This window comes from Heloderma suspectum, chromosome 5 (genome assembly GCF_057233095.1).
Source record: "Heloderma suspectum isolate Gila_16-S chromosome 5, 16-S_ref, whole genome shotgun sequence".
Taxonomy (NCBI): domain Eukaryota; kingdom Metazoa; phylum Chordata; class Lepidosauria; order Squamata; family Helodermatidae; genus Heloderma; species Heloderma suspectum.
Genome location: NC_139462.1, coordinates 112,130,452 through 112,202,540, shown reverse-complemented (window position 1 = coordinate 112,202,540; position 72,089 = coordinate 112,130,452). Strand labels below are relative to the sequence as shown.

Here is a 72,089-nt window from a genome sequence, read left to right as displayed (position 1 = left end):
CTTTGAGGAAAGAGCCTGAGGGCAGAAAGTATTAAGCAACCTTGGTCCTCTGTAGCAGCAAATTCACCTCAGCTAAACTCTATTCTGCCTCACAGGAGGAAGGGAAAGGGCTCAACCAAAGAGACTTGAGAAAGGTTCTGCTTGAGTTGGCTTGCTGTGCTCTGGAGTTGTTTCTGGGTAACACGCATTTACCTCGTTCCCTCAGCTCAATTATTTCAGGAAAAGGTGTTTGGAGTTCTTCACACACACCCCTTTTTTTAAGAGAAAAGGAACGTACGTGTGTGTGTGTGTGTGTGTGTGTGTGTGTATCTCTCTCTCTCTCGTTGTCTCAAGCGTGGTGAGACGTGCCCTTTGAAACACACATAAAACACCCCACCCAAGAAAGCCACCGTAGGTTAGCCTTGCCTTGCCTTGCCCAGAGCGCAATACCAACAGGCGTCGAATCGAGACACAACAGTGACATTTGTTTTAATTTCGTGCCTCTTTTCCCTCCTCGGTAGGAGAGCGCCTTTTTTCTTTTTTTACCTGGTGGCTGAAAGGGGCTTCCCAGGAGGCGGCGAGGTTGCAGAAGGAGGAGCAGGAGGCGGCGGCGGCGGCGGAGATGGAGAAGGCGGCATCTTCGGAGAGTCCGCAGCCAGCCATGCCTCCCTCTCGCTCCCCGGGTGCGCAGAGAGACGCTCGAGCGCTTGGGGAGGAAGGCGGCGCGCGGCTCGGCTCGGCTCGGCACGGGGCGGGCAGCCTCGGCAAAACTCTTTGCTGCGAGGGCTGCCGGTTTGACTCACAAGGCGCACGCGAGCGAGGAAGACGATGCGTGAGGAGACTGGCTGGGGAGCGGAGCGGAGCAGCGGGGCTCTCTGGACGTTGCCTTCTGGTGTGCGGCTCTTTGGAGAGACGCTGTCAGAAGCCGCCACCGGAATCACGTGGGCGCGCTCACTCCGCCGCTGCTGCGGGGGACCGGCTGTGTGCTTCCAACGAGCCGGTGCTGCCGCCGCCGCCGCCGCTACTCCTAAATCACACAGCAGCCGCGCCAAAGAAGCGACCTTTCCCGCCGCCTAGCCAAGCTGGGCTCGCCCCCTCCTGCCAACAAGCAGGCGAGATGCGCAAAAAAGGGGGTCCACTTGGCCAAGCTGCAGCAACCGAACTGCAAGCGGGCTGGCGCTGCGCGCGTGAACTGGGGAAGAGGGAGCCCCGCGGAAAGGGAGGTGGGGACTTGCTGCGGAGGAAACATGCATAGGATCAGGCTGCACGGGGTGGAGGGGAAAGAAAAGGGGAAGGTGCTTCCGCTGCCCGCCAGTTTTAGTCCCGGGCCCTGTTTTTTTCAAATACTAGGATTCAACGTGGTACTGTGAGGCTTCCTAGCAAGGACACAGTGCATCTCCTCTCCCCGCCCAGTGGTTAGCCCGTGCGCCCGGTTCGTTTTTCTCCTCTCAAATGCTAGGGCTCAGAGAGCCTCTGACCATGGGCAGAGTCTAGGTATGTTCACAGAGCTTAGGCGAGGGAACTCATCCTAGAGCTAAAGCTGCTAAAATGGCCTGAGCATATCCAGAGTGTATTTCTTATTAGAGCAGGCCTTAAAGCCCAGCACCTATTTGTCAGATGGCCAAGCTCAGCCTGGTGCTGGGCTCAGTGTCTGCACAAAGTGTCTTATTTATTTATATCCCACCTCCTTTCCTCTTGCAAGGAACCAAGGTGGCTTACATTATCCTAAACCTCTCCATTTTATCCTCACAACAACAACCCTGTGAGGTGGGTTGGGCTGAGAGTCTGTGACTGGCCCAGAGTCACCCAGTGAGCTTCCATGGCCGAGTGGGGACTAGAACCCGGATCTCCCAGTCCAATAATCTCTCACCACTACACCACACTGGGCCCCTTATGTGAGGAGGCCTCAATTTCAAGAACCTGTTCTCTAATGGCAGCGCATTCTGAGCATTGTCTCATCTCTTGAGTCTTTTAGCACACTTAGCTGGCTTTCCCTGCTCGGGTAAAAGAGATAGACAAGCTCAAGGCCAGGCCTATTTTACTTTAGACACCTGAACTACAGGATACAGATTTCCAGACTGTAAGGCAAAAGAAAAATACTCCACAAGAACAATGTGCCAATGTGGGTATCTGCTGTCTCACACTTTACGCTAAACAGAATCTATACGCACACACCAAGGTTAAGTACTATCAACAACCTTATCAATTTCCATTGCAACTTTCAATGGACTTTTTTTCGGCTGCAAGGTCTCAGAATAAAGGAGAGTAAGGGGAGATATGATAGAGGTGTACCAAATTATGCATGGTGTGGAGAAAGTGGATAGGGAGACATTTCTCCCTCATAATACTAGAACCCAAAGGCATCCCATAAAGCTCATTGGTGGGAGATTCAGGACTGATAAAAGGAAGGACTTCTTCAGATAGTGCATAGTTAAACTATGGAATTCACTTCCAGAAGATATAGTGATGGCCACCAGTTTGGATGGCTTTAAAAGGGGATTGTACAAGTTCATGAAGGATAAGGCTAGCAATGGCTATTAGTCCTGATGACTATATGCTACCTCCAGTATCAGAGGTGGTAAGCCAATGCACAGCAGTGGGCGGGAGGCTGCTGTTGCGCTCATGCCCTGCTTGTGGGTGCCTGGTTGTCAGCTGGTTGGTCTGATCCAGCAGGGCTCTTCTTATGTTCCTATGTCTTATTTAAATACACACACCCAAGCATTTGCTTGATGAAAGTCTTACAGCATAAAGGGAAAAAATCTTGATTAATCACACCACGATACATACAATTGCATACCACACCTAGTTTGGGCTAAAAAAAAAAAAAAGCGATCATGTGAACAACAGGGAGCAGGAAAGCCTCCTCTTACACCAGGAGCCAGCTGGGCTGTGGGGAAAAAGAGGCTGTTCCAGTGCTACTATTAGTAATCAAATTTTTAAAGAATATATCTATATATATATATATATAGAGAGAGAGAGAGTAATTTGTACCCCTTATCCAAGTTAACTGTGGTCCCTTAAGCCTCCACCTGCCCTTGCAGTTTCCCCAGCAAGAGAAGCAAAATAAATTGCATTTATTTTCCTCATGCTGTCATTATGGAAAGATCCCTGCCCTATCTTGGGTGAGACACACTAGTCAACCCCAGCCCTTTTTGCTTCTAAAAGTACATATTTAAAAAGTTGCAACCAACACAAACAACATCAGTCATGGTGACAGATGCCTTAGTTACATCTCGTTTGGACTGCTGTATCACACTCTATGAGGGCTTGCCTTTGAAAAGTGTTTGGAAACCAGCTGGTTCAGAATGCTGCAGCCAGACTACTGACCAAGGCCGGGTTGTAGGGAGCATGCAATTCCCATGTTACATCAGCTTCACTGGCAATTGATCTATTCCCTATAAAGCTCTACACAATGTGGGGCCAGGCTGTTTGAAAAACTGCATTCTCCCCTGTGGAGGCTGGTGGCTCCGATGTCAATGGGGTGGTGAATCCACTCCTGTTTCAGTCAGAACTCTTTAGGAGCTATCCAAGGTGCTTCTGCACCTTGGATAGCACCTTTAGAGTTCTGACTGGTACTGAGTGAAACCTGGAGTGGATTCCACTGACATCGGAGCCACCAGCCTCCACTGATTCTCCCATATGAGAATTGAAGATCTTCAATAGATGCCCCTCTCCCCATTCCATCATCACTGCCTTCTCAGTGGCTGCTCTGAGGTTCTAGAAATCCCTGCCCAACAAGGCCAGACTAGTTCTATCTCTTATGCCCTTCCACCAGCAGGCAAGCCATTCTTATTCAGAATCAGATAGGCTTTGGGTCTTGATGCTGCGTTGGCAGTTTACTGAAATAGGTTTTAACTGTTTCCAGGGCAGGTGTGTTAGTCTGTTTCAAAGAGTCTTGTGGCACCTGAAAGGCTAGTAATATTTATTATGACATAAGCTTGCATCTGATCAAGTGGGCTGTTGTCTACAAAGGCCAGCCTTCACCAACCTAGCGCCCACCAGATGCCTTGGACTACAACTCTCAGGATTCGTGACCACTGGCCATGCTGGCTGGGGTTAATGGGAGTTACAGTCCAAAATGTCTGGAGGGCACCCAGTTCGGGAGGGCTGGCTCATGTCATCATACATATGTTAGGTTTCAACTAGTGTGTGCTGTTTATTTCTTAACTTTATTGATGTGTTCTTAACTGGTTTGCTTTTGTCTTAATTATAATTTCATGTGCTTTCTTATGTTTTATTGTTGTTGGATGCCTTGAGCAGTATTTGCAGTGTAAAGGCAGGATATACGTTTAGTTCATAACTAAGACGACTGTGGTAGCTCAAAAGAGCTACAGCAGAGAAACAACACCTTTGCAGGGCTGGCCTGTCCATCATGCAGAGTGAGGTAGCCATCTCAGTTGGCAGATGTTGGAGTGTGGACCAGAAGCAGCCACCTCCCTGGCCATTCTTCCTAGTCATTCCTCTGTTCGAAAACAGAGCTGTGTGCACCCTATCCTGCTTACACCCATTAAACCAGCCTGCTGCCCTCAGGTGCCGTAGAGGATACTATCCTGTCACTAATGCTGAAGATTCAAGGCCCAGTCTAATTGGCTCCTGAACATGGAATGGAGTGGGGATGCCATCTTATTTATTTATTACATTTATATCCCACCTTTCTTCCATCATGGAATTCAAAGGGGCTATATGTGGTTCCCAGGTGGTCTCCCCTTCAAGCACTGACCAGACCCAAACCTGCTTAGCTTCAGCAAGGTGGCTGCCACATGTGCCTTCAGACTATGCCTTGGGACATCTTGCCCTTCACCTCAGGCAAGAAAATGTCTCTGGCCGGCCCTGAGTTGGGGCAAAATTGATTTTAAATCTAAGTCCTAAGAATAAAAAACCAAAGGGAAAGGAATGAGAAAATGGAAAAAGAGTGATTCAGATTGGCTATCCAAAAAAAGGCAGTTGAGATACATATATGCATGCATGCAAGCACGCGCGCGTGTGTGCGCACACACACACACACACACACACAGAAGCCAAACCACTCATTCTGAAAAAGTGACTGCATTATTTCTCACACATGCAGCCCAATTCTACCTGATTTCACTGAGATTTACAGTGCATAAGATCACAACATTACAGCACTATCCTAGACTTGTCTGCTGAGATGTGAATTCCACAAAGTTCAATGGGGTTTGCTCCCAGGTAAGTGGGTATAGAATTGCAGCCTTAAGCAGTCTGTCCTCTTGCTGCAATTTTCAACAGCCCTTTCACTGCATTATTACCTACCAAAATCCAGCACCCTGTACTATCTTAATGCTCCCTGCAACACACACACACTCACTCCCTAGGATAAATTTTATCTTTCAACCACAAATTTTGGAAAACCAGAACTTTGGCTGTTGATGGACCATTTACAAACGAGACATGCAAAATTATGTGCACTTAGAACATACATCTACTTTAGGCAAATTATCCATGTACAGAAAATGCATACTCATTATTTACTCTGCAACCTATGTTTAAGGATGCTGTTCCCTCTTAACAGATGGAGTATGCAGGATTATAGGTCATGATCTATGTAGTGAAACTATATTGAGTCCATGTGATGTAGTGGTGAGAGTTCTGGATTTGAACTCAGGTTTCCCAGTCCAAGTCCTACTCCAGTGATGCGCACTGGATGGCTTCACGCTGGTCACTGTAAAGGAACAATTGCTCTTCTCAAGATGACTTGCAAATTTGACTACAACGTGGACGACCCACATACCCACCCAAACATGGTTCCTAATAATACCTTCATAATGCAATATAGATACTCCCTTTTATAAAAGAACAAATCCTATGGAGGCCATTCCCCTCCCACCTGTGCACATAAAAATTGCCCTTGGTATTCAAGTTTTCCCCTCTATGGGCGGGGGCAGGGGGGAGATGTGTATATCTTTCCTTCGTGCTGTCATTCCAGAAAGTGTCCTGTCCTATCTTGAATGAGAAAAATGGTCAAGTCCAACCCGTCTTGCTTCTAGCATTAAGCTAATGCTTTTTGATATCATTGCATGCTCTACATGCATATCGTCTCTTCCTCTATTTAGTTTTCAGTTTGTACCTTAAGGATAGGACAGAACTTGCTTTTAAAGATGCTGGATGTGTGCCTTCACCCCACTTCCAGTCCCTGATGAACTTGAATATGTCTCTGCTTAACCATGCAATTTTTACTCTTGTCTTTTTGCCCACAGGTACATATACCATCTGTGCTACTGAAGAACATTCTTACCTAAGAATATTTAAAATTGCACATTCCAGTTTTCTCCACTCCATATTTCTCTACCTAGCAATAGGCTTTAAAAACTGTATTTTAGGGCTAAACTACATATTACATGCAGCTGTGTGTTTCTCTCCCCTAACAATTTTTTCCAGAAACTAAAAAGCATCATTGGAGGCTGCCACTGGGAGCAGAAGGCAGGGGCAGGGCTGCTTCGGAAAGCGAGCAGCATGGGAAAGATGATTTCGATATGGTGACCAAAGGGTAAAGAATTTTGCAGCCCCTCCAGATCTACCCTGTCCACCTGAAAATGTTTAAAAACAGTTTGAGGAAGAAATGTGTAACTCCATGTAACGTGTTTTGACCCCTAAAATCCGACGCTGAGCTATGCCAAAGGGATTCCCATTTAATATGAAAACAAGTAAATAAGCAGCATTGCTTGCTCCTACATGCATCTTCTTGTATTGACTTGTATATTCAAAATCTGAACTGGACTTCTTCTATGTGCTAATACTTTGGACATACAAGGAAACTCTCTGAAAAAGTTAATCATCTCCTGAAAATTAATTTGACTTCCCTCAAAATATATTGGAGATTTTTCCCTTAAGACTCACCCCCTCCCCCAAATTGATTCTAATTTCACTGTAGGCAAGATTTCAGTGGCAAGTACATAGTACCAGACCTCTGTAAACAATGCAAAGAAAGTTAGAGATATAAATGTTTTACATAGGGACCACCACATTAACTTAAAAACACCAGTCCTAATTAGTGAAGGGTGAAGTGTAAGGAATTCACACAACATTTTCTAGCTGTGTCCTATATTGTAACTATATTCAAAGGGATAGCTGTAAGTTAGGTGGCTTTCCCGAAGTCAAAATAATTTTTGGTCCCAAGCCTAATTTTGAGTACTTCCTTTCAGTATCTTGGACATTGCAAAGGGGATGGAAATTCTCTTATTTAGCTGGAGAGATTTTCACATCACTCAGCTGGATATAATCAAGGTTGACAATCACTGACATTTCCAATAATATGAGCTTACCTGTAGTCAAACTGAATTTATCATTTGTAGAAACCTTATAAATTTAGTTTTTGCCCTTTATTTGCAGAGAAAATCTTAGGAAGGCCACCTCATCCAAAATTTACCATATAAAGGATGTTACAGTCCAGCACAAGACCAGAGATAATTGGGAAAATACAGACTTGGGATGGGCGTTTCAAAGCTTGTGACTACTTGAAGTTTTAGAAGAAAAGTCCAGTTAACATCCAATTTTTAAAGCTGTGAGAAAGATATTGACTGGGCGGTAAGCCCTTCCGGATGTTATTTTTAATTACAGTTAAGAAAAACATATGGAAAATTTTTAAAAGGTGCATTCATGACAGGCCAAATGGATCATGGTATGAAAATAGAAGAAACAAACACTCGTTGGAAAAACAAGAAGGCAATTCTACTGAAAACTGTGCAAACTATTTCATGGCCAGTGGTTCCGTTCATCCAAGGGATGTTGTATCCCTTGCCAAGTAAGAGTTTACTCAGTTTAGTTTGTTTCTATTGATCTGATATGAAATTAAGATGTTTTCTTGTTCCTCTAACCCTACTCATTGAGCACACAGAAATGTATTTAGCCTTTAGTATATGTAAAAATCACAAGTGTTCCAGAAAAAATGGAAACTTGCATTTGTATCTAGTATGACCCATAAGTTGTAGAAAGCAGCTGATCAATACTTACTGCTCAGCTGAATAGCTACATATGAATTGCTCTTGACTGAAAATTAAGGTGATGGGAAGCAAACAAATAATGGAAACATTCTTTGAAAGCAAATTGAAAACTGCCAAGAGATAAGAGAACAAGATAAATTGATTTTGTTGTTGCTGTTCTTTCAAGGTACATAAAGATCTCTTTAGATTCTACATGGTCAAGTGTGCAGCTGGATAAACTTTTCATCTGTTCAAGTAGAAGCAAACATTGATGAGTCTAATAACCTACCCATAAGAAACTTTCAACATTACTGTAGTTATTAAAATGAAGTGATAACTGAATGCCCACCTCAGGCCTTTTAGCAGTTCTTCTCCATCAACGTAATTGATGGTTAGTCTTTTGCACCCTAATAAATGGCAAAAATTAACAATTATGCCATTAAAGCCAACTTGCAGGAAAAGCCTTGAATTGCTTTACTAAAGCTGCAACTCTTTATATGGTATCAAAATAGCACAATTTGCTGTTCAAAATGTATGTTAAAGAGCCTTCAAGATATGGATCTCTGAAATTTTAAATCTACAGTAAAGCTCCTGCAAGAAGATAATATTTAAGTTAGTATATTTTTAGGGGACATTTTACATGAGGAAATTATGGGCCAAACACATGTAAAAGTTCATCTTGCCAGGAGACACAGTACCCCACTGACTTTTCTTCCACCTGGAAAGTCTTCCATTTCCTTTTCACCAATATTCGGGCCACTGCTCCTTCCCAGACCACCATCCAAAGGGGACTCCCAATACTGGGGCCCTGCAGATTAAGTGCTCTCTCCCATGGTTTGCAACTAGTAGAAGGATAGCAATGATGTAGGACTGGGCAAGGCAAATCTATTGTTTAGCCTCTCTTATTATGATGGCTATCTTTCTAGTTGATGCTCTTAACTGAAAAAAGAATGAAAATACAATTCTGCTTACTGTTATGATTGTAATCCAAGAACCAAATCCAAAAACCAAAACTGAATAGATGTTTGTTGGATTTTTGTCTAAGCAACTTCCAACAAATGCGAAAAGACATCACAGGTATTGCCAAATTGCACTCTGGCTGGAAGAAAAGTTAGAAAGAAATGACAGTTTCCTTCACTACCTTTGATAGGTCTGCACTAAAAATCCATAGGTGTGGCCAATTGCAACCTGCATGGTGGGAATCAGACCATCAGAGGAGCTGGAGTGACAGAGAGGGCTCAACCCTTGCCATGCAGACTAAGGCATGCTTTCAGGACCAAAATGCTTCTGTTCATGCATAGTCCACAGCCTTGAATATACATCATGGAAAATGCCAGGTCCTGTTCCTGAAAACCAGCCCCAAACACAGACATGTACAGAAGCAGGGTAGGTCTGGGTGGTCAACTGTAAAGTGTGATGGTCTGGTGGATTTGCATTAGTGGTCCCAACTGTCCCCCTGCCCCTTCTTCAAATCCTGATGAAATTACTAATATCTAAAAGCACCATTTGACAAACAAGTCACTTCTGTGGATATTAGAGAGTTTTAAAATATATCCTGAAATACTTATAGGCTACAAATGTGTGAATCTAACCATTTTTAACCTTCTGCCATGAGATCTTATGTGTCATAAGAACATAACAGCCATGCTGGATCAGACCAAGGGTCCATTCTGTTCACACAGTGGCCAACCAGCTGTTGACCAGAGACCCCCAAGCAGGACACAAGTGCAACAGCACCCATGTTCCTCAGCAAGTGTAGCACATAGCCATCAGGACTAGTAGCCATTGATGATAGCCTTTTGCTCCAGGAATTTGTCTAACCCCCTTTTAAAGCCATCCAAATTGGTGGCCATCAGTACATCCTATGGTAGTGAATTCCATAGTTTAACTATGTGCTATGTGAAGAAATTCTCCCTTTTTATCTGTCCTAAATCTCTCACTAATCAGCTTCATGGGATGACCCCAGGTTCTAGTATTTTGAGGGAGAGAAATGTATCCCTATCCATTCTCCACACCATGCATAATTTTCTACATCTCTGTGTAATGTCTCCCCTAACCCTCTTTTTTTCCAAGCTAAACAATCCCAGCTGCTGTAACCTTTCCTCATAAGGGAGATGCTCTGGCCCCTTGATCATTTTAGTTGCCCTTTTCTGCATTTTCCAGCTGTACAGTATCTTTTTTTAGGTATGGTTACCAGAGTTATACACAGTATTCTAAGTGTGGTCGCACCATAGACTTGTATAGAGACAGTATGATATTGTCACTTTTATTCTCAGTTCCTTTTCTAATTATGCCTAACATGGAATTTGCCTTTTTTACAGCAGCTGCACACTGGGTTGATATCTTCATTGAGCTGTCCACCACAATCCGAAGATCTCTTTCTTGGTTGCCGCCACTAGCTCAGATCCCATCAGGTTATACTTGAAGTTGAGATCTTTTGCCCCAACGTGCATCACTTTACACTTGCTTACAGTGAACAGCATTTGCCATTTAGATGCCCATTCTCCTAGTTTGGAGAGATCCTTTTGGAGCTCTTCACAATCCCTTTTTGTTTTATCCACCCTAAATAATTTGGTGTCATCAGCAAACTTGGCCATTTCACTGCTCACTCCTAATTTCAGATCATTTACAAACAGGTTGAAAAGCAAGTGTCAGAAAGGTTCATAAAAAATCTGACTTTGCATCAAATGTATCACGTCTTGAAGTCTGAAATGTCAAAAATGTTGGACGCTTTAGTCAACTGCATCAATTTTGATGTTTAAAACAATAATCCTTGGACTTGTAGGTAACCATACAAGTGGGTAAAATCCATTTACCAATATAAAACAAGAAGTCTTTATCACGTAACTGAAAAAATGCAAATTCATGAAATTTCATAAGCATTCATGAAAAAGGCAGGTACATAGGCAACACTTTACTGCATAAAGCCTAGTAACTGCAGGATGGTTGAAGTGTTTATTTGCGCTGCTTTGAGCAACAAGACTAGGAACACAAAAAGAACAGTCACAGAATTCAAAATAATGAAGACAGTACAGAGAACCATGAGAGGTATTTTAGGGCTACAAACTTTAAAAGGGTTAAGTGGTAGATTAAGTAAAACCTTAGTTGGTGGAGCTAAAACTTATGGGTAAAAATGTATTGAAGGTATTTTGCTTTCAGTGTGTCAGCATAACAGAGAATGAAAAAAAATCATGGGAGATATTTTGTTCTAACAGTGAACAGTATCTTTCATTTATTAAATGGCATTATTTCATATCTCCTTCAGTTTCTCAACCACATCCATGCTTATTACTTAGAAGTAAGTCCCACTGAATTCAAATGGTAAGTTTCAAGTGATTAAAAAGCAGGTCAATAAATCAACTACTTTAAAACCTAGTTGATACTAGCGCCAATATTTATTACTAGCATTAATCTTTAAAACGTATTTCTATTTGCTTCTATACAAGGAGGCAATTTCTGGATAGATATTATTGCAAAATAGAAGTTTTACTTGGAATCAGAGAAGGCCACCAAGCATAGACTAGAAATGTCATATGGTATTTAAAATACAAAGCTAACAGGACAATCCTAGGGATGTCTACTTGGATGGAAGTAGCACAGAGTTCAACAGGACTTACTCCCAGGTAAGTGTGTATAGGATTGCAGCCCAAGGCAGCCGTCCCTAATCCTGTGCCCTTCATATATTTTGAACTACAGTTCCCATGAGCCCCAGCATGGGCAATGATAAGTTGTGGTGGGATTTGTCAACCAAGACATCTGGAGGGTGCCAGATTGGGGAAGGCTGCTATATGGGATGTAAACATATATAGCAAGTAGTACTGGAAACCTCTTAAGGGCCACTTGCAGACTGGATGGACTACAAATATCTCACTTTTAAGACCTAATATATAACCAGCCAGGTCAATAAAAGCATGTACTCATACAATGTGGTTCTGAGCTGTACCAACAGTTTATGTCTTGATAGAAAGATTCCAAATAGCTACTCACACCTTCCCTTTGAATAAATCAAATATTAAATTATACCTAAAACATAGTAGAAGGGGGAAAACATGAATAGCTGGTAGAAGCATTTATCTAGGATCTCGACTCTAGTCATAATGCACACTTTTGTTAAATTAAGACAATGCTCAAGGGCGCAATCCTATGCATGTTTAGACAGCCTTGCTGGCTAGGGAATTGTAGGCCTTTTCTCTGTCTAAACATGCATAGGATTGTGCCATACGTATGCTTTAAAAAGTCCAGTGTCACAATCCACAAGAACCAAGGTATTTTACCACTGCAACAATGTATGTTTGGCTATGGTATAGGCCACATATTAATTTCTGACTTAATGCCTCACTCATTTGGTACTCCTCTCAGAAAGGTTGGGCAATAGCAGGTTAAACCAACTTACAAATTGTGTACAACCTAGATTTTTTTTCCAGTTACTGGCTTGGACCAAACCTGCCTGTTTATTAACAACAGTATACCTCTTTAAGTTGCTAGACAGTGACAGTAACACCCTGCCCCCACCAAGTTCATAAGAGTACATATGCCAAAAGTAAATAAATTTCTCCCTATTTTATTCAGCATCTCTCCCCGCTTTGAACTGTTTCTCTAGAAGATTGCATGCACATCTAACAAGTATTGTCTTCCATAATTATGTTGTTCTAACAGTTCTATGCCTTAATTTTTTTTTGTGATTTTCAACATGTAAATCCAGTAATTAAATGTGGATGAGAAATCCCCTTCCAACTAGGCTGTCTCTTACAGCTCTTTGAGGACACTGAGATTTAAAAATGGAAATACTTCTTTCATATAGCTTTTGGCAAATGACACAATAGATTCACTGTAGCACAAAAATACAACTCAGGTTCTCTCTCAAGAAATTTTTAAAAAATGGAACAGTTAAACATTGTGGCATTTGCATTATTTCAGCATGTGTTTCTTACTAGTAACCCTACTGAACTTGTTCCATTACATTTCTTAACTTGTAATAAAGTTTCTCATATCATCTGAATTTTCTAAGTTTAGACACTTTTTTAAAGGAACACAAGATTTAATGTATCCACACTAAATAGCTTAATGGTCTAAGTTTTTTGTGTTACTAGCACACCTATCTTGGGTATGAATGTTTACACACAATTGTTTGTGTATACAGAAGGGGAGACCTTCCTTTATCTCCTCTCCATGTTCAGTCCATTGCAAAAAATGGAGAATCAAGTCTCATCTGACCCATGTGCAGAAACCCAAGGTTCACTCCCGACTAATATCAGATAGAAATCCACTTGTTTTAACAGGACTAAGGCTTACAGTTTAAGGACTATAAGAATTCCACTGTAAATTGTTCAATTCCATACTTGCATAAACATTTTAGAACTGGAAGCCCTAAAAATTTATTAGACAACCTTGACTAGTGATGGTGCAGATCCCCAAACTTAGTCTTGAAAATGTTTGCCAGTCTAATAACAATTTTGACTAATACCACCATCTCTAAAGTAAAAGTGGTCTTTCTTTTGGCTTTTAGGGTTGTTACCTTCTACAAACAAGCTCCTTAAGAATGCATATAAATGTTCCCTAAGAATGGTTAGATGTATGTGGTTGGGAAGAGAGTACATAAGCCTCTCAGCCAAAAGTGCATCTTGGTACTAAAAGAGTGCTCGTATCTATCCATTCAGCTGACCACTGTGTACATCTTAAAGCCTTAGGGTCTTAATATGCATGTCTGCAAAAACATCAGGATCATGGCCCTTATTTTACTTATCTGAAAGTAAACTATTATTTGTTTCTTAAAAGGAACAGTACATCCATTTATGAACTTCTAGGTGAAGTCTACTTCACTTGACAATGAGTGTAAATGGAAAGGATTTTACATTCTAATACCGGAAAGGAACATATCTGAGCAAACTGTTAGAAGAGGTTTTGGTCAGACTGTATGTGCTGCTGCGGAGATCAGCAAGAGCTCAAATAGACACATTGAATTTTTTGCGCATGTAGGCTGCCCTAATTAATTACAATGGAAATGTGCATCATGATTTGCTTCCTCCATCCAGCATGCAGAAGGGATTGCAGGCAGGGAAGCTCTACGTACACATCTGAGTTTCTTCACCTAGAACAAACTTCTGTTTCAGCATGTAAGGTTGTAGTAATCAGGCAGTTGGCATGGCACACATAATATCAACATCCATTAGTTAGCAAGCATTGTTCTATGGTCAAGAACAATCCTTAAGTAATTATCTGGAATATTTGAACACAATAAACTGAAATAGACCATTCAACTGTTGATTTCAGGATGAATGAGTCCCAGTTCAGGAATTTGCCTGCAACACATGAGGATTTAAATTGGAGCAGGAATGTGGTTCCCACACACCCAGCTGCTGTTAGAGATCTTTGCACGTTTAGTATGAAGATCTGGAAGAGCTTTGTAAGACATTCAGCTGAACACACTTACAATCCTATATGTGACTGGTAATCCTGATATAGCAGGGTTCCCGAACACAGAAAGCTTTGACCCTTTCAGATTTTCACACTAAACATGGAAAGATCTGTAACAGCAGTCAGGAGGTCAGAGACCATGGTGGAGGGAGTGCGTGCCCACATCTCCTCCCACTTTAACCCTCACATACTGTAGGCCAGCCTTCCCCAATGTGGTGCTCTCCCGACGTGTTGGACTACAATTCCTATAATTACCAGCCAGCATAGCACCATGCTGGGGAAGGCTGCTGTAGGCAAACACCTGCATAGGGCTTGAACCCACAGCATTCTTTAACCAAGGGAACAAAAATGGTAAGTTACTTTGCCAAAACATTAGTATAAATAGACTTTATTGAAGTCAGTACCTCTGTACTGAAGCTGAAGATTGTGTCTACATAAGCACGTTGTAACATTTCACAACTTCTAAAAGGAATGTCAACAATTACAACGATCATGCATACCATGGTCGATAATCACATTTTAGAAGCATTTTCAACCATTTCTAAAGAAATGCTTATAACATTGTTATATATAGAACTACGTTTAATAAACTGCAAAACATTGATCAGCTTTTCCAGTATGAGCTACAGTGTGAACACAAAAGGGAGGCATACATGTTTAATTTATGAAATCAGAATGGAATATTTACTGTAAAGAAAAATTTAAAAGCTTTCAAATAAAGGCCATTATTGAACCAACGCAAAGAGCACAACTTGGAACTTAAGAGTTAATTCATTGTTTTAAGCTGTCCTCTGAGCAACTTCCATTCAAATAATAAAATTCAGTACTGCGAGTATTCCTTGGACTGAAGTTTGGCAATGATGCGGTCCAACTGTCTCTTTGCTTCACACTGTGGAAAATTGCTCATGTCATAATATTGAGGGGCAATTTTCACCAACCTGCCAAAGAAAGAAAGGTTTGTCACTTGTTCACAGATATGATCATGCAGGCGATAGCAATGGCCCAATTAGTAGCTACTTATGATAATTAGATTATCAATCTATTTAACAATGCCTAGAAATATGGAAAGCCACTATGTATAAAAAGCATCCAACTGAAAAACACTGTTTCAAAATAAAAGGCACCTCCAAGTATTAAGTATCCTTACTATTCTGAAAGTTTCAAAACTTAAAAGATCAATATAAAATGCTTGTAACATGCAGTGACTGTCGAGAGGGATAAAAATACATAAAAATGCTATGTATCCATAACATTAAAATAATTTTTAACATTCATTAAAATGGTCAACTTTTTATTGACTTGGAATAATATGAACTTGGAAATAATGTTACAAGGAAATTATCCAGTTGTTTGTCACATGACTGATAGGAACCTCTTTTCATCTCTTTTTTCAAATTTGGGGTTAAACCGCAGTATGAGAACCAAACTGTGTGTTATAGCTATATACAAAAAAATCTCACTGCTGTCAAATTCTATGGATTGGTTCAGATGTAGTGTTCCCAGTCCTCCAAACCATCACTGGAAAGTTCAGAACCTTCTTGGTTTTATAATCTGTCATTACACCTGAACTGGGAATATAGGTTGCACATACCATACTTTGCATGAAAAACAGAACTGGAAACCATGTTCAAACTGTATGTTCTGGTTTGCAGGCAAACTATGTTTGTACGGTTCAGATGCAACAGAAAACCGTGGTGTGATCAAGCCAGGGAGTAAGGAAGGGACTCAGAATTCACCAGGGATTATGAAATGGCATGGTGGACTGGAAACCCAAGCCTATGATGTTAACCTCTCAGTAACAAATCATTTCCTACCTAAGCATAGCTTCTTTTTTAAGGATAATAGCGGAAGAAAAGAAAACTGGATTTAGAAAGAGCAGGCATGAAAATACCAAGGAAGTCCTATTTCTTAGCATTCATTCCTTTTTGGACCTTTTTATAACATGATCTCTTTTCCACAATGGCCACCATATCTAATAAGGCAGTACACAAGTCTTCAGTTATGATCATTGTTCTTAGATTTCAACTTTGGCATGTGTGCAATTACTATTCAAAATCCTTTATTTATTAAAGTACCATCAATCACTTTTTATCAATCCAATTCAAAATTGCCTGAATAAAAGGTAGCACAATTGTGGGTAGGGATAAAATATTAAACAAATAATAACAGAGTAGCACAACAACATCCCTTTTTTAAAAAAGGAGTGCTGGTATAAACATAATGCTAGCTTGCCCCTTAAGTAGGGTTTAGCAAGCGGGTTATGTGACTGCACACTCTCCTCCCTCTCTTGCACACATTCGCCCACACCACAATGGTTTGGCTTAGGTGCTTGACCACTCTTAACCATGGCGGCAAAGCCAGCAGTGCCCCAAATCAAGCTTTTAAAATCCAAAATCTCCCCTGCATGCCATTAACAGTACCAACAAGAGAAATACAAGTACTAGTCCACATAATGTTCTTTTAAAAATTATGAAGTCTTTATTAATGTTTACATTATTATTATTTTGTTACAAAAAGAAAGGATCACAACTTTATGGCATGCAGGCCATCCCTCCTGACTCCCAGGGTAGGCTTACGTATACTACCACCTAACTGAATCAGGTGAGAGGAATTGGAGCAACAAACTTTTTATAAATATAATTGAAACTGATATTAAAAAAAGGCTTACCATTCTGGCTTGATATCTGTACAAGTGCGGATGTAGTTCTTTGTGGTAAGAACAAATTCGTTGTAAAGCACCCATTCAGGTTTGTGATCAAGAACTGTGGAAGGATGCAACTGCACTACTTGGTTGTCTTTCACCGTTAGATAGTGTCCTGTCCGTTCTAAATGTGCCACCTACATTAAGCAACATTCACACACACACAAATTAGAAATGTGGTAACTACGATGTTTCTTCCATGATATATCACTCAGAAAAAGTGGAAAACCAAGATCTGGAATGTGGCGATTTCTATTTCAATAATTCTGCATCAAAGTTGACTCCGCAAGCATCTATTTCCTCCCTCAAACCCCAAGCACGTAACAATCGCTAACCCTTATAGAGGGATAGGACGTATTTTCAGTCTCAAAACCCTGGTCTGAGCTGAATTCTGAAAAAGTAACATCCTAAAATAACTGGATATTTGGTAATTTACTACCCCTTGGAGTCTATGAAATCCTTAAGATATATGTTCATAAGACGGGCACATTAAAAAGGGTGGGGGGACACAGGATTAGCAGTAGAAATAAAGACCACAGACATTAAAACCTTGTACATCTGGCAAGAGGATTCAACTAATGTTAACTAATACTCAACAAGCCACAAGTACTAAGCAGATGTCCCAATCAAGATCATGCATACTCCAGTGTGCTCACTGAACTCTTGTTCATGTGGACTGTCCCATTCACTTCAAAGAGGAAACAGATTCATGCACATGAAGCAATGTGAACATAATTCTGCTTCTGCCACTGAAATGAGTAAAACATACTGTCCAAATAGAGTTGCTTCTTGTAAACAGAGTTCTATGCCTAAACAAAATCACTGGACTGGGTATTTAATTCCAAATACCCATCAACATGGATATGCAAAAAGGTAATCCAGAAAGTAAATAGGTCCATAAAAGCACCTCAAGGGTCATCAGTCTCACAGAAATTAAACTATTTGGTGGGTTTTTATTTCTTCCCGTGCATTTTTAACAAACAGGCTTACAAATTTCCAATAATTAGATAGGTTTTATGCATGATCTGTCCTGGGAACACATACTGTAATACTCTAAACAATTAAAGAACACTGTCAGGTAAAAAGGAAAGTCTAAGCAGAACCCTCTGGTGATTTAGATGCTACAGAATAAAAAGAATGTACCCTGAGGATGGATGCTGAAAGTTCCATGTGTTTATTTTTAAACTCCCTGCAACTAGGATGGATAATGTACATTTTACTAAATTGGTTAGTAATATTGTGGCTAAAACTAACTATAAATCAGATGAAAGATTAACATTATTGCCATGGTATTAACTGTAATACAAAAATGATAAATTTAGGCTGGGATCCAAAAGACTGCACATGGTGCTACATGACTTGAGGCTTTTTAGGAATTGCCTTCCCACTGTAAGTCCTAGAGTCCCACTAAAGAGCCTCTCCTAAAGACTTGGCCTTCAATCTGCTTCAAAGGGCTGCAGGCAGAAGTGAGGGGAAATAAATCGGCAGATGCTCCATACACAAGAGGCAACAAGATCCTCGCCAAAGTCTAAGCAGGCAACAGTATAGAGCCTCGGAAAGCACAGTTCAATTCATTGTTTGGTATGTCCTGAATAAGATTGACTGCATTATTTAAAGTATTAAACAACCCATAGTTAGGGCCGTGCCAGAGCGAGCATGCTGCCTTGTGAACGCTCGCCACTTCCATGTTGCACCTACTTTTGTAAACAATCCAGGAATGCCCCATTCCTGGGTTGTTTGATGCGACATCTGAGCCTCAAACTCTGGGTTGTTGAGGGACAAATAAACCAGAGTCTGAACCGATGGCTTGCTGTTGGGTTAAAACTCTGGATCACTGTCCTTTACTGCAAGGCCTATGGGCTACTGGCAGCTCCCAGAAACCCCACTGAAGATTTCCAAACACATTTCCAGCCCCTTTTTCTCTTCCTCTCTCTCTCTCTCTCTCTCTCTGTGTCAAACAGATTCATTTACCTTCAAATATTTATCTCAGAGGATCAATAATAGCAATGGGCTCAGCGGGACTCCTCCTTTCTGGTCATGCAGCCAATGAGGATCCCTTACCCTTCCATCACTGTTCCAGCACCCTTATTGCTGTATTATCCTAAAGGTGGAGTCTGATGGGCTGAGTATACTACCACTCTCACTCGGAGAAAAATGTTTTTACATTAAAACGATGCGTGGCCACAGCATTGAAATCAGTACTGCAAATTGCTTTCTTGTATGTGCTGATTGGCAGCAACATTTCCCACTTCATCAGGCAGGAGGGGAGGCTAGCCTAGCCCAGCCCCACAAAGAGCCAAGCTTCCTCAAAGGTTTAAAAAAGGGAAGAAAAGAGAAAAGCAGGACTGCTGAGCTGCAGCAGGGAGGGGGCAAGGAGGATTGCCTTTTAGCCCAACAAAAGGCAAAAGGAGACACTGTGACTAGGTTAATCCTCCTCCACCCCCTGTAACATCAAGCAATGTGGAGGTGAACATGGTAAATTTTGGGTGGTTTCTTTTGTGTTAGAGTGAGCCTCACCTCACCCCACACAAGCAGTTGCTCCCCTCTGCTCTGCAGAACAGTGAACAGAGATTTCCATTCACATTCATTAGTGCCCTCAAGTTGTTTTGGACTACAACTCCCAGCATCTTTGACCATTAACCGTGCTAGCTGGGCTGACAGGAACTGAAATCCAAAGTAAGATTTGCATATGATTATTCTGCATTAATTCTAGTTGCAAGTTAATGTGGCTCTCACATTGTATTTTTTTTTGCCAAACTGGCTCCTAGTTGAAAAAGAGTAAACATGACTGCTCTGGGTTGTTTGTCCCTCAACAACTCAGAGTTCCAAGTTTGGACATCGCATCGAACTATCCAGGAATAAGGCATTCCTGGGTTGTTTATGAAACTGGATAAAAGGCCAAAGCAGTGCCGTTGCTCTCGTGTGGTCACAATTCATGGGTTAAACAACCCATGAATTGCTGTTATGTGAAACCAGGTCACTTGGCCCAACCTGCTGTTAATAAAGTAGATGTCCAACCACTGCACAATAAACTGAAGTACATAGATACAGTCTGCCTATACTCATAATCTGTATTTCATACATAGCTGAACTTCTGGTTTCCTCTTAGGCGTCAGCCTATTTTTAAAATTATATTCTACGAATTTTTATCATATTAATAGGGTTAAAAGTATGCCTCTTTTCAAGACCTCTTAATCTTGAATTAAATGGAACCTGTATATTCATTTTTTAAAAACACCTAGCATCGAAAAGGCAGAAACTATCCAGCATAACTAAAAACAAGATTATTTATTATCTATATAGCATCACTAATGTTCAGGGAGCTTGGGAGTTACACAAAGAAAAATACAGATCCCAGGATGAAGGAGCTCTCAATGTAAATTTTAACAGAGGTGGAGACATATTTTCCTGTATTTTATATGTAGACATACCTGCATGAAGTAACCAGTAACCAAAGCCTTTCTTATATTGATGTAATAGTCCCTGCTTGTGAAGTCTGTGCTTCTACGTGGCAAATTAAATCTGTCCATGATTCGTGACAGCTGTTGGCGTACATTGTCTGCAGACATCAGGGACCTGTAGTTAATGAAGTTGTCATAACACCACTGAACCGATTCATGATCTGCAATGTTAAAAAAAAGTCATGAATCATCTAAAAGTGAGCAGTTTACAAAATTAGAACAAGTACACAAACAGAAACCAGCCGAATGGTCAATCCAGTGGACCGATTAAAATACCAAATAACACTGTTTTATTTAAACAGCAACTGCTACACCTTTTCAGTTGCTCTTAGGTTAATTTGGCTGTGCAATCTTTAAATGAGACTACATGGATAAGAAACCCAATGACTTATATTTGCAGCAACACTGACAAAGGAAGTAAATGCTGAATTGTTCAAATATTTAAAACTTAGTTCAAGGAGGCCAAGACAATAGGAAACAGCATGGGGAAAAAAATAAATAATAGAAAGTCATTATGGGCTGGTAAGTACAATGGGCTCTATTCTACAAGTTTTGTAATGTTTCATTTCTGGATTCTGGCATGCCATATATGAAAGACCTAGCTGCTTTTAGGCTAGGAGATGGCTGACAGCTGCTAGTTTCTGGTACAGAATTCTCTAAAGAACATTAACTCTGATCCAATAGTGCACAGGTGCAGCAGCTGGGACTGCAGAAGCGTAGTCCTTATAAGGAAGCTAGTACCATGCTGATCACTTGTTTGGTAGGGAGGGGAGAAACTGAATCCACACCCACCCAATCCCAAACAGCTAATCAGTACTATTCCAGCTTCTTTTAAAGGGCTATGTGTATACAGCCTTGGCTGTTGGATGGACCTGTGAAATTGTGCATGACAATATGCACGCAAGATCCCACTTCTACATGCGTAGGCACAAACATCAAGTACCGTGCAGCCTGGACAACTAAGCACTGGGATTTTTCCAGCCCTGACTCCATTCATATTCTCCCAGTGTTAAATGTGGAAACATGCTGGTGTTATCAAATGGAACAGATTTGCACTGTTGAAGAGAAGATCCGAAGACCATCTATGAGCCCTTCAGAGAGTACATAGGGGTGTTCCAACTACAGATGAGGAATGCATCTAACAGTTGCAATAGAAAAAAAAACAGGCAGCCTGTAACTGTAAAACTCACATTCCATATAAAGACAAAATACATTTCTGCACAAGGTAAAAGCCGACTAGCATCTGCCATGACACTTCTGATCTACCAGCAACTTCAAAAGTTCTTCGCTTTTGCTTGTTTAGAGAAGAACAAATCTATTTTGAACCATTTTCATATCTGTCAAACCATTACCTTCACATTTTAATTTACAGATTATACAAGCAAGTGCAACTACTCTGTCAGGTAAGTCTTCAAGGAAATGGAGTAATTCACTGTTTCACAGAGATAGGTATCAGTTCTGACATGAAAACCAATGATGAAAAATATAAATTGAAACCTAGGTCATTCACCCCAGTTCTTCAGAAGAGAGAATTGCTTTTTCTGCTCCACACTTTGATCTTGGACTAACTTTTTACACAGACTTAACTAAACAGTGATGTTATTGGAAGACTGAATACATTAGTGCAGATAACTCTCAAGAGCAAACAATATCCTTGTGACAAAGTTGTCACAATTACTTGCTACCCTGTGAAGCAACACCTACCTGCCCATTACTCAGTAATTCAGAGTAGTTCTAGTATCCAAAACTCAGCAACTTCAGCTAACTGAAACTGATCTCATGATCAGGAGTCAACAACAGATTTGTGCATGCTCCTTAATCTAGATTGACCTTCCTCTGCATCCCCCACATACACACACACACACATTTTTTTCCTAATGATTTAAATAAAACTTCCAACCGAGTCATTAATGCTCTCCTCATCTGTAATACCTATTGCAATATCCAGTACCTCTAAATAATAGATATTCAGATGTTTTGTATTGACAAAACACACTCAATTTCAATTCAGCAATGAGCAGAAGAATGTAACATTAATGTTTTCCGTTTAGGTATAGTCAGGAGTCCACAAATTCTGTCTGGCCTTCGTAGCTAATCATTATTTTCCTCTACCTAGATGTTAAGTCCCATCCTACCATGACACTACAACAATATATGTATTTTCAAAGAAGTATCAGTTTAATCAAGCAAGTTATATATTAATAACAACTCAGGGTTTAGCTGTGTTAATAAACACATGAAACTATCTTTTTTACTTTTACACTGTGATTTATTTAATGGCTTTTGGTCATTTTCCCCTCCCCCATTTTTTAAGACTGATCTCCTCCCACCCAATCTCCAACCCTGTTAGATGGTCCAATTCATGTTGGGATCAAAGCGGTATAAGTCTCAAAAATTCTGTGAATTGCCCAGAGAACTTCGGCTGCTGGGTGGTATAGACCCCTGACATAAATGCCTGAACTGAAGAAAACCATTTCTCCAATAAGTAGAAAATGCAAAATTATCCCAGTGAGATGGAATCTGAGAATGTTCAAAGCACTTCACATACATATCTTAGCAATCTTTACATCCAGAACGTAAATGAGGTCAGTCTCTTTATCCCCGTGGTGCAGATGGAGAGCCTAGGCTGAGGAAGTGTAGCTTGCCCTAAAGCCACCTAGTGAGCTAACGGCACAGTCGAAATTTGAACCACCGACTTCCCAATTTGAACTCGGCACCTTATCCACTACATCAGCTCAGAGTATTTTCCACTACAAATACTGTCTTTTTGTAAGTGGTAATACATAACTATCCAGTAGTCTCTGCAAAAAAAGTTTCCAGCTAGAGTGAATACACATTCATCAAACTGTAAACACCATGCACTAACAAATACACAAGTATCGCAAGTTTATACTCACTTTGTTTGAAAGCATGGTAGACATTCAGCAACGTCAAATGATCTCCATCTATGTGGGCGAACCTCATCTTGGCCTCATCTGCAGCTTTCTTGGCTTCCGTGGGGCGAACAAAACACTGTGGGACTAAACAAGGTTGGTATGGGCCCAACACAAACGCCCATATCGATGAGTCACGCATTCACAGATAGAGGAACAAGGCCTAGCTAGGTCAGTTCACAGAGCATAGGGCAGGGCAGGATGGCCTCCAACTGCATCTTGGACTGTCTACTACCTTGAATTGGTACATCAACACCTAACCACATCTGCAAGACAAGAGGATTTCAAAGCTACAGAATGCCTGATTATTTTGACTAGAAGTAGGCATCAAAAAAATCTATTCTGAAGGCCATCAAAGTTCTGTAATGGAAGGATCATGTGACCTCAGTGAAAACCAAATGCTGATAGCTCTACCCAATGCAGTGGAGACAATGCATTTTCAGAGAAGTAGTCTATGGTCAATAGAAACCTGTGGGAACGAGGGGTATTCAGCAAGAGGAACCCCTAAAAACATTATGCCAACAACTATTCTATTGATAGCAAATATGAACTTGTATTATAGCTCTGTCATCAACAGCAGGCATTGCTATCAGCACTGGCAGACAGAAACATATGTGAATAAATATATAAATATATAGCAGTCCAGGGCTCTGATGATAGCGGCAGTGGTGGAAGGTAGACTGCCCAGCAGCTTTATCAGACCTTAACAAGCAAATCTGAATTTAGTGGCTTGAGACTATACTTGTTCTCCTTACATATCAATTTCTCTTTAAGTAATGCATTTTAATTTAATTTATTTTAATTTAAAAGGTCAAAATGAAGGATAATTAATGACCATAAGCAGTGATTTCACCACTTATAGTGGTAAACACTCCATAAAGCAACTCGCTTGATGAGTTAGTTCTAGTTTCTCAGCCTCATACATGAAGAGTGAAGTATTTTCCCTAGAGATTGTGTACAAAAATAATATTCCACTTAAAAGCTACACATGTGTTTAAGTGAAACTAATCACATTGAATGATGAAAGAACAAGATGAATATCTACCTGCTCCTTAAACTCCATGATATTTTTTGCCTTAGTCACAACCAAAGCTCATAAATATTGTTTAAATCATTCACACAATTTTAAACTGGTCTTTTAGCCTTCTAAAAGTACAGACATACTGGGAAATGACTGATAACAATACAGAAATTGAATACTGTGCACAATTGCAATATGCCAACAGCAATACTGCAAGAGCCACATGCATAATTTTTAAATAAAGTACCAAAAGTCCAAAGAGAAGAGTTTCTACAAAATCAAATCAAGTCCAACATCCAGAAACAGAAAACAGTTTAAATGTTGTGGCTCTAAGGCTAATAAAACACCATTCACTATTACTGCATATTTCCATTAATTCAATGTTCAACTAGAAATTACAGATAAAAATTAGTCATGTTTATCCTGCAAGTAGTAGAATGAAGAGCAGTACTAATTTTTATCAGCTTAAAGTCATTTTATGAAGGCCTTAGTTAAAAAATATATAAAATTACTTCAGTTTAGCTAACTTCAATAAGCAACACTATTTTCCTCTTCATTTTATCTACCACTTGCATATAACACAGTACTGTAAGGTTGCAATCCCATACCCATTTTGCTGGGAGTAAGCCCCATTGAACCCAATGGGAATTACCTCTGAGTAGACATGTATAGGATTGCATCTAAACCTGTTATTAGATGGCTCCCATATGTGTTTTGTTCAATGTGGTTATGTTTATTGGTTCTGTTGTTGACACTTTGTAGAAAGCAACAGGATTTTAGAAAATTGTGCCTTAACTGCATCCAAGAGGGTAACTATCCTTCAGAATAAATGTCTTTTAGACTGTATTCTTAATACAATACTGTTAAATGCAACATTCAGTACAAGTTCTTAGTTGAGAAAGAATAAAGCTACCATATGTATAAATATTTTGTGAAGTATCTATAAAGAGGAGGGCAAGGTTTAAGTAAAATGTCTTCGTTCAAAATATTTATATATACAGTTAAAGGGATTAAAACATAAGCAGCTCATAGAGAGAGCTCAGATCAAGTCTTAGTCTGGTTTGACGAAAATGCATGGCATAAAAAGGCAGGCATCAACCTACCACCACCTCCGCAAATAAGGCTACAATTTACATGAAACAATTAGATTCTGCCCTGCCCATCTGCTCTGAGTCTGAACTGTCAAAACTCTGCAATAAACATTGTAGCTTGCTTTTAGAAAAATACTGTTATACTGTTAATATGCTGCAATAATAAAGTGACAGCTTGTCTTACCCCCAAACCTTTGTCTTTTGATCTACCGTGAACTTCCCCATTTCAGGGACAACCGAAATATATCTCTTTTATAATTTGGTAAGTGGTATTGTCTCTATTACCATAATGAACATTTGACATCTTGTTAACTGTAGAATATAACTATAGATTACCAAGTATGGGGACGGAGGTTTAACCATATAATCTTTCATTTCTTTCCTTGCCTACACAGATTTTGAACAGGTTTTTTTCCCCCGGAACCAACAATTAAAGTCTTAGGCCAATACCCAAATAACCACATGCTACTTCTGCATGCCCAAGAGGGCTCTGGGCTTGAATTTCTCAAACAGCAGTTTCCCAGTGCCAAACCACTTTTGAAACTCAGTCAGTTTTCAAAAGCAGTGAGTGATGTGACATGAGTGTGCTGTTCAATGTTTTAAAAAGCCCACTGGGCATACCTAAGCCCTCAGATTTACCCAGGTAACTCTTTAGACTCCAGCCCTAATGAAACTCGTCAGTTGTAACAAAATGATTGCTATTCAGACAAGTCCATTTTATCCTATCTATGTTTTCCACTTTTTAAAAGAATAGGAAGTAGTAATATTAAGAAGTTGCTTCTTCCCCTAGTGTTCCCTTTAACAATGAAAATTCGGGAAGTTTACATAAGAGATTTGCTAGGATTCTCCTTAACACAACTGGAATGTTCTAGTTATGGAACTGGCAATCACAAGCTAGAGGACTGAAAAATAAAGTGGATGATTATTGCTCTTGCTCACTTTGTAACAAAAATCATGAGCATACGTGCAATTTTTAATAGATAGAAATGTGTTCCTATGGTCTGTAATCCTTAACAAATAAATATATTTTTTGTTGCCATGAGACAAGTTAGATCACCATTTCACACACAATGACTTCTTTAGCTTCAGTTTTGTTTTCATTTATAAACTTTACTCCATTATGAATCACACTATACAGTAACTTTGAAAGGCACAATTCAAGCTTTTTAAAAGTTATAAGTCCTGTTGCAGGAACAATAATACAAGCTTCCCCTAACTGGAGATCTGTGTTTTGATTGGCATCTCTGTCCCTGCTATTACCTGACAGCATGGCAGTAATAGATAGAATCTCATTAGAACAGTTGTAGTCGCAACTTGCAATAACCATTTTAGCCAGCTGTGGATCGAGTGGAAATTCTGCCATCATGGATCCCAGTTCAGTCAAGTCTCCATCATCATTTAAAGCAGCTAGGTAATTCAAAAGCTCTAGGGCTCTCATCAAGGTTTCCGGAGCTGCAAAAAAACATGAGTTAAGCTGCCTTTAGCAAGCAAAAATATAACACACTGTTATAAACAATCTCATTTTTCATTCTGTAGTTGACGAAATTCAGAACACAAGCTGCCATCAAATGAAATTACTGAAATCTAGCAACCAATGAATCAAATAAAACTCTGGAGTTGGCTTTAGGGTTGTGCTCAAGAATCAAAGCTGCTTGGGGATTAGCAATTTGACCAGTTGAGATTTGGCTACAGATATGCTGATTTGCAGGCTCTCATCTAGCCATTTCATACATTTGTAAATAACAATATTTATTATACTAGATTTGGCATAAGCTACTTCCTATAGTCTATGGCACGTTCTTGCCCTTCTATTCTTAAGATTTTCACAGCATAACTTAAAATCATTCAAAGCTTTAGAATACTCTATAACACAAGTTCAGCACGACCTTCCAAATTAAGTTGTGGCCCGAGCAAATTGCTGGAGCTCGAGGTATCCCATGCCAGATATCCTGATGTTCATGATCAACTCACGTTTCTTATATTTTCCTATGCTATTACTCTACCCACAATTTCAGTAGGAAGGTAGTGAAAGGATTGAAGCTTTCATTTTTGTATGTTACATAACACTAACTAGTTGTTATAGTGCTTCTGCTCACCTTTCTTGTTTAGACTGATAACCCATTATCAATCTTGTTAGTCTTTGTTGTCAGGACTAAGGGGGCAGTTCGACCTCAAAGGATGCAACTATCTCCATCCTTAAAAAAGACACCCACACCTGTTGTTTGTGACTTCATAGCCTTGAACAGAAGTGCACAGTAATGATGGGGAAGATGCTCTCCTCAAGAAAGGCAGGGAAGGATTCTCCTCCTCTATCCCCAACTTTTAATCTCCACCTGAAAGCACCCCCTTAGAGCCCCTATTTTCCCCTTCTTTCAAATTATTTAGGAGGAAGCCCTCCTCTAGGTGGTTGCAAGTGTGTTCACTGCTCCATGCCTATAGCTGGCCCCTGAAAGTCTATAAGTAATGAAAGCGGTCACGGACATAGAACACAGAAGTGTACCCAGGAAGGTATTCAGTTGCTGTACTATGTAAGTTACTTTACCACTTCAAGTAAGGAACTGAAGCTGAGAAATAGCAAACACTACCTAGCATTTTTATGACCAAGACATATGAAGCCAAGTCTTCCAAGTTCAATATATTATCTTTTGGACCTAGCTAGCTTGTTTGGAGGATTCCAGTTCCAATGACCATGGTTAAATCCATACTACAATAGTAAAAACAACAACAAAAAAGCCAGCCAAATAAATAGTCAGTAAAATAGACTAACTGGTTTCAAAATAGGGAGCCACTACTGAGTATGTGGCATAAAGCTGCTCAGCATGGAGAAGGCTTAACACACTGTACAACTTTACACATCTGAGATAGCTGTTACACAATTAGCTCTACAATTACGAGGCACTGTGTAACAGATATGTTCTCACATAAAGACAGAAGACTTAAAAATAATAATAATGAGTGCTTTCTACCAGTGCCTGGTGCATGCAATAACAGAGATTAGAGAGACCCTGTTATAATCCTTTTCAGGTAGTAAATTTAATTCAGGTTATGCCAAAGCCTCCAAGTTAAAACAAACAATATAGATCTATCTTATTATATTTCACAAACGTAATTTTAGGAATTCATAAAATTGTACCTGGTGGGTCCATAAAATCAAAGTGAACCAAATCATCTATACCAAGTTTTTTCAACTGTAATACCACAGAACCCAAGTTGGACCTCAGAATCTCAGGATAGGTGTTGTCCTATGAAATAAATAAAGCATTTATTTTTCCTTCACTTTAGTATTAACTCTTCAATTTTTCCTAATTTCAAATGAGACGAATGTCACCACTCTTCTCCAGCAAAAACATGAAGATTGGCTCCACAGCTGGCACAGAAGGCTGCAGCCACAGCCCAGCATATCCATAATACAATGCCTTCATAGGCCAAGATACAATTCAACTGCAATTCTGTGCAGTTACATATATCCATGTCCATTTATTCACTGAGACTTAAAACTGGATGCAGTAAAAACTGCATGGAACAGATGTACACCCATCAGTACCAAGGATGCAATCAAACAAAACAACCCAAGAACCACCTCTTAAATATATACCATTAATACACATTTAAGGCACACTCCTATGCACATTTAGATAGAAAAAAATCCTACAACTCTGAGCATCTCCCAACCAGCATGGTTGCCTGGGAGTTGCAGAATGTCTTTCTGTCTAAACCTGCATAAGATTGCACCCTTAATGTATCATTACAAAAAGTGACATCAATTTTATGAACTTGCAGATAAAAGTTTATGTTAAACGGTTACTAAACGAACCCACTTCCATTTTAGAGGACTGTATGAGGGAGGGGAGGAAAGGGAACATATGGCAATAAGAAACATTTTGTGTCAAACATCTGGAAACTAATGTTGGCATATCACTGAGTAAGAGCAACTTACTATAAACTGGGCACAAGATCTAGGTCACACAATAAAATGGCAATGTTTGAGAAAATATCTGGATACAGCATTAGTTTTTCACATTATACTAACTTTGGGAAAACAGGACAATTGGACAACATAAGATATGTCAGAAATTACGCAAAATTAAGGCTCCTTACCAATCTATATGCTAGAAATGTAAAAAAGGAATTGGGAACTTACTTTAATTAATGTTGGCTTCTGCTTTTGCTAAAATATACTAGTCTAATACGGAACAATTAACAGATGAACTGAAATAAAAAACCTCCTTTCCCCCTAATATTCTTATTTATGGATTTTGTACATGCTAGTATCTTGCTTGATAATAACAGCCAGAATTCTTTATGCCTATATCTGTGTATATGTATTTGCAATTTTAAGCATTAATTTTAAAAGAAAGTAATGACACCAAAAAAACATTTATAAGAAATAACTGAGGTCAAGGCAAATGGAAAAGTTGCACCTTTTCAGCATTCAAGCAGCAACACCAGTATAGGGAGATGAATATCTAACTCAACTTACCACAACCAAAATTATCTAATAAGCAAACAGTCCAGTCTTCTAGCATGTCATATATTTCCCAATGGCAAAGGAAACCATTATTATGGGATAAAATGAATTTTTTTACATCCTGCATCAAGCTTCAGCACAATAACTGGACTTAAACTAAACCCAACTAACTGAACATTACACACCTGCATCTCAGTTTTGTAAGCCTTCTCCGTATACAGTCGGAAACACTTGCCTGGTCTAGTACGACCAGCACGGCCAGCCCTTTGCTGAGCTGAAGCTTTACTTATTGCAGTCACCAAGAGAGATTCCACTCTTATTCGAGGATTGTATACCTGTTTGATGGAAAAGTTAAATATAGAAAACAATCATCTCAATCTAGTACGAGTGCAAGAGGAAAAATTTGCTCTTTAAATCTCTAAAAGAAGCACAAAATTTTGTGTACATTTGTAACACTTCTGTAAGCCACCAAAGCAACCCATCCATTAGAAATTTAAAAATGCACTATAAAAATAAGCACTATACTATTTGGTAGTGGGAAAACTTTATTTTTATGTTTATTGCCTTTCACATAAAACACCCTAACTTTATTAATCTGTTGGCATCCTGCTGAACTCCTCCAATTTTAATACAACTAACTACATTTCAAAATTCAAATTTGAAATATGGCTGAAGGAATCGGTTCCAAAAGGTAGTTCATTTTTAACAAGGCATGAAGCCAAGCCATATCTACCCACCAACTAGTTATTTGTAACAGAATTTAATAAGCAGGCTGGCATTGTAACTGATTTTTTTTTAATTGCTTTAAGAACCAAGTGCCCCCTGCCTGTCCTTTGCTCACACTTTTTGGCACTTTATGCAGGAAAGTGAAAGCAAGTCCAAAGAAAGTTCTTCAATAAGCTGAAAACTGCTTTAGAACCAATTATTATAGCACTGAAAAATTCTTACACAAACGCAGCTTTACCTATTTTCCATCTACTTATGGATTAAGTCAACCAAGCCCATTAAGCAACAATACAGGTAGAATAGAATACCATATACAGGCCAATTCTACAGTGTTTCCATCTTAATTTTGTGGAGGGAGGGAATCCATCATGTATGAAATAATCTATATTTACCTTTTGCTTAGCAAATCCAGGATCAATGACAAATACAACACCATCTATTGTCAATGATGTCTCAGCGATATTAGTCGATACGACAACCTGTTGAAGAGCATAATTTTTCTACTGCGCATGTTACAAATTAGGCACAAGTATTGGTAGAAAACATTAAACCATTTAAGAATTCAACAAAGGTACAAAGACAGAGTCCAGTGTTCATATAAGGTCCATTAAGTATTTCATAGGCTGTCCATTAGATCAGGCAGCAAATTTTGTAACCTATAGTAGTCGGAAACCATAGGGCTTATGACAGGCTATCTACTAGCTGGAAATCTTAAAGCCCACAATTTTTTTAGCATTGACAAGTTTCTCTTTTGTTGGTTTAATGTCATCGCAATCATGCTAGTTTTGAAATAACTCAAATTTGAACTTGCATCAAACTAATCAATACAATAAGCATTTCCTACTACTCTAGCTCAGTTCAGACTGAGATATGACATCAAACCATACTTAAAGAAGCTTATCTATGGTATTTGGCAAGATGTCAACTGTCAAGCTATAGTTATGGCCATTACTTCACTTCCATGTCCTCTTGCATCACAAAGGTAATGAAGCAATGTGTTTAGAGGACAGAAAACAAAAGCACACATGCAACTCTAACTCATCGTTTGTCCATTTTACACTTGGAGATTCTAAACTATGCTTTGTTTGATATCCTATATCAAACTGGTCCTATGTAAATTAAGACAACAGTTTCAGCTGACTTGTTCAATAATTTTGAAGGAGTTTCTTGTGCACAAAAATATGTCGTAAGTTACGTAAGCAACACTCTATGTATACCTTGTCCTAACAAGCAGTAACAAAATCAGCTTATTAAGCATGCTCTGTGGAACCCCTTTGGGATTACACACACATTTTTACATTTAGGAAAACCTGAATCTCTCATGTCTTTTTCAAAGGTACTGCAAAACAATAAAACAGAAGGTTAAGTTATGCAGCGATTGCGAAATGCACAGTCAGAATTCCTCTGCACCGCACAGAAGGCCAGGACACAAAAGTCAGCAGCTACATCAAGCAGCTTTAAATGGCTCCAACTAACAACCATCCCCTCATAGCGACTAAGGTTTGCAATGGCACTGAAAGGCCCCTGACTACTGTGGTAACTGCATAAACTGCCTGCCATATTTACCCATTCAAACCAGGAGGTGGACATTTTATGTCCACCAGTCTTAAGGCCATGTATAGACAACAGCACTATAAAATCTATAAAATTAGTTTTCACAGAGGCTAGAGTGGAAAAGGATAAAAAATGGATGTGGGTATTATTAGGCAATGATGGATCTATTATGCCATTGTCCTGAAACATTATTCAAACCATTTTAGGCTGTGGGTTGAGAATTGGTTCAGCAGAGGTTTACCTCTGTTTTGAAGAACAATGCAATGCATCATATGAATAGTTTCTCTTAATTTGATTCAAATTAAGCAAGTCGGAGGTGTACTGCACACTCCCATATACATGAGGCAGTGGAATTCCCTGCAATTTTAGCAATTTCTACCACTTAAACTTGCTGTTCCTATTTCTTCCTGCATTTCAGATGATCTCTATTTATCATTACCTAACATAGTTCCTCCAGCTCATATTTTATCTGTCCTGCAGTGTCACCCCTTGCACCCAGATAGTGTGGTATATGCATGTTATTAAAGCTACAGAACCAAGTATAGTAACAAAATGCCTTCATTTCATTGTGTACACAAAATCAAAAATTAAGATGATTCACATACATGACTAGAGGTCCTGACTACAAGCATATTATATAGGTTTAAAGGGGGAGGGGTGTAATGCCCTAATTACAAAGTTGGGGGGGGGAGTTGATTATATATTGTATTGGTCTTTATTCATTGCACCTGACACTATGATTATATAGAAGCAATAATTCTGCCACAAAATGGTGCCTGCCATTTGGGAGGGCAAGCTTGAAGAATTCCAGAAATATATTGTAGCTGCAATTCCACCAGTGGTAGCACACCATGCAAGTGGGTCGTGAACAAGGGTAAAGTTTCTGTCTACAAACAAGAATAGCATGAACAACTATTCTGTACCTCTTTCAGTAGTAACATTGCCACATTATGTAACACAACTGTATTGTGCAAAGTGGGTGAGGTCTCCAAACCCAATCAAGGTGAAGATAACCTACATAAGAATACCTAATTTTCAGGGAGCTCTCTCCTCCAACCCAATGTTGCCTGAAAATATGGGACATGTTAATATGGGCAGGATTATAGTCATGACCACTCTGTTGTAGGTATCTCCAGCACACACACACACACACACACACACACCCAAGTTCTCTTCCGATCAAGAGTTCAAACCTGTATAATAAAGTGAGGTCCTGGAAGGCGCCAACTCAGATCTGGACATAACAGATTAAGGATCATTCTTCCTTGCTTTCTGATCTTCTTGATCATTCATAAAGAGATTTTTGGATTGTTTTAAATCTATATTTCTGGCTCCTCCCTTAAAGGGAGCTCAAAACCTCACTGTGATGCATCATTCACAACTATCAGCAGTATGGCAAATCATTCAAAAAATGCCCATGACCCAACATGATGCATTAACATCAGGTTTAAGAATTAATACACCCAATCTGGTTTTCAAACTGCATTTTCCAATATTAAGGGTAACTCACCAAGTGTCTCCCTCTTCTGCCTCTCTATTTAAACCATTTGTAAAATTCCATTGTATTACATGAGGTACATAAATCATGAATTTAATGCTATTTAATTATTTAACAATCCTTGAATGTATTTAGTTTAAAAATTAAACATAATTTTTATTCCTGCTTACAGGGCAAACCCGAATTGATTTCTGTATAGAAATAAGGGCAATGTAAAAAACATGAATTATATTTATCATCACAGCATCCTAAAAACTTGCATAATATACAACTGGAGAGACAGAATTGAGGAAAGAAGAGAGAACAGGACCATATTTCCTAGATATCAATGGTATTAACATGAGAAGCCCAGAGTTAAGATCCTCTGTAAATTTGAGTAACCTCATTACCACAAAATATGCCAAGACAGAAAATGCTTTACAGCACAAACCTATATATGTGCACTCAGAAGTCCCACTGATTTCACTGGGGCTTACTACCAGTTAAGTAGGTACAGGATTGCAGCTTTCATAAACTTACCTTTCGTCCTATTGCACCATTTGGTTTTTTTGGAGGGGGAGGCTCAAAAATCCTCTGCTGCTGCTGTGGCGGAAGTGTGGAATACAACGGAATGATTTTAATATCACCAACTTCAGGGCCCAGATCATCGATTTCACGCTTTATCCTCTTACAGGCTTCATCTATTTCCTACACAGATAAGAGTCCATGAAAACTGTTAATTTTTTTTCAGCTTAATTGCTATGAAGACTTAAAAAACAGTCTTGTTACAAAACAGGTTATTTTTAAACTAATTTGGACACTTGTTGAATTTTCAATGGGACTTCCACAGCAATCCAAGATGCCTCATATTCTTTATGCGAATGAGCATAACAGCCTTATTTGCATTCAACACCCTTTTTTCTTTTAGTCGTATTTCCTAATTAATTCTCTACAAATTGTACTAAAATTGAAATCTCTCACCCAGGAATATGAAACTGCACTCATGACCTTTTCAATTTTCACAATCTAAAAGAAATTGATGTGCAAGATATTTTAAATAAGCCAATTAAGCTTTAATGTCACGTATCACTAATGCAATTATATGGAAGATTTGCTTCATTGTACCTAATGAGAACAAACACCTTTACAGTATAAACATAGATGTTCAAGAAGTACATCCTTCTCAGTCCAAGTTATCAGGGCTTATGGTAGACCTTACAATTCTACCTGAAAATATTTTTGCATCTTCCCAAGTAAAGACTGCAAAGATCTTGAACTTTAGGGTATTTTCTCCACAAGTTAAGATATTCTTAATGATCTGAGCAACAGTCTCAAGAGCCAGCATCGCCTGTTAATCTAGCTTACTTCCAACTAAATGGATGAAAAGGCTGAATAGTAGGTAGAAGTGATTGTCTTATGCAACAGTAAAGATAATTTATACCACTGGAGGCAAGAATTATGAAGCTCTCTGTACACAGAAATGTGACAGAAATTATTATCCTTTCACTCATTTTCAAATCAAAATTTGATTGCAGTTGTCACTTTTCTTCCTGTTCTACTGAATACTCTAGAATTACACCACCTACTGACCACTTCACAGGTCAGTAGAATGTACAATCTACGTAAGAACTAAAAGACAAACTATTTCCGGTCTGTCTTTTAGGAGCGTATTGAAAGGGGGAGGAAAGACATGAAAACCTTTTTGAAATCCAAAGGGTTTTTTATTATTATTAAGTGTCTTCTTTCAAAGTGATATCAAAGTAAAAAAGGTTAAATACTTCTATCACTCTGGGTTAGCATGCCCCCTACTGGTCTATTAAATTAGAAACAAAAATTAGACATTGGCTGCTTAAACCTATGATTTAGTTATTTTGAATCTTTGAATTGCTTAAAAAGTTCGGACAAAAACAGGCCAAAGTACGACCACAAATAAACATAGCATATTTATCCAGTAGCACATTAAGTTTATTAGTTTTATAATTTGCTACTAATCAGAAACAATAACTATGCACTCCAATACATGCTGCTTTTACTCTCTGCTTGTCAAGTACTATATCATCTGTTATAATGACAGCGCACATAAATATGACAATGGTGGTACAAAGGCATCACAGACAAGTGCTTAAGATTACACTGCCTGATACTGTGGAACTCAAGGGCAGTGACCCAGTTCACACATCATGATGATGGTGGCTTCTTTAAACTATATGTTATTTGTGAGCAAGCATGCTGCCTCCTGACTGCTTGCCACTTCCGCTTCATTTCCCCTTTGGTAAACAACCCAGGAATGCCCCATCGTGCTCTGTGATGTCCAAATTCAGTGCTCTGGGTTGCTGAGGGAGAAACAACCCAGAGTTTTAACCCAACAACAAACCTGAGTTGTTTACGAAAATGGAAATGAAGTAGAATTTGCAAGCGGTCAGCAGAGGTCACAAATAACCTATGGTTTAAACAGCACAGCGTTGTTGTGACATGCGAACCCGGTCAATTTAAGAGCACTTAATTGGAAGATTCATCTGACAGAATACCAAGACTTGCGCTTCCTGTTTTAGAATATGGAATATAGTGTGGTAGGTTTATAAAAGTCAGACTATGACAAGTGTCAAGATGGGGAGGGGGATAGTTTCTATATGAATAATGAATAATGAATGACTTCAGTTCAGTTCTCCAAGTATGTGTTAGAATCAGAGAGATTCTACAGTTAGCTTGTCTGGATACCTAACTTATCCGGATAGCTTTGGAAGCTGCTTGGAAACAAAAATAGAGGTCACAGCAAGCCACCTCAATTACTGACAGGGTTGGGCCCTGCCATCTCTGCTACAGAAAAGAGCAAAACTGCTGTTAGAATAGCAAGTGTGACTAAGAACAAGGAGCTTTCTTCCACCACGGAGAGTGGAAAACAGGGCTACCAAAGCAACTATAGAGGGCTCTCTGAGAATCCAAGAAAGGTTGCTAAGCAACAGTGACAGACTCTTTTGTTTCTTCTGGGCACACCAATGAACTGAAGTGTTGGCTCCCTAAGGAGAATGGAAGGAAAGTATTTGCTCAGCTGCCTTTCCTTCCTGTGTGCCACTTTGAGCAGTGTCTGTACTTCCACTCAGTTGACCAGCTCCTACAGAATTTCCATTTCCTGGATACTTAAACTATGATAATTATGGAATGCAACACGGAGAAATACCCAGGCACTTGTTATATAAGACGTCTGATGCTGTTTCCTAAGCAATGTAAATCTATTTCCAGCCTTAAAGTATTTTGCACACAGTGAACATACATTCTAAAGTGGTCCAAACATTCCAACTTTTGAAGTGGGTAATGGCAACTATATGGGATGGGTGGATTGGGGATTTTTTTTTTAAATGAAGAAAAGGCAGCTGCAAAGTACAGTAGGAAAGGACTATGTAAGACTTTCTCACTAGGAGAGCTTTGGCACAATCTGCCAGAGCAGAGTATTTTACTGCCAATCAAGAGCAACTTATCGTATAAAATACACATATTTGCTGCTTGGCCCTTTAAAATGTATGGAAACAAAGGACTGTACCCACATATTTTAAACGGAAAAGATGGAAAAGACATGCAGCCTTTCAGAACTGACACTTCAAGCATACATCTGGGTACATATATCCTGGTACAAAGCATTGCCTCAGAAGCCCCTGACGAGAATCTAACATACCTAGTGAAACTAGGTCAGAGATGAATGGAATAAGGAACTGGAATGCTCTATACAGATAAATCAATGGAAAGTTGCCTTAGCTTCCAAATGTACTATTTCTGTAGATATAAAATTGAGACTGATTCAACAAAAATTGATGTTTTGGGTATACTGGGCACCACAAAGTCTTGCTAAGAAGAAGTTGGCTAATGTAATGAGGACAATGCCTCATTGAGGTATATGATGTGGGTATGCAGTGCCTTCTTTTTGGTTGGATGTCATTGCTTGTATAAGTTTTGTTCTTGAAAAATCTGCTATAATAGCGGATGTACATGCACTTTTAAACTATATCCCTATGATGTAGGGATTAACAGATGGACAGCAGAAGTGGATAGTGAGAGTCTTTACAGTTGCAAAGAGACTTATACTTCAAGCCTGGAAGGGAAACACCCACCACCGATTACTCAATGAACTGAAGGTCTTACTGCTCTTGCCATCTTACTGCTTGTCTGTGCATATCTCCTACAACTGTCAAAGTCATAGGGTGCTTATTTAGAGATATGAACTGCTTATATTAACATATATATCTGAAATGGAAACATTAACCTTTATTCTTCCCCTCCTTGTGTTTTCTTTTTTCTTTCCTTTTCCCTATAGGTAATTATTACTGTTTATTGGTAAGTTTCATAATATGATTTTTTGGCTGTTTCTTTGATTGTTTGTTGTGGTTATTACTGTGTTGCAAATAAAAAAAAATTAAAAAGAAAAAGAAAAGAACCCTAGTGACACTAGAATAGCAATTCCTAGACTGCTGACTACCAGTATTCTGTGATGGTCTTTCAGGATGTCCATGAGACAACCACCAATGCTGAACAGCCAATTTCTCTGAAGTCTCTGAATGTCTATATTGCATTTCTTCCCACACCACCAGTGTGGGAAATTCATGACAGTGAACAGTTTCATTTTATGGCTGCCACACAGGAGTCCTTCAAGCAATCTGCCATGTGGCTGTTGCAATCTAAGAATCAGCAAATTAATAATGACTTGACTGAAAAGATTTCTTAGCAACACAGAGCATGTGCAGTCTTGCAGCAGCTACATGGTATCTAACAATGCCTTCCTGTCTCTTCCTCTTGTGGTGTTGTGTCTTTTCGTTGGAATGCACAGTACAACTGTATTAGGAGTGCAGAAGCAGCCAAATTTTAATTCAGAAACTTTTCAAGTGTCCTCCCACATAGCAACCATAAGGTAAGAGAATATCTATAAAGGAAAATTATTCACCATAAGGTAATGATTAAGAATATATGGATTAGACGGTACCTTCATAAATGATAATTAGTCCCATCTGAGCCCTAAATCGATCACAAAACTTATGGAGAATTATCATGTAGTGCATATAAAATTCCTTAGCTTCAGCTCCATCAAGAATGGAAATACTGCTAAGGTTACCATAGACACTTCAATCCACTTATCAAATGCCTTTTGTTTTGAGCTGCAGCAGAATACATTAGTTAAGTGTTAGAATACATTAGTTCCACCATATTTAGGGCTACTATGTGAAGAGTATAGGGGCTTCATCGGCAAGTTAAAAATTTGAAGATGCAACTGAACATTCAGACATCTGAAATGGTTTGCTTATGTGTCTGGTTGTAATGAGTACACAAGGGTGCAGTACGGAGAGCAAGTCATTTGGTAGGCAATTTAAAGGGATTGAAGAAATATTAGCAATATTTCCATCTCTCTTGCGGTTTACATCAAAGAGCAGCACATAGGCTGAACGGCCAGTTCATTTTCTATACAAAAGGACTGATTCCTCAGGTCCTGCTTTTTCCGTAGAAGTTTGTGTAGGATTTTTCTTGCCTGACTACTAGTCACATAAAAATAAGATGTTACATATTTTATTTTAAACTGTGTATGTAATACTTACCCCACTCACACACACACACTTACACTTAAAGTGTTTGACTAATGAGGCAATTGTACATTTACATTTTTGAAGTGGAAAAACTATTTTTGTTACATAGGAAGAGCAGTAGTTACAAGCTTTTCTTGTTATTAGTAGAATGTAAGGGCAATTCTGTATGTTAATTTTTTAAAATCAGATTATACAGATTCAACGTATTTTCTTGTACCCCCAAATTGCACTATGAATCATTAGCAATAGAACATAGTCCATTGGCCCTGAAAGTTATTTCCTACAGTCACTTAGCTAACTGAGCTTAGGTAAATCTCCATTTGATCCAGGAAATAGGGGTGTTGGTTCTTAGCCATACCAGACCAGCATGTTTACACGTATTGTTCCAAACCATGGCCCTAGGAAAGTCTGGTCCATTGGCTCTCAAGTAACTATAGGACATTAAAAGCTACTGCAGGCTCACACTGAATTACAGCATTTGTAACACACTCATTCCTTCTTTCTTTCAATATTAAGTTGAGCAGAACCTCCTAAGCTAAAAGAAATGGCTGCACGAGGATCGAGAGTTTCTTCAACAACTACATCGGTAGGCATGCCTCACCTGGCATAAGGTGATAGTATACAAATGAAAGAAGTACTAGTACTGAATGCAAGTCCCAGAAACAACCTTTTACATCTTATCCCTCTATGCTGGAAAGCAGGACTAGATTCTGCAAGGAATTTAAGAGCCACCATTCAATAACATTCCTGGAATGAGAAAGATATGGGAGTTCCATACCCCAGACTAGGTCTTGATCTCTTTAGCCTTCTTTTGTATGAATAGAATACAGAAAGTCATACAGCTCACTGCACATGGAAAGAGCAACTGAAATACTGTTTCATGTGTCCAGCCAGACAAGAGTGTAGCTTCTTTAACTGGGGGAACCATACCGCTGAATCAAATAACTAAAGACATTGGTGACTGCTCCCAACTCAGATGTGCCAGCATGTAGTAAGAACCTAAGTTAATGAAAGCTGTAGGGGAGGAATACCTCAGCACATTCACTTCTATCCACAAGCACTCACTGAATCAGACAAGCCTTGCCACAATGAAGCTAACAGGTTTTTTTCATTAATATTCCAAGGCTCTGGATGGGGATTAAATATATTTTTGCTAAGCAGAAAGCATTTGGTTTTCTTCAAACAAATTTTATCCTCCTGCCCTGCTGCACAGATAGTTGCTACTGAATACTGACTTATGAATTCTTCAGATATTGGTGTTATATGTTAGAAGAGGAAGTAGGAATCTCATTATGGGCCCTTTCAAGATAGGAAAAGTAAATCTGGAAGTTACATATGAAGAGAAATGTAATATAGTTAAAGTTTGTCGTTATAGCTAAGGAAAAAGTTGAGAAAACACTCTTCTGATAATTCCCCTCTAGTGTCTTTTTTTGCTTGGTTAATTCAAAATCTAAATTGAATTGTCTCCTGGTAATTTTCAAATATGGGAAAAGCATGGTTTAGTAAAAGAAAGGGCTTCCTTCCTTCTTAATAGAGCACCCTACAATATGACAATATTTGTCAATGAGTGGGAAAGGAGACTATGCATATTCCAGTACTTTCAAATTAAATAATTTCTAGAGTAGGTGATGAAACAAAATGAACTGGGAACTTCTCCCTTTTGCAGAAGGACCTAAAGGGTTGTCACACATAGAAGGGGGCTGTAAATTGTTCTTTATCATCCAAGACTGTAGGACATAAAATAATGGATTTAAGATACAGGAAGACAGATTTCAGTTGAATATCAGGAAAAATGTCCTAACATTCAGAGCAGTCAGACAATGGAACTAAGCGTCTAGGGATATAGTGGGCTCTCTGTTGCTGGAGGTATTCAAGCAGAGAGACTGGATAGCCATCTGTCAGGGATGCTTAAACTGGATTCCTTCATTGTGCAGGGGGACAGAGTTGATAGCCTAAACAGCTCCTTCCAACTCTATGATTCTATGAGAAAATTCCGGTGGCTGTTAAAGGGCTACTCTCAAAACGTTAGAATTTATTGTTACAGAAAGATAGGAGCGTGGGGGGCTACCCATTCAGGACAAGGGACAGTATTCACCACTGCAACTCTGCTTACATTATTGATGTACTGCTAGCATAAGGGACCTCTAGTGGTACACCAATAGCATAAGCTGACATGACAGGTTTCCCTGGAAACCCATCATGCTAGCTTATGCTATTGGCGTATCAGAGGTTCCTTGGGGTACATCAATAGCATAAGTGGAGCAGCAGTGTTGGATACTGCCCAAGGTGTCCAATGGTTTCTCTTTCTCACTTTAAAACACACACACACACACACACACACACACATATACACACACACACACACACACCCCAAAAGCTATGCTACTACTAGAAACGATTGTGGAGCTACCTGAGCATAGCCTGGCATTATTCATTCCTAACAGCAGAGTATCCCAAAAAGGACCAATGCTAGATCATGCTGTAGCATCATTTCCAGGGACAATGTACAGGAAAAAAGATGGGTGGACCAACTGGCCAAGGGGGGCTGCCATCTTTTCCCTCCTGAACTGGGAATGATGCTACACTGTTGGACGTTTTGCTTCAAGTAATAGAAAAGCTGTGTGTGTGTTTTAAAAGGAGAACCCTTGGTTATCTATTGAATTATTATTAATAATTAATTATTAATAATAATATTAATTATTAATTATTGAATGGTATCGTCCTTTCCAAAAATCGTTAACATCCACCCTCCCTGGGTAAATTGGGAGCCATTTTTATTGTACCCTCCTGAAACTGACAAATTATTATCATCATCATCATCTATATACCACCTTATTTGCTAAAAAGCCATCAAGGCGGTATACAACAATTTAAAATACTTCAATCCAGCATTAGATGGTGAGGAATGCATAACAGGAAATATGTGGAAATCACTATTTCAGAAGGAATACCATCTGGAATAAGATCTAGGCCCATTGGCACATAACAGCAGCAAATCCTGGGTTAATTAACCCATGATGTGCCGCTATCATTTTGTATATGCAACCTCCCATCAGGCTGATCACAGGTTGCTCCATGTTGTCTGAACCCAGACACTATGGGTTAATCATGGGTTAAACAACCCAGTTTACTTAACAACTAACGGTAGGTTAATTAACCCACTATTTGCCACCGTTACATGAGAACTGGGTCATACACCACTATATCCACAAGTCTGAGAGAAAATCATGTTAAAGCTGTTCTCAAAATACAAGCAGTACTGCTATTCCAGATTCATACTGGTGCTCCTCAGAGCCTAATGCAAATTATTGGCATATATGGTTAGCTGTTGGAAAGTTCAGGACTTCTGGAAATAAATCATCAGAACCATTCAGAGCATAACATCATTTGCTTTACCTACATGTCCTCTGTGATTGCTTTTGGGCTATACAGAGGATAATACCTGAAAAGTCAAGGATTAGTGAATAATTTGCATATAGAGGCTAGGGCAAAGGTAACTGGACAAGATTGAGAGGCCACAGTTAGGAGTTTGGTTTAATAGCTTTATGATCAAATTGTAAATCCAGTAAAGTTTAGAGAAAGCAATCAGAAAATCAGAAACTTTTAAAGAAACTGGGATCTCTTCATCTAGACTGGTTGTAAAATTATTTGGTTCATAGACCTTCAATGTATTTCTGTACTTTCAACTGTTTCAAATAAAATAATTTAAAACAAATATAAACTCCTAATCAAATTCCAAGTTCTAGGGAACAGCAAAAGCCAGATGTGACAGTTATACAAAATTCATACACTTGGGCAAACTAATGACCTACCAAATAAAATAATGTTGTCTCCCATACTATGGAACATCTACATGGAAGAGGTTGTTCAGGACTTTTAGGTGTGGTGTCATGGTAGAGAAATAGCAGAAGTTGGAGTCAGTAATGGGCTGAAGTTCAATGAGACAAGATGGAGGTATGAATGGACCTAGAGGTGGTATTCTATCTGTTTTTGACAGAATTGCACTTCCCCTTAAAGAATCAAGTTTGACGCTTCAGGGTGCTATTAGATCCAGGTTTAACAATGGAGACCTTAAGAGACAAAGTACCTTTCACAAGCTTAGATAGGTGTGCCAGTTGCAGACCCTCCTGGACAGAGAGGGAAGGGCTATAGCTTGGTGGTAGAGCACATACATTGCTTGCAAATGTTCCCAGGTTCAATCCCTGACATCTTCAGGTAGAGCCAGGAAAGACTCCTTTCTGAAAACCCGGAGGGCTGTTGCCAGTGTAGCCAGGGATGGGCAACATGTGACCCTCCAATTTCCATCAGCCCTAGCCAGCATGGCCAATGACAAGGGATGGAGAGAGTTGTAACTCAACAACATGTGGAAGGACACATGTTGCCCATTCCTGGACTGAGCTAGAAGGACCAACGGTCTGACTCAGTATATGTCAGTGGTCTGCTCTTGAAGTCTAAGAAACTCCCTCTAATTCAACAACTGGAACTGGCTAAAATTTTACCAGGTTTTTAAAGAAAACCACCGACTCCCTATTTGTTTCTAGACACAATTTAGGGTGCAGATCTTGACCTACAGAGGTCTATATGGCTTCAGAGTATCTGAAGGTCCATCTTCTTCTGTGAGAGAAAGTTCATACCTTAAGGTCTTGAGAAACTCTACTCCAGGGGCGCAATTTGATGCTAGACAGTTCATAACTGCAGATAGGCCTTTTCTACTGAGGTAGCCCTGCTGTGGAATTCTCTCCCCAGGGACACTTGGCAGATTCCAATTTGTTTTTTGTTTGTCTGTTTGTTTTTATACCTTGCACCTAAAGTCTAGCAGTCCTGTTCTCCTGAGTTTAAAACTGATGGTGTTTTACTGTACTGTCTTCTGCTTTTACTGTTCTTCAGTCTTCTGCATTTATTGTTGTTGCTGTGCTACTATGCTGTTTTAGTATAATTTTAGTGTTTATTGTAATGTTAATGTTTTGAATTTTAACTAGCTTTAACTTTTTACTGGCTTAAAAACCTTTGGGTTCAAAGACAAGATAAAAAATCTTTTAAATAAAGATACAGAAAACTCTGAGAGAGATTGGGCCCAACTTAAGCTTAGCTAGAAAGCACATTCTTTACAAGATGTAGGCTTTATTATTCTTAGCCTACATTTTTGCTACTATTCATTGATATACTATATTTCAACTGTCATCCACTCAGAATCTATTTTTCTTAATGAAACTAAGCCACAGTTGAAAAATAAACAATTAGCAACTCATAACAGAAAATACTTCTGAACACACTACAAAAACCTTTCATGTATGTGTTGCTACAATTCATATGAAAAAGAATCATGTGAAAAATACCTCTTGACCAGTAAGAAAAAGTAGAAGATCTCCTTCCTCCTCTTCACACATATGAATCTGGATTACTGTACGAATAGCTGCCTCAAGGTAATCCCTCTCTGGTTCTGGAGTATAAAAGATCTCTACAGGATGTGTACGGCCAGGGATAGTGAGGAGAGGACAGTTATCAAAATAAATTTGAAACTTGCCAGCATCTAGAGTAGCACTCATGACTATAACCTACAACGTAAAAGAAAGAAAAAAACATAGCATTATTTGGAAGCTGAAGACAACACACTAATTCTCCAGTACACCAAAATGCAATTTAAAGGGGAAATCTGACAGTCACGATGGTCCGTTCGCATGTCACAGCTACCCAGGGTTTCACAAATCCTGTGAAACAAATGTGCTGGCTCCCAACCAACCACTCTCACTGAGTTACACAACATCCCTGGGTTGTTTATTGTGATGCTGAAACCCAAATCGGAGAATGCTGGGGGAAGAACAACCCGGACTTGTAACCCACAGTTTGTTCTTGGGTCACAAGTCTGGGTTGTTCCTCCCTTAACAACCCCCACTTCCAGATTCAGATGTGACAACAAACAAGTCAGGGTTAGTTAACTCAGCAGGAGCAGGCAGAAGCCAGCACATTCACTCCCACTTCATTATGATCAACCCATGGTTAACAAGCCATGGGTTATTCACAACATGCGAACCAGGTCATTGTCATGTTTTCTTTTGCTAAGGTTACAATCTTATGCACACATACCTGGGAGCAAGTCTCACGGCACTCAATGGGACTTGCTTCCAAATAAACACATGCCAGATCATTATGTTTATGTGTTAATGCAGTAACCACTGGGGAGGAAGAAGATGCTATAAGATTACAAACCTAAGCTATTTTGTGAAATACAAAGTTTCCAGTATGAAACATTTCAGCCACACATACAAAATTTAAACCTTATTAACAGTGTGAAAAGCAATCAGTATTGGGAACATGTTCTACAAATGCATTTTGTGACATTCTACATATGATATATAGCACTGACCTTTAAATCAGATCTTTGCCTTACAACCTCTTTTAGAACTCCCATCAAAATATCGGTAGCCAATGTTCTTTCATGGGCTTCGTCAAGAATTATTACTCCATAACGTTCCAACAAAGGGTCATTCATAGCTTCACGCAGTAACATACCATCAGTCATGTACCTGAATAAGGAACCAATATTTTAATTCCAGATACAGTGTTTTGCGTCTTCTCTTACTTCATTCAAAGAATGTTCCTAACTTTCTTCCGTTTCCTTTTGAAGTTTAAATATTAAACTTTACACAGTTCAATGTTTTTGCCATTAGTGTCACTCTTTGCACACTTGATGGTTCTAGTTATCAGTTAATGAAGGAGTTCAATATACAAGATGTGCTTCCCAGCAAAACATGTCCAGTTGTTATGGGAAGCACAATGCCCTTCCCAGTCTTCTCGTTTCTTTGAAAGCGCTATAAGACAAATACAACCCAGATCCCTTCTTATCACAGCCATATGTACAGGATGGATATGCACACCAATTTCACCAACTAAGGGAGCAATCCTACAGGACGGAAGCCCAGATGCTGGAGCACTCTGAGTAATCAATGCTCTGCCAGTGTCTTGCAGTGCAGGAGGAATGGCAGAGGCTATTTTTACCTCTCCGTCCTCCAAACAGCCATTTTTCATTAGATGAGCCTCAGAGCCCATCTAACTCTCTTTTGCTGCCAGGGACAGGGAGGCCGTTGGATCCAATGGGTCTATGGCCTCTCCCCTCCCTGCCACCAGCACACACCCCTTAGGAGAGGAAGCTGCCGCAGAGCTCTCTGTGGTGGCTGGCAGGGGCCTGCAGAGGTGGAGCTCTGAGGTTGGAGCTCTGTCTCCAGCCTTGGAGGAGATTCACTATACCATATGGCCCCTCAGACACCATCTAGGGGCCACAGAACTGCTTTCTAAAGGTGCTAGAGAATTACCTCAATTCCTTAGTATCTTTTCAAGTTGTGTAATTTCCTTGAAGCTCTGCCTTATAGCTATTAAAACAAACTGGGTCAGTGCTTCCTATAATGCTAATAGCCAAGCCACACTTCCTTCAAAAATGAAAATTTGAGCCACACTTCACGAAAGGTTTGCTTTCAGAGCATGTAAGAGTTAATTAATAACTCTTACAGAAACCTAGCCCATGGCTTGTTTTAAAGTTATTTGAGGGTTATCTAACCCTCAAACAACCCCTGCTGCCTGGGTTTGCATGGCACGACAACCGACAGCAAGTCGGGCGCCATGAAAAAAAGGCACCCACAGGTGCCCAGCACAACATGTCAGCCCCCATGGGTAAATGAATACATGGTGGGCTGTCATGTTGTCTGAACCAGTTCACTGTGTTGCTGCAAGTGTCACTGTTCTGGGCCAAAGCAGTGAATGATACAGAGATACAACAAGCAACCTCCTCTGTGGATAGGTACTTTGGTCTCAAAGGTATATTTAATTAATTTGTGACAGTAATCTAGCAGTTCTCTCACAGTGCTCTGTTTGGGAGTTACTCCTCTAGCCTCATTCCTTTTTATATCCCCTACACCCAGGATATTTTAGTACGTTGCTTGTCGCAGACACGCTTTGCGTGAGATGTTTTGTATTCACACAAGGATACAACAGCACACATGCATTCTGAACACATCTTTTCTCTTCCAAACGGTATGGAAGCAGAGTAAAGGAAAGAGGAAAACAACCTTTATGTGAATTTTCAAGAAGGAAAAGTCATTTTTGAAACATATATGCACTCCTCACAACTGAAGCAGTGAATTATTTTATACTCTAGTATCTGTACCCAACTAAAAATAACTTAGCAGCAGCTTAGATATTCAAGGATGGGAGCTCAAATCTGTATAAAATGAATCCATATTACTGTGCCTTATGGTGCTCCTAGAAACAAATGCATCCTTAAGGACAACTAAGCCCTTCACCTTAGTAGCATAATTTTGGAATATTCAACTGATGAGCTCAAGTAATTCTTCAGATTCAAACAAAATAATTATATCTTCAGTCCAGTACGTACTCCATTTTTAACATATTACCCTATTAGCAATGCCCTACGTCAGCCTTCCCCAGCCTGGTGCCCTCCAGGTATTTTGGGCCATATCTCTCAGCATTCCTGATCACTGGCCATGCTGACAGGTGCTGATGGTAGTTGGAAGTCCAAAGCATCTGAAAGGCACCAGGTTGGGGAAGGCTGTCCTACACTAAAGGGTATCAATAACAGTTCTGCCTCAAACTCCCTCATTGCACAAGACAAGATCAGACCCAGTCAACTTTGTATAGTTACTTTTCTTAAGGCACTCCCTAAAAACTCCTGGGCTACAGAAGGAAAAGGTTCTTATACTTCTGGATTGTATTTGCAAGGATACTTTTTACTGGCCCTATCAGTTTAATAATCTCTTGTCCTAAGAGGGAGACTGCTGCAATGAAAAAAGAAAACAAGGTATAGTAACCAGCAAGTTATAGTTTGAAAGAGAAAGTTTCCTCTCCAGGGGTCTGTACATACTACATTCCAGGGAAAAACTTCTACCCATTATGAGCCTTGGACATTCAAATGTTCCTCCCCATTAACCGAGGAAGAAAGACAGCAGCTTGGGATATACTATATATATTCAAATCTATCTCCCAAACCATCCAGTCAAACACATCTATTCTTTCCAGAAACAGTTTAGGTTGTCAGGGAGATACCAAGCTCAAATAAATGTACAGTGCAGTTCAGTTGTTACTTCTGCCATGCACTGAGGGAGAAAGAAACATGAATGCCTAAAGCTCATCCCAGATTGAGATTTCCCCCTGTAATATAATTACCAAGCAGGCCATTTCCAAAATCACACACGCACGCACGCACAAATGACTTTCAAATGGAGGAGGTTACTGATTTTGGGGAAAGACAGCAGTCAATACTTACTTTAGAATAGTTTTTGCACTACTGCAGTCTTCAAATCGAATAGAGTAACCAACTTCTTGGCCTAACATCACATCCATTTCATCAGCAACTCGCTGGGCTACACTCATTGCAGCAACTCTCCTGGGCTGGGTACATGCAACACCTCTCTTTGGCCCTGGCAGTGACCGCATATAGTCAACACACCACTGAGGGATCTATAGGGGGGAAATGTGTTCAGTTTATTATTTATATTAAATAAATGCATCACTCATGGCAAAGATAGACAGATCACTCATTCAAGACACTTCAATCAAACATAAGTAGGGGGGGAAAGAAACAAGAGTTAAAGAAACATGTATTAGCAACTGCAATTGTATTTCACTTCCACTATTAAGAAGCAAGGGCAGCTGGGGAAAGCATGGAAGAAGCAATTTAAATATACATTAAAATGACCCAGTAGGATAGCCATCAATATCTACAATAATAAAAGTGTTAAAATAATGCACTTAGCCCACGTCTTCAACTACCGAAGATAAATATTTCTTTCAGACATAGTTACTGTTCAAATAAAGTCTACATCTATGACAGATCATTCAGGGTTTGTGACTTTGTTAGCCAATAGTTTGGCACATACAGACAACATTAATAAAAGCCACGAAAAGCTGTAAATTCATATGCAAAAGAAGTACCTTACATAAGAGAGCAAAAGATCTGCCATTTATAGAGATACTAAGGAAACTGGCTATAGTACACTCTAACAAGGCAGGCTATATAAAATTCTCAACAAAGGAATATAGATAAAATTTAACCAAATTAACTCAAAAGCAAAGTATTAAAAGTACTTTATGTTTAAACTCTACAGAAACGTTAAAAACAACGCTACTTCATGGAAGACAGCCATCATGTAACACACACAAAACCCCATTCTTTCAAATGCTTGGTTATAACGGAATATAACACAATCCTATTGATTGCACCCTTGCTGCCAAGATTCCTAAGCCTTCCTGGGCTGAAGCCAGCAGGGTGGGAGAAGCGGCAGGGGTATTTATATCTATTTATTTACAATATTTATATAGTGCTCCACATCAGAAGATTTCAGAGCAGTGAATAACATGATAAAAGAATAAAACAATGGTTAAAAGAGTTAAGACATTAAAAAAAAAAAAAAGACAAACCCCAACAAAGTGGAATTTAACAAAACACGGCTGGTCATACAAGGAAGGCCTCTTGAAATTACAACTTCAGGAGGCACCGGAAGGAACACAATGTTGGTGCCTGCCTGACCTGTAAAGGCAGGGAATTCCACAGGAAGGGGGCCACCACACTGAAGGCTCTTTTCCTGGTGGACTCCAACCGGGCCATGGGTCCATGTGGAACCACCAGGAACATGCCCTCTGATGTAGGGATCTCAGAGAAATCCACTGAGGATTCAAATGAGGAATCCAGCCTCAGGAATCCGCAGCGGATCGAGACTACTTACCTCTGCTCCAGGAGGACTGGAGGCATAATGGCACTCGGCTGTTTCTTCCAGCCAGAGCTATTCGCCTTCTCCCTGTCCCTGCTGATTGCCTTTAAAAAAAATGTCTTTAAAAAAAAAAAGGCAGGATGTGCTCATAGACTTATACGCAAAATAGAGCGGTGAATCTTGCGCATAAGCCTATGGACACATAGACTTATATGCAAGATTCATGACTCTATTTGCGTATAAGTCTATGGGCACATCCTCCCGATTAGGGATGTCAGAGAATTCCGCCACAGACTCCCTCGGAATCTGTGGCGGAACGGCCTTCCCCCACCGCGCCACCCGACGGAATCCCCCCGGGACGGGGCCTACCTGGCGGCAGATGCAGCTCCAGCAGCGGCAGATGCAGCTCCTCCGGCTGGTCTCCCGGCTGCTGCCAGGCTGCTGCAGCCGCAAATAGAGGCCATCGTAGCAGCCGCCATTTACGTGGCTGCTTTAGCGTTATAGGCTACATACTTACGTAGCCTATCACGGCAAAGAGCAAATGGTGGCCCCTACGCCATTTGCGCCCCTGCTCTTTGCCTTGATAGGCTACATAAGTATTTACGTAGCCTATCACGAAAAAGGCAGCCACGCAAAATTCCGGCTGCGGCCGGCCCTGGCCTGCGGCTCTGCTGAGTCACCAGGGAGCGGAGCTGGCCGGGGAGGATTCTGGGCAGGGGGGAAGGAGCGCCTCCCCGCCACTGCGGATGGCCCAGAGGAACCAGGTAAGTGTTTCGTACACCCCTACTCCCGATCGCCATTAAAAATATATATATATACTTTTTTTTTAAAGGCAATCGGCAGGGACAGGGAGGAGACGAACAGCTCTAGCTGGCAGGAGGGAACGTAAGCGCCCCCAAGCCAGTTCCCACCTCCTGGAATCTGAGCGGAGCGGAACTGCTCTGGAGGATTCCGAGGGGAAGGAACGAATCACCTTCCCTCCCCACGGATTCCCACCGGAACAGACGGTAGGGAATCTGTACACCTCTACTCCGATAACCACAGCGACCGGGCTGGTTGGTAAAGAAGGAGGCACTCTCTCAGGTATCCTGGTCCCAACTTACTAACGCCGTAAGTTCAAATCTCACAAGGAAATGGTCTGCCCATGACAATGGGGTTACTTGGAACCCCCCAATCTTCAGACTACCCATCTCACAAGTTGGAGCAAAAACCAAATCAAGGGTGCGCCCTGCTTCATGTGTTGGGCTGATGACATACTGAGACAGCCCCATGATTGTTATGGAGGCCATGAAGTCCTGAGCTGGAACTCCGGACACAGCCTCAGCAAGGAAGTTGAAGTCACCCAGAACCACCATCCTGGATTCCTCCAACACCACACTTGCGACTGCCTCCACCAGCTCAGTCAGGGAGGATGCTGGGCAGCAGGGTGGGCGGTAAACCAGCAGCATCCCCAATCTGTCTCTGTGGCCCAACACCAGGTACAACCCCTCAAGGCCCACTCCAAGGTGGAATGTTCTCCTGGTGATAGAGATGGAAGTTCTATGAATCACAGCAACTCCCCCACCTACCCCTCCAACCTATGTTGGTGCTGCACTGAGTACCCAGGTGGGCAGAGCTGAGTCAGGTTGACTCCACCCAGCTCACCCATCCAAGTCTCAGTAATACACACCAGGTCGGCCCTCTCAGCCATGATCAAATCGTGAACGAGTGCGGTTTTATTGCAGACCGATCTGGCGTTAAATAGCAGCACCACAAGACAGGAGGGCACAGTGGAAGAGCTACCAGCTACATGAGAGCTAGAGGATCTTTTATTTATTTATTTATTTATTTATTTCTATACCGCCCAATAGCCAAAGCTCTCTGGGCAGTTCACAAAAATTTAAACCACAAAGCACAGGATAAAACAATATAAAATATAAAAGCATTACAACCACATATAACAAGACACCCAGAATAAAACCTAACAGCAATGCAGAGATTTAAAATACAGATTTAAAACACCAAAGCTAAAGGACTATGAAGCCAAAATGCCTGGGAGAATAAAAAGGTCTTCACCTGATACTGGAAGGAATACAACTTGGGTGCCAGGTGAACCTCCCTAGGAAGCTCATTCCACAGCCAGGGTGCCACAGCAGAAAAGGCTCTCCCTCCTGGTAGCCACCTGCCTCACTTCCTCTGGCAGGGGCTCATGGAGAAGGACTGCTGAGGATGATCTTAGGGTCCAGGCAGGCACATATTATCCTTTAGATAACCTGGCCCCAAGCCGTTAAGGGCTTTGAACGTTAATACTAGAACTCTGAATCAGGCCCGGAAATGGACAGGTAGCCAGCAGAGCTGGAAAAGTACTGGCATAATGTGATCTCATTGCCCAGTCCCTGTTAACAATCTTGCTGCCCTATTTTGGACTAGCTGACATTTCCGGACCGTTTTCAAAGGCAGCCCCACGTATAACGCATTGCAGTAATCCAGCGGAGAAGTTATCAGAGCATGGATAACTGTACCTAGGCTATCTCTGTCCAGATAAGGGCATAGTTGGTATATCAGCCTAAGCTGATAAAAAGTGCTCCGTACCACTGAGTTCAGAGGCTTCTGAGATTCCAATGCCTTCCTGGGCTGAAGTCTCCCCACCATCCATTTTTGGCCATTTTCAGCCTGTTTGGCAAGGTGCTTTGGAAGAGGAAAGGAGGCTCCAGATATCCTGTATCCTAGCTTCTTTGGTCTCCTTCCCTCCCTGCCCACCAGAACACTGCCTTTCCTCCTCCAAGATTGCTTTTCCAACCTTGGAGGGCAGCTGGCAGAGTTCTTTCTGCACCAGCTGGAAGGAGGAGATGGGTCAGATCTCTGACTTCACCTTTCTAGGTCAGAGCACCGCCTCTGATCTCGGAAGGGATTTTCTGAGCAATCCAATGGTCCCTGGGATGCTCCCCCAGGGATTATAGGATTGCTCTCTCCACCACTCAAAGTGGCTAAATCTGTCAGGGAGGGGCAGTGGGGCAGCGCTTGTTTTTGGCCCTAAATCGTAAACCACATGCCATTCTGCAAGCTACTTTAATAAACATGTTAACATTCATCTGTGATACCGGGGGGTGATGAGGGAGGAAAAACACGGAGGGGAGAGCAAAACATCATTGGACTGCCATCTAGGATCAAGACTCTGCTTAAGGCAGTAGCAGAGTAGAAGAGTTACATCAAAATAAAAGAGCATGAACTGCAATTGTATACTGCAATAGTTATCTATTGCCTTACATATGTGTGTGTGTGTGTGTGTGTATAGACAGAGTGAGTATGTGTGTGTATCTATCTGTCTGTCTGTCTGTCTGTCTGTCTGAAAGAACAAATGCAGGGTTTAGTTGAATAAGGGCACAATCCTATGCACATTTAGACAGAAAGAAGTTCTACAGTTCCCAGCATCCCTCCAGGCAACCATGCTGGCTTTTTCATAGGACTTTTTTCTGTCTAAGCATGCATAGGATTGTGTCCTTAAACTGTTTAATGAGTCAGTGGAACAATGAAATTCATCTTAATGTTCTAGGGGACTAAGCACAGACGACTTAAAACTACAGATTTAATGCCACAGCCAGAGTCATGACTTGACAAGACGTGACCGTTTGATGTTGAAGAGCTGTAGGATACCATTTGTAAAAAATTTACAACACTTGATACTGTTCAATACACAAATAAATAAGCTGAAAGATATGAACTAAAAGGAATTACTGCAACTTAGGTATAGAACCAGCTGATGACCTGCTGGAAATTGTCATCAGACTGGGAGAAGATATCAAGTGAAGATTGAGTGAATAATCATGCTGGCCATCAGCCTTTGGTTAACATAACAGTCTTGCCTGGAAAACAGATATCTGCTACAACCTGTGCCTGCCAAGCTAACGATAGCTTTTAGCTATGCGACTTCCCAGAAAATCACTACAGCAGCCTTTGAGGGAAGGAGGTATTAAATCACTGGAGCATTTTTACATATATACCCTTGTATAAGGAGATTAGACAGAAATGATTGGCCAGAAGTATTGACCAAAGTAAAGCTCTGAACTTTGGAAAAGAAGATTAAATGCCTTATCTATGGGAAAGATTCATCCGCAATACATAATGTTGTTGTGTTTGTGTATTTAGCTAATAATCGTAGAGTGGCTTTTATGAAAGCAGATGCTATATACTGTCACTTTAGCAACAACGCCACTTCACCAAAGGCTGAGTGTTTAAGCCATATCTGAGTCTAGCAGAAAACATCTAAAGCCTGCAGGCCAGAACACCATGAACAAGTCAGCCATTTAGGAATACGTTTTTGGCAACAGCTTAATTTATTGCTATGATGAACGCCTTCAGAAAATTGCAGAAAAATTAATTTAGAAGGATAGGTATGCTTGTATGGAAGGTAGGCAACCAATTTAATGTCAACATAATCCAAACAATGGAACAGAGATCCCAACCAGACCATGTAGCTGGGGTAAATCTCACACAATGAGCCTTGAAACACAAACATGACATGCACTGGAGGAGCCAAACAAGTCCCCCAAACGTACCTGCAAATGCTTTCAGAGTTCAGTGTTTACAATCAAGGGATTCACATGCAAAGGAAAGTGAATGTTCTCTCCAACTGAACAGACACTCACACATCCCAAGCTGCTAAATTACACTTCAAACTCTCACTGTGGTTAGAGCAGCCAAATGTGAACATTAACAAAAATTCAAGGTGCATGTGCACAATTTCTTGCATGCCTTTTTGGGTAGCAATATAGCCTACCTTTTACGAAGTAGTGACTGACCACCCCATGCATGGAACCAGTTGGTACGCTGACCATCTGTATTACCCTGCCAAGTGAACTTAATCTCATCACCCGTTTCTCTGGATGTCTGACTCGGTACACAAGCGTGACCAGAATTTTCTCATTACTTGGAAAGACAATACTAATATCCAGATTACTAACTGGATCCATGCACACTGTGGAAAGTTAGGTGTTGGCATGCTTGCTAATTGACCGGTTAAATATTCCAACAATGCCACTATGTAGTTAGAAGCTTACATTTTTATTTCATTATGGTGAAATTTGTTAGGAAGGGCAGGAATGAGGGAAGCTTGCTCTCTCACTTAGCAGTAGTAAGGGGCAAGCCTAGCAGCATAGCAAAATGTCTCCCACTAGTTACCTGCAAGTATCTCCAAAGAGGAACAGAAGCAGTTATAAGTTATAAAGATCAATGATTAGTTGGTCAAGGGTTGGACTAGAATCAGAGTAATAAGTTCACATTCCCACTCACTTAAGATCATTAAGAGAGCAATCCTATGGCCGCTAGACAGCGGCTAGACGGCCATAGGATATGCTGTTTTCTGGGAACCGACCTCCGAGCCCACGCCCTGAGGTCGGTTCCTGGAAAACCAACCTCCCCCCACGTCCACACTGCCTCACAGGCAGCAGAGAGAAGCCCTGTCCTTCACACTCAGAAGAAGAGCGCGGAGCAGCTAAAAAGGGGCAGGGCTGGAGGCGTTCTGGGGTGGGGAGAGCAGATCTGCGTTTATGACACTATAGCAGCCTCCTCTCCCATTCGCCACCCCCCACCCCCCGCGGCTAGACAGATGAAATCAGCTGTCTAGCAGAAATAGCAGGGCAGGAGAGGCATGGAGGGAATGATCCCCTTGTGCTTCTCCTGCCTTGCTTTGGATAGGCAGTCGCCTCAGAGTTCGAAGGCAGCCATCTATCTAGATAGGATTGCACCCTAAGTAACGTTGGGCCACACACTTTTAGCAGAAACTACTTCACAGTATTATTTTGAGGATAAAATTGGAGGAAAGGGCTATGTACACCCATTCTGAGCTCTCTGGAGGAAGGGCAAAATAAAAAAGAAAATAACTCAACACTATTTTTAAAAGTTAATGTCATTGTTTCTCAGTAACAGCTAATTTGTTATTTGTAATTAATCTAAGTGAAAATGGTTGATAATTACCTGCTTCTTTTTTTCTCAACATTAAAAATACTTTCCCATTATTTGACCAGACAACTGACCAACGCTAGATAAGTTACTATTTGGCAAGCTGTCATTTGTCTGGACACTGCTTCTTTGCTGTATTTCTGGCAACTATCTCCATATCATGAAGACTAGATACTTCCACAATAAAGAAAAGGTTAGGATTTTCAGAATTTGAAGACTGATCACTCCCACATCTATCCACATAACAATTATCGCACCCACATACAAGTAGGCAGGCCTAGGAGCCTATGATGAAATATGTATTTCAGATAGCCAAGACACTAGCCCTTTATGACTCTTAAAGAGGCCCACAAGTATTCACTGTATCGCACTTTCCCATCTTTGTTCGTTGCTGTTCAGTCGTTCAGTCATGTCCGACTCTTCGTGACCCCATGGACCATAGCACGCTAGGCCTTCCTGTCCTGCGCTCTCTCCCGGAGTGTGCTCAAGTTCATATTCATTGCATCGGTGATGCTATCTAGCCATCTCATCCTCTGCCGTCCCCTTCTCCTTTTGCCTTCAGTCTTTCCCAGCATCAGGGTCTTTTCCAGTGAGTTTTCTCTTCGCATTAGGTGGCCAAAATATTTCAGCTTCAGGTTCAGTATCTGTCCTTCCAATGAGCACTCAGGGTTGATTTCCTTGAGGATGGACTGATTTGACCTCCTTGCAGTCCAGGGGACTCGTAAGAGTCTTCTCCAGCACCACAGTTCGAAAGCATCAATTCTTCGGCGCTCAGCCTTCCTTATAGTCCAGCTCTCACAGCCATACATTACTACTGGGAAAACCATAGCTTTGATTAGATGGACCTTTGTCGGCAAGGTGATGTCTCTGCTTCTTACTATGCTGTCTAGGTTGGCCATAGCTTTCCTCCCAAGGAGCAAGCGTCTTTTAATTTCATGGCTACAGTCACCGTCTGCAGTGATCTTGGAGCCCAAGAAAATAAAATCTGTCACTGCTTCCATTTCTTCCCCTTCTATATGCCAGGAAGTGATGGGGCCAGATGCCATGATCTTCGTTTTTTTAATGTTGAGTTTCAAACCAGCTTTTGCACTCTCCTCTTTCACCCTCAACAAGAGGCTCTTGAGATCCTCTTCGCTTTCTGCCATTAGGGTGGTGTCGTCTGCATATCGGAGGTTGTTGATAATTCTCCCAGCAATCTTAATTCCGACCTGTGATTCATCCAACCCGGCATTTCTCATGATGTACTCTGCATATAAGTTAAATAAGCAGGGTGACAATATGCAGCCTTGTCATACTCCTTTCCCAATTTTGAACCAATCGGTTGTTCCATCTCTGGTTCTTACTGTTGCTTCTTGACCCTCGTACAGGTTTCTCAGGAGACAGGTAAGGTGGTCTGGTACTCCCATCACTTTAAGAATTTGCCACAGTTTGTTGTGATCCACACAATCAAAGGCTTTAGCATAGTTAATGAAGCAGAAATAGACATTTTTCTGGAATTCTCTTGCTTTCTCCACGATCCAGCGAATGTTGGCGATTTGATCTCTAGTTCCTCTGCCTCTTCGAAACCCAGCTTGTACTTCTGGTAGTTCTCGGTTCGCATACTGCTGAAGCCTAGCTTGTAGGATTTTGAGCATCACCTTGCTGGCATGTGAAATGAGCGCAATTGTGCGGTAGTTTGAACACTCTTTGGCGTTGCCCTTCTTTGGAATTGGAATGTAAACTGACCTTTTCCAGTCTTGCGGCCATTGTTGAGTGTTCCAAATTTGTTGGCATATTGGAATGCAGCACTTTAACAGCCTCATCTTTTAGGATTTTAAATAGCTCAGCTGGAATACTGTCATCTCAGCTAGCTTTGTTGTTACTAATACTTCCTAAGGCCCACTTGACTTCACTCTCGAGGATGTCCGGCTCAAGTTCAGTGACCGTACTATCATGGCTATCAGGGACATTCAGATCTTTCCTGTAGAGTTCTTCTGTGTATTCTTGCCACCTCTTCTTCATCTCATCTGCTTCTGTTAGGTCCCTGCCTTCTTTGTCCTTTATCATGCTAGTCTTTGCACAAAACGTTCCCTTGAGATCTCCAATTTTCTTGAAGAGATCTCTAGTCTTTCCCATTCTGTTGTTTTCCTCAATTTCTTTGCATTGTTCATTTAAGAAGGCCTTCTTGTCTCTCCTTGCTATTCTCTGGAACTCTGCATTCAGTTGGGTATATCTTCCCCTTTCTCCCTTGCTTTTCGCTTCCCTTCTTTCCTCAGCTACTTGTAAAGCCTCATCAGACAGCCACTTGGCTTTCTTGCATTTCTTTTTCTTTGGGATGGATTGAGTTGCTGCCTCCTGAACAGTGTGACGGACCTCCGTCCATAGTTCCTCAGGCACTCTGTCTATCAGGTCTAATCCCTGAAATCTATTCCTCACCTCCACTGTGTATTCATAAGGGATATGATTTAGGTCATACCTGAATGGTTTAGTGGTTTTCCCTACGTTCTTCAATTTAAGCCGAAATTTTGCAACAAGAAGCTCATGATTTGAGCCACAGTCAGCTCCAGGTCTTGTTTTGACTGACTGTATAGAGCTTCTCCATCTTTGGCTGCAAAGGACATAATCTGATGTCGATATTGACCATCTGGTGATGTCCATGTGTAGAGTTGCCTCTTGTGCTGTTGGAAAAGAGTGTTTGCTATGATCAGCGTGTTCTCTTGGCAAAACTCTATTAGCCTTTGTCCTGCTTCATTTTGTACACCAAGGCCATGCTTGCCTGTTATCCCGGTGATTTCTTGACTTCCTACTTTAGCATTCCAGTCCCCTATGATGAAGAGGTCATCTTTTTTTGGTGTTAGTTCTAGAAGGTGTTGTAGGTCTTCATAGAACCGATCAACCTCAGCTTCTTCAGCCTCAGTGGTTGGGGCACAGACTTGAATTACTGTGATGTTGAATGGTTTGTCTTGGATTCGTACTGAGATCATTCTATCGTTTTTAAGATTGTACCCCAGTACTGCTTTTCCCACCCTTTTGTTGACTATGAGTGCTACTCCATTTCTTCTAAGGGATTCTTGCCCACAGCAGTAGATATGATGGTCACCTGAATTAAATTCGCCCATGCCTGTCCATTTTAGTTCGCTGATTCCCAAGATGTCGATGTTCAATCTTGCCATCTCATGTTTGACCACCTCCAACTTACCTTGATTCATTGATCTGACATTCCAGGTTCCTAAACAATATTGTTCTTTACAGCATCGGATTTTCTTTTCACCACCAGACACATCCACAGCTGAGTGTCCTTTCGGCTTTGGCCCAGCCGCTTCACTCTTTCTGGCGCTACTTGGAAATTCCCTCTGCTCTTCCCCAGTAGTATATTGGACACCTTCCGACCTGAGGGGCTCATCTTCCGGTGTCATCTCTTTTGGCCTTGTGATACGTTCCATGGGGTTTTCTTGGCAAGAATACTGGAGTGGGCTCCCATTTCCTTCTCCAGTGGACTACATTTTGTCAGAACTCTCTGCCATGACCTGTCCATCTTGGGTGGCCCTGCACGGCATAGCTTATGGCTTCACTGAGTTACGCAAGCCCCTTCGCCACAACAAGGCAATGATCCATGAAGAGGGTTCCCATCTTAGGACTGAATTATTTCATATGAAACTAATTACTTTAAAGCAAAACATATGCACTGGAACATTCCTTTGCCTGCATATGAGTGTTTCTTTGCTATAATGAAAGAAATAATTTTTTAACATCTGCCTTTGACAGAGATTACAAAGAAGGATCCAAGCATGGTTCATACTTCACTATTGTCACCAATCCCATTGACACCTGTAGGATTAATGATGCTTGCAAGGCTGATGACAAATGTGAACTAAGAGCAAACATACCAGAATATTTTGTACCTATAACAAGCCTGTCTCAGTATAGCATTTACAATATTTTATCCTTTGTGAACTCCCAGAGAACATTGTTCCTTGCACCTGTGAGGTCTGAGAGCAATATATTCACCACCCCTTTTTCAGTGACACAATATTGCTTGGAGAGCTAGATTTGACACTGTTACAATCAAGATGGCAATCTACATATGTACTAAACATTTTATATTTTTGAGGATTTAAGGAAAAGTAATTCAACTGCTATCAATGACATAGAATCAGAATGCAAATAATGCCATTAAGATTTTTTTTATCTAGACAGTAGTCAGTTTCAGAAAAATCTGGTTTTGAGTAAGAGCCTGCCCTCATTTTGCTACCATTATTAGAAGACCAGCACATGCAAGTAACCAGAATAGCAGCTATTTGTAGATTAACACAGGCTTGTATTGAGCAATTCAAACCTCACTGAACCTTTTATGAAAAGGTAACAGACCCTGAAGAGACAGACAGACTACCAGAGGTGGAGGAGGAAAGTGAAATCTCATTACATCATTTTCTAGTCATTAAGCAACTGAAAGGTTCATTAAACAGATCTTGCTCAAAAGGGTAAGACCTGTGATGTGTCACTGCACAATGAATTTCTTTAAGGACACTGAAATATTGCTAGTACAACACTGAATAATTTCATAGAACCATTCAAAACAGTCAACACATAACATCCATCACATAAGCTTTATAAATTAATCATAAAGGCTAAACAAGAACTTACCTGTGTTGTTTTACCAGAACCTGTCTCACCAACAAGTACAAAAGACTGGTGTCTGATGAGAATATCGGTAAATCTTTCCTTATATTCCCAGACAGGGAGCTGAAGCCGTTTCTTTAAGATTTCATAATAACGAGGTGTGTGTGGTAGGTTTGTAAATGGATTAATACCCTGCGGAAGTACAGCTGGCTTTAAAGGTGGCAACCCAACACCAGCAATGAGTGCAGAATTGGTTGAAGGACGTAAATCTTTTTCTTTATCTCTTTCCCTCTCACGATCTCTATCTCGATCCCTGTCACGGTCTTTGGATCGGTCATCACGATCCCGTTCACGATCTCGATCCTTCCTAAATGATTTTCAGGACACAAAAAGATACATAACATTGAAATAAAAAGAGTGTGTCCCCTGCCCCAGTGCTCTACCATTAAGCCATGGCCCCTCCCTGCTACACACAGTCATGTTTCTAGATTACCTTTCCCTTTTCTAGATGTACTCTACAGAGACCAGGATAACATCAACCAAGAAAGGACAAGTCACCCTTGGTTTTCAGAATAGCATCCTTAGACATTAACTAAGTCAATAAAAACCTAAGACTATCCCATTTCTGTTGTGGCTTAATAATACACATAATGCTGTGCATAAAAGCCTTGTATTTAAAGCAGATGGGATACACTAACGAACAGAGTGGTAGAATTTCAAACTCCCTAGTTTAAAGGAACCCATTTCACACTGATATCAACCAAAGAACCCCATACATCTGCACACACACAACTGTGCAAGATAAAGGAATTCTTGAAAGTTTTCTAGGGCTCACCATCAGTTACACAAAGGGTACTGGCCATATCTTTGGGGCTTCACCAGTGCTCCACATAAATGGAGAGTACACCTAATCCTATAGGTACTAGGTACACAACCAATATTCCCTTGAAGCTGTGTGTTTCAGGGAGGTTGTCTGTGATTACTGATCACCTTATTGAAGGGAACCATGATAAGCTTCCAAACTGGCCAAGAAGATCATTTATTTAAATCAATTTTCTAATTTAGAGATTTCTTGAACATATGCATACTAAACAGTTATAACAAAACATACCAGTTTGCAGCTAAAGATATTAAAATGACTAGTACTAGTAATATCACAATTTGCACTACAAAACTTGTAACAGCTTAAAGATAGGGGAGCAATTAAAAATTAAGGATTTCTGTTCAGTTCTCCCTTTCTTCATATTCCTCCATCCAAGCCAGTTATGTCAAGTTTGGGGCAAGGAAACACACAATGTGATGAGGGCACACCAGAATCTTATGCACTATGGGAGCAAAGAGGAGAGCTTTATATGGGAATGCCATTTTCTGCAACAACCCTGTTCTGCCCTCTATTAATGGGGGAAAAGAGCATATGTTTCTAAGATACAAAGTTATTTGTTGCAATATGCCTAGCTACTTGGCCTTCTGTGTTTTTGGCAATATATTATATTTCCAAGTTCTATCACTTTCAGAGTTCTATTGCTAACCTTCTAATGTTTTAGCCATGTGCAAGCTCACCACGTTTTGCTGTGTAACGTGAAACAGCCCTATACAACTATAGCAGTGGAAATGATATAGACTTACACAATACAGTGAACACAAATGTGCCCGGATTAGCATACATATATGCAACAAATATTTGGCAGTTGTTAGTAGTTTAAGCAATTCCAGTTGTAAGTAACTCCGGTGGTGAGTATACCACTGTGTGTATTAGAAGCCTTCAACATTTTCAGTCCCCAACTCACTGTTAACCCCATCTATCCAAATATGGCCTACTTTTAATTATTTCCATAGATAATTATATCCAGCTCTCTCTTTTTCTTTCTACTTAAAAAACCACCAGCAGCAAAGAACTGGTGGTGATGCCACTGTTACAACCCAACTCTGGAGGGAGGCAGAATTCACTTCAATCCACCAGCTGAAAACCAATACTGCATACTATATATGGCATGAACTTCCCTGAGAGAGAGCATCTAAGAAAATGCCTTTAAATTACACAATGTCTGGGAGGCCATAGATTTTTCGGATTCCTGAATCTGGGGTCAGGGACAGCGCTCTGACCTTGGACCCAGGAGTCCCAGCTCCCCGCCCCCTTCCCCTTACAGCCAGTGCAGAGAGAACTGTGCCAGCTATGTCTCTGAGGTTGCAAAAGCAAACTCGGGAGAGGAAGGAAAGGGGGCAGTTCTGTGGGTGGAGAGGGTACTGGCGAAGCCTTTCACAGCCTCCTCCCCCTGCCTCCACAGAGACCTAGCTTGATGGCAAAAACAAAAATGCAGAGTGGAGGAAGCGCAGAGGCAAAGATTACCCCTGCGCTTCTCCCACTCTGCATAGGATGCTCATCAGCCTCCAAGTTCAGAGGCTGACAGAATCCAGATAGGATTGAGCCCTGATCAATCAGGCATAAAATATTTTAAGTTCTTTCTCTCCCTCATGTATTAATAGATACCATTTTAAATACAAGTAATGTTGTAGATAAGCATCATCTGAAAAAAAAGGAGACACTCCCCATTCTCTCTGATACCTGCTACAACACATGCATAATCTAAAAACAAGGACCGTTTGCCTTTTACTTCTGAATTATTGTCCTAACTCATGCAGATTCAGCCAATGAACTGACTTAAGATTTCTTTAATCAAAATGACCACCCTACTTTAAATGCAAATTTTAGTGGTTGGTGACAGTCTTACTATTATTGTTCAGCTAATGTTCTAACTACCTTGATGTACACCTCTAGAAGCATATATACACAATGAATAAATATATATGCCAGTGCTTTTTCTTTACTGTGGGTGATATGTAGTTGCATATGTGAAGCCTAAAGTCCACTTTGGCTATCTGCTGATGCTGTATAAACAGCTAGGCTGTAAAACCATGTTCAACAGTAAAAACTGGGAGAAGAGAAGGAATGTGGCAGAAGATACCAGGAGAAACAAAGTCCAGAATCTGGAGGCAAAAAGTGATTTGGCCAAGTCAACTAACCCAATTAAGCCTCCCATTTTTAAAATGCTACAACAACCCTATTCTCAAAGCATTATATATTTGTTGCTTTCATCACCTATTCTTTAAACATGTCTAGTTAGAAAGGAACAAGCTTTGTATCAACTTAAGATTTTAACTATATACTCAAAGGAAAGGAAAGGTTCCTCCTGTGCAAGCACCGGGTCATTGCTGACCCCTAGAGGGATGCCGCTTGCGCTGCTTTCATGGCAGACTATAGCGGGGTGGTTTGCCATTGAACGGAAGATGAACATTTTTAATGACTTGTTGCACTCAGCAGGAAGAGGTAACATGGTGCCTTCCAGATGCTTTGGACCACAACTCCTATAAACCCTAGCCAGCATGTCCAATGGTCAAGGATTCTAGGTATTCCCCATACTACTATACTATAGTGTGCTCTGGAACTATATAGGACTTGTAGTTGTACTAGATGTAGGGTCTTGTGCCATTTCTGCTACCAAAATGAGCAGACTCAGAATGTTGTTAGTGCAGCCGCATTTCAATATTACCACATGGATATCAACTACTGCAAGATATAGCACATCAGCATGCGATAGAAATGAGCAAAGATGAAGGACTGCAGATGACTAACCTACACCCACTTATCCTAAAGGCTTATGCCAGTACTCAACTCCACATACCCAGTGGCTCAGTTCAAATATAATGGGATATCATGGTTGCCCAGTATAAGAACAAGCTGCGGTGAGCCTTGCACTCACGCACTCCTTCTGCCAGCTCTTAGACACCTGTGTTTTTAAGTTAACCATGGTTCTTGTGAAACTATGGTTTGTTTTAACTATTTATTTATTTATTTATTTATTTATTTATTTATTTTATTAATCGCCTATCTGGCTGGTCACCCAGCCACTCTGGGCGATGTACAACACACCATAAAACAATTTAAAACAATAAAATTCTACCATAAAATTTTTTTAAAAATACCCTAACCCGCCCCAAATGCCTGCCTGAACAACCACGTTTTTAATGCACGACGGAAGCTCATTAAAGAGGGGGCATGACGGAGTTCCCTAGGGAGGGAGTTCCACAGAGTGGGGGCCACCACAGAAAAGGCCCTCTCCCTCGTCCCCACCAGTCTAGCTGTCCTGGCTGATGGGACAGACAGAAGGCCATCCGAGGCTGATCTTGTTAAGCGGCCTGTCTGGTGTTGCTGGAGGCGCTCCTTAAGATAGGCTGGGCCGGAACCGTATAGGATTTTAAAGGTCAAAATCAACACCTTGAATTTGGCCCGGAAAACAACTGGTAACCAGTGCAACTCCTTCAGCACTGGAGTGATGTGATCTTGCCGGCAGCTGCCTTTAATCAGGCGAGCCGCCGCGTTCTGTACCAGCTGCAGCTTCTGAACCATCTTCAAGGGTAACCCCACGTAGAGCGCATTACAGTAGTCTAAACGAGAGGAGACCAGGGCATGTACTACCGATGGGAGCAGATGGTCGGGAAGGAAGGGGCGCAGCCGCCGTATCAGATGGAGTTGATACAGCACTGTCCGGCTCACAGCTGACACCTGAGCCTCCATGGACAGCTGGGAGTCCAAAATGACCCCCAGGCTGCGGACCTGGTCTTTCAAGGGTAGCCGTACCCCATTCAACACCAGGTCAACATCCCCCAGCCTCCTCTTGTCTCCCACCAAAAGTACCTCGGTCTTGTCAGGGTTCAGCTTCACCTTATTCCTCCCCATCCAGCCACTCACCGTCTCCAGACATTTGGACAGGGATTCTACGGCCAACCTTGGTGAAGATTTGAATGAGAGGTAGAGCTGCGTGTCATCCGCATATTGATGACACTGCACCCCAAACCTCCTGATGATAGCCCCCAGCGGCTTCACATAGATGTTAAATAGCATCGGGGAGAGGATGGAACCCTGTGGCACCCCACAAGTAAGTGGCCACGGGTCCGAAACCTCCTCTCCCAGTGCTACCCTCTGGTACCTGCCGGAGAGGAAGGACCGGAACCACCGCAATACAGTGTCTCCAATGCCCAACCCCTCCAGGCGGTCCAGGAGGCTACCGTGGTCAACGGTATCAAAAGCCGCTGAGAGGTCGAGGAGAACAAGGAAGGAGCATTCACCCCTATCCAGAGCCCTCCTCATATCATCCACCAAGGCGACCAAGGCCGTTTCTGTCCCATGCCCAGGCCTGAAGCCCGACTGAAATGGGTCTAGATAATCAGTTTCTTCCAAGTGTGCCTTCATCTGCACCGCCACCACCCGCTCAATCACCTTGCCCAAAAATGGCAGATTTGAGACTGGGCGAAAGTTGTTCAGAACTTGAGGATCCAAGGAGGGCTTCTTTAAGAGCGGTCTTATCACTGCCTCCTTGAGGGCTGATGGCATCACTCCCTCCTCAAGGGAGGCATTCACCACCACCTTGATCCCCTCACCCAGTCTCTCTCTGCAGCTCATAATGAGCCAAGATGGGCAAGGATCAAGTAAGCAGGTGGTCGGCCTTACAGATGAAAGCACCTTGTCCACTTCATCAGGAGGAAGAAGCTGGAACCGATCCCACAAAACCGGTTTGCCACAGGCTGCCTCTTGCTCACTAACTGTATCCACAGTGTGCAGAGTAACACACCTAATCTGATCAATTTTATCTGCAAAGTGCCTTGCCAAAGCCTCAAAGGAGGCCTTAGAATGCTCCAGTGGTTCCGGAGCCACAGGACCGACCAGGCTCCGGACCACTTGGAACAGCCTCCTGGGACAGCACTCTGCAGACGCGATGGAGGCAGCATAATATTCCTTTTTTGCTGCCTTCACCGCCACGTGATAGGCTGAAGATACAGCTCTAGCCCGTGTCTGATCGTCTTTGGAGCGAGACTTCCGCCACCGGCGCTCTAGCCGTCTCACCTCCTGTTTCAGAGCTCGTAACCGCGGATTGAACCATGGTGCAATCCGAGCCCTGTTCAGGGGGAGAGGGCGTTTCGGAGCCACCCGATCTAATGCCCCAGTGATTGCGGCATTCCAGCCACCCAACAGGGTCTCGACCGAGTGGCCGTCGGCATGCCCCAGAGAATCCCCAAGCGCGTTCAGGAATCCATTTGGATCCATAAGACGCCTGGGGCGGACCATTTTAATGGGTCCTCCACCCCTGCAGAGGGGTTGTGGAACCGAGAAGTCCAACATCACCAGATAGTGATCTGACCATGACAAGGGGGTGGTGGATATACCCCCGACTTCCAGATCACTCCCTGCTTCTTCAGAAACAAACACAAAGTCTAGTGCATGACCAGCTACATGGGTGGGCCCAGTTAGAATATGGTGCAGCTCCCAGGAGGCCATGGTCTCCATGAAGTCCCGAGGTGCTCCTGTGAGGATGGCCTCCGAATGTACGTTGAAGTCCCCCAACACCAGTAAGTTAGGGGACTGTACACGCACATCAGAGACCACCTCAAGCACCTCGGCCAGGGAGTCAGTCGCTTAATCTGAAACCATGGTTTGATCCTGAGATGTTCTCACGAACCATGATTTGAACAGACCACATTTCCCCCAAGTTCGGACACCACGGGGAAACATGGTCAGAATCAAAATTAGCTTTCAGTCTCCTGCTCACAGATGCAAAGGAGGAAATGAAGGTGGAAGGGAGGATGGAAGCCTAAAGCTATCATTATTTCCAATAATGTCTGAACCAAGTGAATATCATAGCAGCCTTGAAAAACAGCTAAACAAAGTCTATCACATATATCTGCTTACAAAAAACTGCCAGCCCATCCCAACACTTGAATCTGTGCATTCAAGGGCAGCTTGCCTTATGGATCTGACAAGTACTGTCCTCAAAACAGTCATTCAGTTGGGGAAGGATGAAACAGCTACAGGCAAGGCATTACTTTTCTAAACAGTTATAGATCAGGATTGGGATACCAGTCAATTGACTGGTTGAATACTGACCATGTATTATTGGATCACATTCAAATATTGTCAAATATGCCATGAAGTTAAGAAAGTCTTTAAGTGTGCTACACGTAATGTTTGAACGTATTTAAATAGCAACGGTCCTTTGACTGCATCATAGTGCCAGCTGGTACCTATGGCATGAGTAAGGGCCCCTTGTCTGCAAATTCAAATGAATGCAAAAATGTGCTGCTTCTTACTATGAAGGGATGTTGAAGGACAGTAAAAGTCAATCAGAAGTTGCAGACAATGGTGAACAGAGACGAAGCTGGGCAGGGTTTGCAGTACTGCACAGCCACCACATCCCTTCTCTACCTCTCACATACAGAGTGGCAGCTATTTCCACAGGGGTAGCAAGAGTGGTCCCAAAGCATCCAAACAGTCAGTTGATGCTGAGGGTCACATGATATTGGGCTGACAGCCACGCACAGACCTTGGGCCACAGGTTCCCCAGCCCTGCCTTAATAAGGTCACTGGCACCACTTTGCAGAGTGCATTTGGTGAGGTTACGTTCATGAAAAATATGGTTTCCAAGATGACTGTAGAAAGGACAAGGAAGCCCAATGCAGAGATTGAACCTCTCCTCCATCGACAGAACTATTACCTACTATCTCTCAGGCAGTGGAGCATCTGTAAGGTCATTGTCTTCCTAGGTAGGAAGGCATGCTGGCTGATTGATGGGAAGGATATTAAATTCCACATTTTCTGGATAGGTGAGCAACATTTCTATTCAAAGGAAATGCCCTCTACACATGCTCAGAAGCACTTTGCTTTTAGGTCCTTTAAAAAACTTTTCCCTTGGAGGAAGTGAACTCTGCACATGTGTAGAGGTGCTCAATCCTGGGTATCAGAATGTTTGTAAACAAAACTGGCACATGTCACAAGTGCCTTGGTTTCAGGACTACTACTGAGTCAACAGCATTTGCTCTGGATATGAGAGGTGTCTGTATGATCTGGCACAGTGCTCTGTACAGCTTCTGGGTGGGACTGGATTCTTATCACTGTTCTAAAAAATTAATGCTGTAAATACTTGACTGTTATTCAACAGTATTTGACTGGTCAAGTTACCAAAGTGTTGTGGGGTCAGGGGAGGTGAATCAATCAAACAGCAACCCTAATTATAATAGGAGCATAGCTGTCAGGCAACCTAGCAAAACGAACTTGCCCTAGTTGACTCACAAATACTCCACTATAGCTACAACGCTGAAACTGTGTGTACTGTAGGATCGTGTTGTAAGACAAAGAGTTTACGTTCAGAAATTCGACCCGCCTCTCAAAATTCTCAAGTAGATCATCAACCCCACACAAGACAGAGCCAAAGCATGTTTTTAAAATAGTTGAAGGAGATTGGTGCTTTAGAATTCATGACGTTGAAAGCAAGAATCTGAATCTATTTATAACTTCTACTCTAAAATTTGAGTGATACAGTTTTGCATGTTTCATTGAATGCAGACCATGAAAAAGGCACCAAATCCAAGAAGTGGATTCACAGAAATGTTGAAGCTAGTCCCAAATCTTAAGCATCATGTGAGCAACTTCACTAATATATTGTTAGTATTTTTGTTACAGCAGGTTAATATGATTTTTTTAAGGACCCAAAGTTCCTAAAAGCTGAGTCTTCTGATCATTCTTAGGATCTATCCATACAATCCCGCAGGTTGCACCTGTCACTGCCCAGAGGATAGGCTGAGGGGGTGGGACAGATGCTGAAGAGCTTTATCACATTTGTTTTCAAAAGCACAGATATCAAATAGTCAAGAGTCTTAATAAGTTCAGAGGAAAATGTGCACTCCAACACTGGAAAGGGGAAAAACAGACTTAAAAAAATTGAGATATAAAGAAAGGAAAAAGGTCTATGACATGGCACTGATTCAGGGGGAAGTAGTATCTTCGTTAGCATTTGCTTAAGAGGTAAACAAGTACTGCAGTGGGGCTGTTGACACGACACAACGGCCCACTGTGAGTTATTTAACCCATGGTGAGGCTGTGGTGCACACAGCCACCACTTTGAATATCCAACCCCCGTTCCAGGGTTGTCATGTAGTGCTAACCCGGTGAGTATGGTGGCTATGCAAGGATTAAACAACCCTCACATAACCCATGGTCTGTTTAAGGTTATGCAAGAGTTGTTTTACTCCCAATTAAATGTCTATAGAAGGAACACAGCCTTAAGCTATGGGAGTTCAAATCCCAGAGAAGTCACAGACTGGACTATTTCCCCCATATGATCTGTTTCCTCCACACCAACCCTTTCCTCATCAAAGTGCAACCACATTTGGAATACTGGAACAATTCTGGTAACCACATCCCAAAAGGGATATCCTAGAGCTGGAAAAGGTGAAGCAGGCAGCCAAAATGATCAGGAGACTGAAGCACTGTCCTCATGAAGAATGCCTAAACCATTTGGGTCTTCTTCATTTAGAAGAGAGACAACTGGGGGAGGGTTATACAAATAAATGTTTATAAAAATTATGCATGATGTGGAGAAAGTGGAGATAATTTTCTCTTCCTCTCCCATAACACAAGAACTTCAGGTCACCCAGGTAAACTGGTTAGCAGTAGAATCGGGACAACTAGAAGAAAGTACTTCTTCACAAAATGCATAATGAATTTATGGAATTCACTGCCACAAGATGTGGTGATGACTACAGGCTTAGATGGCTTTAAATGGCAACAAAAAATGGAGAAAAGACAGGTTTATCAGCAATTGGTGGCACTGATGGCTGAATAGAATGTCCATATCAAGAGGCAACATGACACCAAATACCAGTTGCTGGCAGGGTGGGGCAACACTGGAGAAGACTATTGCCGTCATGCTCTGCACCTGGGCTTCCAGATGCATCTGACTGGTCACTGGGAAACAGAACATTTTGGTTTGATCCAGCAGAGCTACACACTTATAGCTATATCTTGCCTTGCCTAATCTCACTCTGGCCTCAGTTCGTGTAACACCCTTTCCCCCCTCTTCTCTGTATTCAGGGTATATTTGCATGAGTGTCTGTGTGCACCTGACAAAATATGCTTTGTCTATGAGACTTATGCCACAATAAATGTGTTAGTTTTCCAAGTGCTACATGATTCTTATTATTGGGGGGAGGGAAGTGGAAATAGGAAACTGCCATGTAACGATTCAGATCACAGGTCCATTCAGCTCAGTATAGTCGACATTGAAGAGCAGCAGGTCGCCAAGGATTGAAGCATGAGTCAGCCCTATTTGGAGATGCCAGGGATTGAACCTGGGACCTTTTGCATGCAAAGCATGTGCTCTACCGCTGAGCTGCAGCCCATCCCCATAAAGCTAGTACACCCCCTCAAGAAAGCAATTAAGACAACTCCCTTAATTAAAAAAAAGGACACTAAAGGCAAGAGTGACAATGATTTACAAGTTAACAGGGTTAGTTCCACTGAGTGCGGGGTCTGTTTGAGGCGGGCGCAGAAAGCGAGGCTTAGGAACAGAAATACAAAACAAAGAGGCCGCCGGGCCTGGTTACCGGCCGCCCTCCTTCCTTCAGAGGGCGGCCGGAGAAGGGTTCAAGGGCACTCAGCGTCGCCAGCTTTCCAAGACCTGGAGAGCCCCGCACCCGCCTCTGTGGACCTCTCCCGCTCCCTCCCCTCAGCGCGGCCTCTCCAGGTTTGCGAAACAACCGGGCGAGAGCCGGGGGGGGCAGGCGCTCTCCAGCGAGCGGGAAGAGCAGGCGCTTCCCCCTCCCCGTCTCGCTTCGCCGCCCGCGGCTTCTCCTCACCCGTCGGAGGCGACGCGCTTCTTGCTGGAGGCGTAATCGTCCCCGAGGTCGAGACGGTGGCGCTTGGACATGATGGCAGCGGGGACGCGAGGAGGCCGCCGAGAAGGAGGGAGCGCGATCGACTAAAATGGCGGCAGGAAGGAAGCGGCGGCAGCAACCGCGAGGAGAGACTTTCCCAGCATAGAAAGCGAGAAGGGGAAAGAGGTGCGGCCAAGTTTGAGTCCGACTGGGGAACCTTTCCCCGAGCGCGTGTGTTCCGGCAGGCCGATTCCTTCCGCCCGCGCTTTCCCTTGCTTACAACGATGGAGAAGGAGAGGGTGCTAGACGCCCCCACCCCACCCCCGGTCTGTGAGGATTCAGATTCATGGAGCCGACGGAACCCTTCTCCCAGATGACCGTATCAAATAAAATAAAATAATAATAATTTTATAATAATAATAATAATTTAGAATCAAACCTAACAGTAACAGCAGATGAAACAATTTTTAAAAATCAACACACAAATTCAGAAATCATATTCAATACAAAAGAGCAGCATCTTCAAAGCCTTTCTAACAAGTTAGCAAAGAGGGAGCCTAGTTAATGGATAGATGAAGCGCGTTCTAGGGGAGAAGCGCTATGACCAAAAAGGCCCTGTTCCTTGTCGCCACCCACCTTATTTAAGGAAGGCTGCCGCGCAGTTTGCTCTGAGAAGGGCCTCTGAAGCAGATCTTGAAATAGTGAACATGCTCGTGTGGGAACAGGTGAACATTCAGACACTCTGGTCTCAAGTTTAAAGGGGTCAAACAAGCATCCTGAATTGTGCCCAGAAACAAATTAGCAGCCA

At 41.3% G+C, this 72,089-nt stretch overlaps 1 protein-coding gene across 3 annotated transcripts; it reads right to left on the bottom strand.

Moving 5' to 3' along the window:
* Nucleotides 1-14,702: 14,702 nt before the first annotated feature.
* DHX15 (DEAH-box helicase 15) lies at nt 14,703-71,401 on the bottom strand. 3 transcript variants are annotated; one of them, XR_014792189.1, is made up of 15 exons: nt 71,264-71,401; nt 60,605-60,947; nt 48,601-48,794; nt 45,691-45,850; nt 44,663-44,881; nt 34,303-34,470; nt 31,124-31,210; nt 30,191-30,340; nt 28,671-28,779; nt 26,798-26,989; nt 23,390-23,512; nt 21,436-21,630; nt 20,463-20,653; nt 16,999-17,168; nt 14,703-15,268 (listed from the first exon to the last, which is right to left on the bottom strand). XR_014792189.1 is itself a non-coding variant. In XM_084857016.1 (15 exons), the coding sequence occupies exons 1-15, from the start codon at nt 71,332-71,334 to the stop codon at nt 15,151-15,153; spliced, it is 2,388 nt and encodes a 795-aa protein (XP_084713142.1). In that variant the 5' UTR covers nt 71,335-71,401; the 3' UTR covers nt 14,703-15,150. The 3 variants fall into 3 exon arrangements, 2 of the variants coding, with proteins under 2 accessions (XP_084713142.1, XP_084713141.1); XM_084857016.1 differs by lacking the exon at nt 21,436-21,630 and adding an exon at nt 70,281-70,373; XM_084857015.1 differs by lacking the exon at nt 21,436-21,630.
* Nucleotides 71,402-72,089: the final 688 nt, after the last annotated feature.

Excerpts from the sequence above, each read along its gene's own strand:
- DHX15 (XM_084857016.1), bottom strand. The coding sequence starts at position 71,334 with ATGTCCAAGCGCCACCGTCTCGACCTCGGGGACGATTACGCCTCCAGC. Across the intron at positions 26,990-28,670 it reads TGATTTTATGGACCCACCAG|CTCCGGAAACCTTGATGAGA; the intron begins GTACAATTTTAT and ends GTTTTTTTGCAG. Across the intron at positions 23,513-26,797 it reads TATTACTGCCATGCTGTCAG|TCCCACAGTGTTTTGTTCGC; the intron begins GTAATAGCAGGG and ends AACCTTGTTTAG.